This window comes from Diadema antillarum, unplaced genomic scaffold, assembly GCF_040938485.1.
Source record: "Diadema antillarum isolate AM-2024a unplaced genomic scaffold, OU_Dant_1.0 scf00000017, whole genome shotgun sequence".
Classification (NCBI taxonomy): Eukaryota; Metazoa; Echinodermata; class Echinoidea; order Diadematoida; family Diadematidae; genus Diadema; species Diadema antillarum.
In genome coordinates, this window is record NW_027270906.1 from 4988753 (window position 1) to 5049700 (window position 60948).

Consider the following 60948-nt stretch of genomic DNA (forward strand, 5'->3'; position numbering starts at 1 on the left):
AAAGTAACTCCTGTCCAGGATTATGTCAAAAAGTGTAAATCTGAGCCGTACGTTGTAAAAATATGTGAACTGCACCCTATAACTGGAAAGTCGATTTTATCATCTTTCAGATCACTTCCGACAAATGAAACTGGTATGGTATAATCTTCAAGTGTAGATTTTTTTTAAAATCAATTATATGTTAGATTAGTGTAAAAACATGTAAAGTCGGGTAATTGTAATTTTTATGTCATCAATTTTTTCTTTTGTGGAATTTTTATTTCCACATCCCTGTGTCTGTACCCTTATGTCACAAGTACGATAATACGCCAACGGCGGTCTGTCACTACTTTACTGGAAGAAGAAGAAGAAGAAGATGTACCGCTCATGTTTCATAAGAAGGGACAGCGAAAAGTACCATCATAAAGACATCTTCCATTGAGAGTGACGAGTCACTTCAGTGCCACATGAATCAATTGTCTTCCTATCTGTGACGCAGCTCCAGTTTAGCACATATTTCAGATATTTCTTAGTGGCGGCATCAAACATGGGATCAAAGGGAAAAACACTGTTGTTACTCCATCTCTTGAACCTCCTTTTACATGCCATATTCGTAAACGTGTATTTATTAAGCTGCGTTCACATAGAAGTATTCGGTATTCGGTATTCGTATTCGGTATTCGCTATGCGAGCACCGAATACACCATCACCCCAGGGAGGTGGAAGAACTCTTCCACCTCCCTGATCACCCGCACCGTCAACTCACCATCCCATGTAGTGAGGATTTCTTCCTCCTACATCGCAGCAAATCTTATTAACAATTTCTAATCTGCATCAGAATGTCAGTCTACATGCTTATATTTGCTAACGGGCAAAGCCAGACCAAAATTGTCATTATTTCATAAACGAGAGACGGTATACGCTGCAAGAAAATCGAACAAGCTCGATTCCCACTTTGCTATACTTTTCGCAGGTATTCGGTACTTTCGAATAGTGCCCTCTTATGTGAACCGGTGTGAGGAAATCCTGTCGTTCGATTCAAGCTATTCGCGTGCCCTCGAAAAACGAGTCCGAATACCCGAATAGTATACTTCTATGTGAACGCATGTTAAGGTCTTAAAGTGTAACCCGGTCTTAAAGTGTAACTCGGTGCCTAGGCTTCTGAAAATGTGTCTCGCATATAGAGCGCCACCTGTGGTTGTGGATAAGTTTATAGGCCAGTTCTTTCTGTCGTCTGCTCACACACCATCCGTGGTTTTGAGTACGTTGTCAGCCAGTTCTTTCCGTCTTTCGCTCGCTTGCTATAAGAATTGCACCTTGAAAGTTTCGAAAATGAATTGCAGAGTATTGCTATTGTGGTGTTTGTTCCTGTTTACATCGCTATTTGAGTGTCAGTGTCAACCACGTCCAGGCAGAAAATCAGATGATGATGGCGAAGAAAGGCTCGGCGAATGGCAAGAAGATGGACAGTCATTTGCGTGTCGAGGCAGTGGTGATGCTGGCATTCCAGCTGCAGTATTTCAAATCCAACCTACTCAGCGTTAGCATTCCAGACTCATTTTTTGTACTTGTTGTAGTAGTGTGTGATGATATAAAAAGCAATGGATTGTACATAGGACTATAATCATATCGATGATTGTTCACCTTGAGTTGTTTTCAGTTGCCAAATAACCTCTGTGACTAGGAAGTCATTCTGACTGGGACTGTAACAAGTCTCCCAATCTTGCCATTTCTGATGTATACATGCATGTATATGTTAATTACATTCCAGCTATTCCTCTGCCAGTTGACCTATTCAGCATTCTGGTATTCCAAGCAGTAGTATTGTATTTGTTGTAGTAGTGTGTGACGGTATCTAAATAAACTAATAATCTGTACATATTCTATGATCGTCAAAATTTACAATGTAAGTTGCATTCAGTTGCCAAAGTATCCTCTATGAAAAGTTTTCTATTTAAACATTTGTTAAATATCTACTTTGGAGAGTCATTGGGAGTGTGACAAGGTTTCAATCTTGCCATTTCTATAGTCATTTATTTCACGATTTCACGGGTATTTCAGCCTTTTATCAGCAAGTATTCGTTTATCCATATAATTCCTTTTTTTTAATTTGATGCATTAGTGTGCAAAAATATTGTACTATGTAAATGTTCACTGTTACCATTAGACACAAGCAAATTCGGAATTTGTAATAGACTGGGTTTTTGCTCTTTTTGTTCTCAGTGTCTTAATAAATATTCGCTAAAGATATTTTCTCAGCTTTTGAGTAATCATAATGGAATCTTACACATTAGAGCCTTTGAGGGCAGATTTAGAAACATATAACATGTATAATATGCATTGCATTGTCGAAAAGGGCATTATCAGTGATGGATTATGTCGCAATACTGTCGATGTGTAATTCAAAAGAATAGTGTGACAATCCTCCCCTCCCAAACAATGCTCAGGAGGGGACTGTGAAATGGGCTCCATGCATACGTGTGTGCAATGTTTCCCTTGAACTATCAAAGTAGATTATTGCACACTGTATAACGTACATATTGTCACTCTGAGGTGACCAACCTTATTTATGTATGATGCACGTCATGTCAAGATACATTTTAATATTGTATTGCTCGGAAAGGATTTGGTATACTGTGCAGTGTGTATATATAAAGCGACTGTCAGCAGAATCACGTTATACTTTCATAGCTTACCAACTCATTTCTATCAGAACTTTTATATTTGCTATGGTTTTAGAATAGAAAAAGTACATTTATTTTGCATGCCTATATTTCAACATGTCATAAATAAAGAAATATTATAATTTTCTTCCCTACTTACAAGATTCCATCATTATATGAAGTGCGCTTATTTCTTAAGAGGCGTTATAGATGAAGAGGTGGATGACAGATGAGGAGATGACGGATTAAATAGCACTGAAAGGGGGGGGGGGGGTGGAAAGACAGGTATGTGTGCAAACCATCATACTGGCAACCTAAATTTAAGAAGTGAAAATTGCTATCTTTTCACAATTTGGTTTGGTAGCTGATCTATGTATAACTTAATATATGTGAGTGTCTCGTGTCAGTGTGTTGTTAACGCGTGATGTGCGAGTGTCTTGTATGACCTTAAGCAGCGATATGATACGTGTAGATGTTAAAACCTCTACAATAGTATTTGATATACCAAGCAACTTTTCCTTATCATAGTGACTTGTAAAATGTTTGTACACTTAATAATCACAATAGGGATGATCATTTCTGTATAATATGCAGGATATTTTGTGGGGTGTTTTCGAGAACAATCATGTGCAATAAACCGCACATTACGTGGAGCAGATACCAATATGTAGGCCTACACGTCAGGTCCTATGTGAGCAGTTCTTTTCATTATTATCATTTATTGTTGTTTCTGTTTGGTATAGTGTATCAACAAACACCTTCGAAAACATACTTATTTGTTCACCATTAATCATGGCTAACTTTGCAAATGAGAAATAAGGAAATCATCAAGAAAGAAAGCATAGATAAAATAAAAAGAAAAGTGAAAGCATGGGGAATGAAGTTTGCATTTCCAGATGAAATTGTGGATTTTACCATACAAGCAGTAGATACCTCACCGATCAGAGAAAAAAGAAAGACAATAAAAATGATGAAATCACTCTCCTTCGCTGAATCAGTAGCCACCATCTGGGGTTTCAAAGTGAAAAACCACAGAGGACCTTCCTCATCTTGGGATGTAAAACAGTCAGAAATGTGCTATAGGCAAAAATTGAGCAATTAAAGTCCACAAAAAAAGTTACAAGCCAGCAAAACCGTTACATTGTTTATGTAACAATACAGTGTTGGGTGTTGAATTACTCTGGGGATGCTACCTGCCATGTGAAGTATAAATCTTTTCAAGAAGATGTAAAAAATATGAACATTACGCCGCCCTCCTCCTCCCCCCCCCCCCATCCGACATAGCAAATAAAAAGAAATCATTCATACATTCACCTTCTATGCATTGCATCAGCTCTGTTACTTCTGGTTCTGGAGAAGATTTGGGTGTATTTTGTTCAAACAGTCCCGTATGTTGAGGTCTTTGGATTTGGTGCCCCTTCGAACAAAGTGAGATTCCTTTACCCAGGGATGCTATCTCCCAAATTTAAGTTTAGTGGAGATGTATATGTCATAATTATATTTTTCAAGAAGATGCTGGAACTGTGAAAATTCCACCTCCCCCTACCATGGACACGCCTGGATACCGCCATAATCTAACATGAAGCTTCTAACTTAACTATACTATTTGCCTAGCTCTATCATTTGGTTCTTATTATTAAAGAAGGTATACAAAAAAAATCCATAATTTCTTATGTAATTATTTGCACATTAATTTTGGTAATGCAATATATTTTGATAATAGAATTATTGTGCACATTCATTCTTTTTTTTTCCTTTAAATCATGTACATAGTAATCTGATATTTTCTGAGATTTCGCTGAACGCTGAAAATGATTTTGATTCATAATAGCAAAATATGTTGAAGAAAAATTAATAAATCTTACAAACAAAATAAGAAATACGTTATGAAAAAAAATCGTAAATGTTCTATTTATCGTTGATTTTGCTCTTTATTCTTTATTTTGTTCTTTTTCTTTTAATGTATCAAACCTATAGCTCATGTCTGCATCCCCCTTCCTATTATAATGATTATTCTGAAGTACAGGCATCTTGTCCTAATATTGTCCGTGCTCGTATGTCTCGAGATGTTGTGTGCTGCGTTGTATAGTAACTATTTTCATTCCTTAGTTCTTTGTGCAAAACAAAGAAGAAGTTTGTTTCCTTTCTTTTCCTCTCTCCAGTTGCCCTCTAATCTATTTCTTTAGAAAGGTTATACTGAGGAGTACATGTCAAGCTATTGCTTTCTAGTGAACTCCTACGTTCTTCAGTACGTGTTATTAATCTGCAATAGTTTGACATTAATTTTGTTATTTCGTTGATGACAAGGTAAGGTCCTTTGCCTTTATGTAGTTTGTATTCTTTAAAGATTTCATTTATATCATGTTGAGGAACAAGTGAATTCAATTGAATTGAATTGAAATGAACGTGCTTGACTATGACAAATGTATTTTTTATCATGATATACCGCTAGTTTGCAGGCACACACCCTTGTAGGTCGTAAATGAGTCTGCACCACAGGACCACTGGCACTGAGCCTCTCTCCCATGGGAGATTGGCACAACGAAATGTGTGCTCGACCGCTGCCTACGCATCGCTCTGACACATTTTCAAAAGCCTAGGCATCGAGTTACACTTTAAGACCGGGTTACACTTTAAGACCGTAACATACGCAGCCTAATGATACACTTTCAGCATAATGCCCCTGTGTAGCAAGCTATGCAACGTCCTGGGCCGCGGTGGCCCCCTTTGCATTTGGCGTGCGCGTACGCGTACGACTACAGAAATATCGTAGTTCTCCTGTCATTTCTCAATACGACCGCACAAAGCATTTACTGCTTCTCGGCTGCGGTCAGACGCCCCTAGAATCTCTTCTGCACATGTCACATCTCAATATATACCGGTAGAAAAAGGATGGTGTTTCGCGTTGCCGTAATTGGTGGTGGTGTGTCGGGCCTGGCCGCGATTAAAACATGCCTCGAAGAGGGATTTGAACCTGTTTGCTTTGAGAAGGAAGCATTCTTCGGTAAGTTTTGCCGATTTTCAGGCCGAACAAGTCTTCAGACAGATGGATCTGAAAACGTGATACAGTCTGTACATCACATAGACATATTCAAGAACTGCAACCCGCTTGCTTGTCTCAGGCAGTTAATGTTCATGGCAAAAGACACATAAACCTGGAGCCGTAGATATAATATGATTTCCGGCACTTGTCCCCTTAATCAGACTGTGTAAGTCACTAGCCGTGTTTTATGAAACACTTGATTGAGTCATAATCAGCAAAGAGCTGTTCCATGCACGTGGCTCTGGTCAATCAGTTTGTCAACGGGCTTATTTGATATGTCAGGGAATGGACCGACAGGGTAACCAACGTTTATGCGCTAAAAGCACTTACTTATACCTGACTCTTATTTTCATTCTGATCTGTACTGGAACAATGGACGGTCAAATCTATAGAAAATATTGATTTAAGTAGAGAGATTTTAGTTTGTGCAGAATTTTCGCATAATTTACTTCAGCGCTGCTACTGAGAAATTGATAAAATCAGATCCGTGGAAGTGTGTGAAACACTAAAAAAAATTGAGAGAGTGAGAGACATTCATTCCTTTGTGTGAAATAATGATGTCATCCAATATTTGTGGACTAAACAAACAGACAAACAAACAAACACAGTTATTTCTGAAGAGCCATGCAGTCATCAAACAAACATAAGTGAGTTCCAATCGAAAGAAATAGCGGATTCAACTGTCATTTCTTTCTTCTGTCTAGCTCATAAAACAGCGTCGTAAATAAGACCTATTTGTCATTGTGAAGCAAATTATGTTTGCAGAGTAAAGTGCAATTTATGTCGTGAGGAGGACCATGACAGGTGCACATTGATAGTAGACTATAGAGTAAAAGCTATATGAATAGATCTAAAATATGTTTTTTTTAATTTGATTCACGAAATTGAAATCATTTGAATACGCGTTATATATTAATATGGCCATATCTTTTTTGTTATTTTATATGATATAAACTTATCTTATCTACATCCACCTCATAGTTAAGTTTTTTGTTGTTGTTTTCTGTTTGCTTGTTTTTTGGTTTTTGTTTTTGTTTTTGTTTTGTTTTGTTTTTGTTTTTGTTTTTGTTTTTGTTTTTTTTTTGGGGGGGGGGGTTGGCAAGAGGATGCTGTGATACAGCGGCCATAGCATAATCAAAGCACAGAAACGGATGTCCTTAGTGGAAGTTGTCAACGGTTGGTTCCTCGTGAAGATATTCCAACAGGCTGTCCCAACTATCTAGCAGACTAAATAAAATAAATGCAGAGAGTCTTCTTGAAACCAGCTGATGTGTCTGTTTTCACACAAATTGGAGAAAACCCTTCTATAGCGTCACTGCCCTCTGTGGTTGGCCCAAAATGACTAGTCTCATATCAATTATAGATACAATAAAGTTACGTGCATTTATACGGTATTTACTGTATGATTGTTATACGTGTTTTCCCATTAATTTTTGTAAGATATTTTTGGTAATAACTAATATCATATTAATTTTGTAAAATAAAATGCAGAAATGAAATCAGGTATACAGGTGTATTAAGTTCCTAAATGAAGTGTCACACAAGAAAACACCACTTTGAAATGAAAAGTAATTAATGCCGTTACGGTTACGTCACTGCATCTGGATTTTTTTTTTTTTTTCATTTTAATCAGGGAATAATTTGAATACATCATCTTAATAAAGTTGCTTGCCCCGAGTCTGAGACTCGCCGAAAAAAACAACAACAAACAAACAAGAAATCGCGTGCGGTCTCAAACAAGACGTCTAGAAACAAGTACCAACTCATTCACCAGGGAAAGAGCGGGAACGTCTCCGCGACGTCTCTTTTAGGTCACAATGGGTCTCCGCAAGGACGCGGGACGTATCAGAGACGTCGCGCACAAAATTTGTCTCTGGAACTTGGCTGCAATTGTAAGGAGACGTCGCGGAGACGTCTTTGAGATTTCATGGAGACTGGAAAAGGTCTCGGGGGAAAAAAAATCAAGCATGTTTTTTCTCTTGCCACTCCCCGAAGACTAGGCTTGTTGAGACGTCGCGGAGACGTCGTGGAAACGTCTCCGCGACCAGCGAGACTCGAGTCGCCCCCTGGTCGTCACTGGCTTATAGTCTCCAAGCCAAAACCCACTTACAGGGATTACCAGTGATCTTAATAATCGCATTTAATCGTATTGATTATCTTTGATCACGGAAAAGTATTATTGCATAACTTGGATGGATTGTTGCGCTATAGAAGTCGTCGTTTCCACGACGTCTCCGCGACATCTCCTGGAGACAAGCCTAGTCCCCGGGGAGTGGCAGGAGAACAAACATGCTTGATTTTTTTCCCGGAGACTTTTCTAGTCTCCATGAAGTCTCAGAGACGTCTCCGCGACGTCTCCTTATTATCATCGTACATTATTTTTATGGACAAGACCATGAAATCGAGGTTCTTCTAGTTTAGGAAAGAGAGAGAAATCTGACATAATGCCATTCCCCATCATGAGTCTGGTGGTTTTGAGATAAAACTGAAAGTAAATTAACAATCCAGAATTTCAAAGGCGTTGTAACTTAGCCCATCCATCCACGACGGGGTAATGGCACCGACGTTTGCGCTCTTCTGTGTGTGTAGTTGCCATTAGTAACGGATAGGCATGCAGGTGAGACCCCTCTGGTAACGGATGAATACTTGCGATTAATTACAAAGTGCTTTCGCCGGATAACTCACCAACCGCGTCATAGCCTTTGACACGGCATCGTGGTTGAGGAATGAGACTAACATCTTACTTGCCACACCGTGTATTACGTATATTATAACATCTTGTTGACGGTCGAGGCGCTGTTAGGGATAGATTCTGTATCCCTCGACATCGAGGGAGCAAGTGTTGATATCGACTCCCAGCAGCGCGCCAGGGGCGTCGAGAAGTACTACTGCACGAGATGTCCAGCCGCGAGGCCCTGAAACCACTGAGCTCAGTACTTGAAACCCGGGTTTTCCGTGCAGATTTTCTATGATACGTACTCGACAGTATGAATTATTCATAATATCAAGTAAGGGCGGCGATGTGGCTCAGTCAAACTGCCATGCACATCTGCTTCACAATCAACTGAATCGGGTCATCGATTCCCACTGAGCCAATAAACCTATTGTCTTGTAACTCCATTGTGTAATCATGCCGCTGCCTCGAGGAAGGGGGGGGGGGACGCTCTCTTCCTCGGATAAGATATTAGTTGTTTGTCCATCCGAGAAGATGGCTGGATAGCCCATGTTCAGCTATGCTAGGCTGGTCTTCCATGTGGTCCAGTTGGATCTGAGGCGGGACCACTTCAACGGGTTTAACACTCTGCTCTTTTTTTTTTTGCGATGCATGAATGAAGCGGGATCTTTTACGTGCATGAGTTGTGACTCTCACACACGGGACCTCCATTAAAATATGTCCTATCCGAGGGACAGAGTGTTTTGTCTCTTGCTTTAGGGGACGATAATGATATGATAACACACAACAATGCTCAGTCCAGACTCGGGTTCGAACCCGGGTCGCTTGGGTCCGAACCCGGGTCGCTTGGGTCCGAACCCGGGTCGCTTGGGTCGGAGGCAAACGCGCTACCGACTGAGCCAACTCACCGCAGTTCTCTTGTGTAAGGGAATTACATGCATGCAAAAGGTTCCAACCAAAGAACATAAAATTTTCATTCATCGCAAAGAGGGATTTAATCAGAGATTCTTTGGTGTTAACTCGTTGAAGTGACTTAGGGAGAGAGGCGTCTCGATCACCTCCCCCCAGGGTACTCCCTGAGTCCCACATGTCTATCCCAGACACTATAATATATACGGTCGACTATACCAGGGTTCAAAGCCTCGAGGCTGCGTCACTCGGTCTCTCGCTTCTCGTTGCCTCGCAGTTAGTTTCTTTTCCAATTCTCAGCTTCTACTATAGGACTTGTCAAAAGGCTAACCCCATCACGACTCTGTAGTCTTCTTTTTTCTTTACTGCTGTGCATTGAGCGATCAATATTAATCATTCATTCATTTATCTTCAACATCATCGTGGTATGCAGATTTCGCATTCATGTTCCTCACTGTCTTCATCTTCAATCATAGTAACGTGTCTTGTGAAAAAAGAAAATCCTCAATCGCTTAAAAGTAAAAGAAAAACTGGTATAATTAAGTAAAATAGTAGAAGGTATTTAAAAACGAACGATTAATTTATATTTTGGAAGTTGCATTGTATGCGAGAGGATCGAGATGGTAAAGAAAAGGGTATGAATGTATTCATTTATCTAAATCAGATTTTTTTTTTATCGAGATCATTTTGTCTTATCGACTTACGCGACGATAAAAGACCACGAAGAAACTACTATCGGCATTTACGACTGCCATTTCTTTTACCAAGGATTTTCTTTTTATCATCCAAACATAAATCCAGGCTGTTCGATACTAGCTAATATACGATACTTCGAGCCTTAAGTTAAAGAAAATTGCAAACACCTGGGGCCCGTTGCATAAAACTTACTGTTGAATTTCAATGGTAACTACCGTCAAAATTAGGCGTCACAGCCAATCAGCATCGAGGATTATAACATTTACCGCTAGTTTGAAGACTTACCGCTAGAAAGGAGCGGTAAGTCCAGCGGTAAGGGTTTTATGCAACAGGGCCCAGGGGCCCGTTGCATAAGAGTTACAATTATGGTAACTTTGCCGTCCAATGGTAACTACCATGGCAACAATACTCAACAGCCAATCAAAATCAAGAATTCCAAGGAAGTTACCGTTGGATGGCAAAGTTACCATAATTGTAACATTTATGCAACGGGCCCCAGGTAAATCACTCAATCGCAGAATCAGTGTAAAATCCGTACGTAAGGGATGTTGACGGCCCACAGTGCATGGTCCGTCTTGCCCGTGCACCTGGGTCCATTTTATCCGACCCATGGAGTAAAAATGGACCTTCGCTCAACATTTTCTTTTGTTTCTTTGATCACAATTTTTCAGAAAAGTAATGGATTCTCCAGAAAATGTATAACTTGAACCTAATCCTACCCTTTGTTGCCAGAAAAGTAAAGCTCGAGGCATTATAGCTGTAGTATACATGATATAATACAGATAATAGCTAGTATATTATCCTGCATCTATATAGAGATATAGCGAGGAAACGTGTTGCGCGGAGTAAAATAAGCCATCGATCTTGATTCACGATTAATATTTCGTTATGAGGGAAATAGCTGGAAAATACTGAAAGCAGTGTTATGATAAACCTCTTATGAATCATGAAGAGACGCATGCGTGATATTCAAGGTGACTTTCAGGTTTTGATATTTCCTGACCACGTTTGGAAGAGCTGCTCTTGACGTCACATGCCATTTCTTTGTTACACTATGGAGCTACACGTACAGAACAAACACAGAGAGAATGTAGTCGGTCTGTGCCGATTGCTCAACGTCAGTCATAGAGAAGGGTTGCTTATTTACTTGAGCAATTTGATAAGTTTCGAGGATGGTTGATGCATGAGTCTATCTATATGTAGCTCCATGGTTGATGGCATATCCGTGTTGTGAATGTAGCTCCAGTACAGGGGCCTCGGAACGTCTTTAAAAGTGGAGGGTCTGCGGGCACTAAGATCAATGTCGTCCGCTGCCCTCCCCCTTCATTTTAAAGACGTGGAATAAACCTACATCTGTGAAGTTCATCAGCTTTGAGGTCGACTGGGGCGCAATTTATTTTGTATACATGACGTCACGTGGGCTTACACGCACGTGACATTCTGTAGTCACGTGTTTGACATGGCCGTGTACAACACCCGTTTAAAGAAAACGTTTACTGGTTTCACCATGCAAGGAGGTACAAGGCGAGCCTAGTATCTCGATTTCACTAAACTATATACTTAAGGTACTGGTAGATGCATAAAGTAGGCCTACAATCTAATTTCTGAAAGATCGTAAAGGAAACGAATTATACCAGTGCATCACTACACAGAAACACAAAACCCCTGGTTAGACGACTTGTTCATTATAGAGCGTGTACATCTATTGAACCAAGGAGGTCTACCTCCTTCATTAAAACAAGGAGATTTACATCTGTCCATTGAGTGCGTGATAAGTGCTTCGCACCGACAAACGAAACACGGTCATTATCATAATATTTCATATACGTGCACACGCACACACAGACGCACGCCAACACAGCTTGACACTCAAGAGCACAGAAAAACACGCCATCCCCTTCACGAGCATGGAGCAAGGACAAGTTCACCTTCAGAGACATGTGGGTTGAGTGAATGCAGCAATATTAGTAGAACACATCAGTGAGAGTTTGAGGAAAATCCGACAATCCGTTCAAAAGTTATGAATTTTTAAAGTTTCTACTCAGCCATGGCTGGATGAGAAGACTACTATAGCTTGTGATGTCACATGAGTACAACGGTATAAAGAAAGTATAAAGAATATTCACCTTATTTTCACTTTTCTCGCATAACAAAAGAATACTCGACTTCTCTCTTTCAGAAGGCAAGGGGAATAATATTATCCTTAACATACATCAGTAACAAGTCCAAAAAATTTGCACTTTATTCAAAAAGTAAAATTTTGTGAAATTCTCTTTTTATTTTCATTATATCGTTGGACGCATGTGACATCACACACTGTAGTAGTCTTCTTATCCAGCAATAATTGCGCAGATACTTAAAAAATTCATAACTTTTGAACGGATTGTCGGATTTTCCTCAAACTTTCACTGATGTGTACTACTAATATTGTTGCATTCACTCAATCTACATGTACATGAAGGTGAACTTGTCCTTTAAAGGGATGGTATATAGTTTTGGTCGAGGTGCTGATTCAGGTTGCATCTTTTTTTTGCAAGATAACTAGAAACCACTTACATGAAATACTACTTTAAAGAACATTCAATATTCTACGTTGAGTTCAAAGTTTATTTGAGGATAATCGGGTTCAAAATGGCTGAAATATCCAAAAGCATATAGAGGTCCTTATAAAACGTGGGACCATGCACAAACTTTTCTTAAGACCACTATGTTTTGCTTTGTTTTTGAATATCTTAGCCCTTTCAAAACCGATTTTCATCAAGTAAACTTTAAATTCTTCTTAGCTGTATGTACTTTAATATTTCATATTAATGACTTTTAATTATCGCGTAAGATTTAAATAAAAACAAACAATAATTTAAGGGTGTTTACAGTTCTGGTCGAGGTGAGGATTTAGCTTTAAACGTTTAGCGAGATATTCAGAAACCACTCTATATGAGATGTCAAAGAGCATGCAATTCTAAGGAGTATCAAAAGTTTATTTGATGCAAATCGGTTTTGAAGTGGCCGAGATATCCAAAAACAAGGTGAAACAAAGAGATCCTAGTTGTGGCCTGTAGTCTTTTATTATCACTTTTTATTGGATATATCAGCCATTTGAAAACCAATTTTCATCAAATAAACGTTTAATCCTTCTTAAAATTACATGTACATGCTATTTCATATTTCATAAGAGTTTTTCTCATTATCTCACTAAGGAATGTAAAAAACATGAATCCCCACCTCAACCAGTACTGTACGCGTACACCCCCTTTCATAAAGAGTACATGCTCAGCTTGAATCTGTAATACATTTTAGAACCAGGTGTTGAAAATGACAGGACACCAAAGGTAAAATAGTTGTATATTTAGGAATGTAACAATAATATGAAAACATGGCACATTATACAACAAAGCCATCGCGATATAAATTTGAAAATTTTATAATTCTACCCGCCAGGAACTTCAATTTACAAACCGTCAGAAACAGAAAAGCCAATGCATATTAGAGTCTGCTCTACTGTTTGTACCATAAGTCACTGTATAGATGACTATACAGTCATGTATTATTATATGGCTCAAACTAAACGATAGAAAGCTTTTATCCATAGCACAAAGGCATGCCACAAACCTGCACGCAAACACCACACAAAGGTATTGACAAGCTAAAATGATCATTCGTGCACAAAATTCAGGTGACTACCGAAAGTGAAAAAAAGAAATAGAAAAGCGTTTTGCTGTTAGAACCTCCCCAAATGTACACACACACACACACACACACACACACACACACACACACACACAAAAGAACACCCCACAACATCAAAAAGTACAAATCCACAGCGGGGTGTTAAGAAAATCAATTAATGATTCTGATTCTGAATATTTATTCTGATTCTAATGAAAGCACATTTCTCATAAAAGCTTTGAAAGCTGGCAACAACTGTAATTTCTTTCAGACAGGTGGTATAGTGAAGTGTCATATTTTATACCTTATACCTCCTGCATGTCTCAAGTAGCTTGTAAAACAGTAAACACTCAGTCCAGATGGTACCACATTCAAATAATTAACTGCTCAACCTGTATTAAAAGCATGCCAGTCAAAAACCATCTCAATATTACTGCACATTCGGCTATAGGGCAAGTCCATATGCATTTAAACATGAGCGTTGGCAAAAAAAAATATATATATATATTCCTCATATTTTATGATGCTTGTAATTTCAAAAGATCCTTTCGGTCAACAGTTTTGTGATCAAAGTTTGATGTAAGGATTTATGCTGCCCTGTTTTGTAAACGATAAATGATATATCTAATTTAAATACAGCAATTTCCCCAAGACTGAACTCGAATAATCAAGTTATACACAAGTTTATGTAAATTGATATCCAAACAATTTACCATTTTTTACGGAACATTTCATTTCATTCATTCACTCATATCTTGATTCAGTGAAGTAACTGCTTTTTCGCAGTGTATCCAATTTATGTATGTTTCATTCCAGGGAACACAGAGACGAGCTGTTACATCAATCTGCTCCTCTTAAATGAAATTCATTTGCTTTAATTCATTTTGCATATGCTACTTGTTGCTATATAAGGTGACTTGTCGAACAAGCCTCGGACAAGCTATCAGGAATGTCAGAACAACCTCTTTCTAAAAGGTATGCATAAAATTTGAATATGACGTGACGAAAGCTGGCTATTCAACACCACCATCAGTATTCAAATCACTCAATGAATTGTAACATCCACGTACCTATCGTATACAGCAATCTTTCGTTTGCCTAAGAATAGTAAATCAATCAACCAAGTCGGATAAAGCTCGCGAGGAGCATAAATAAGTTCTCTTCAGCATTCTTTGTCTTTTATTATCTCAGCGATGTCTTTGTGTCTGCTGAAGACCACTGCCCATCCTCAATAAGTCGATATGACATCATTGTCCTCGTGGGTCTTCCTATTCTGACATTTCCATTGAGGGGCTCCCGCAGACTGACGGAGTGATATCTGTAGCTCTGGATACTGTTGAGCATGACTTCAAAGTTTCAATCTTGGCTCATTATTTTGGAAGGTTTCCGTACACTTCAGCTCTTGAGTTTGTCATTCTCATTACATATTGATTGACACCAAGAGTCATTCATTCATGTCCCATCCTTTGTTCCTTGACCGTTTTCTTATTATATTTTGCTTAATTGTTTTAATTTTGTGGTGTTTTTTTTTCGCTTGCATGCAGTTGTGTCAGTCTCTTGTAATTATAATCATGGATCCATGAATATGTAAATAAGTAAAACAAATGAATCAAACGAATACAAATGCGCAAATGACCTACGCACAAACACAGAAACAATAATTACACAATGCACCATACACAGCTGAAGCGGCCTATATATAAACTGTATATACTTGCTATTTAGGCCCATACGTTTGCTATATATTACAATTGTGTAGGCCTACACGTTTACACCCTACACTGAACTATCTTAGTATTTTTTTTTCTCGCAACTTTCCCTAATTATTGGTAAGACTATCTATGTGACACTTTTAGGCTTTGACGAAGGAAACCGCTCTGAAAATCTGTACAGGAATCCCTTACAATTTCTACCGTCATAATGTTGGAGAGTGTTCCCTTTAAACCAAGTCTTATCTGTACGCTGTATAGGCCTACTGGCTGGCATTAAGTCCGATCAACATTTCGAGTGCCGATATTACTTCCTGTTCATATACGTGGAATTCACCGCCACACTATACTCTATAGGCCTATATTCTATTCAATATTTCTCACATAAAACACTGGATGGAAAGTTATGTTTTATCCCCTTATCCGACTCAAGTCTTTCTTGATTTTCAGTTGTGATTTCATCTATTCTATTTTAGGTGAGACTTCAAGGCTTTGTCTGGTATTGAAAGTAAACGGCTCAAGTACCCGTTTAGAAACCCCGCGCCATATACTACTGAGTAGTATACCGCCATGTGTGGTGAAATGTATGTATATACTGCGTTGTCTTATACGTCGATTCTGAGACTTTAATATCTAGACGCCAGTATTAACTATTAGTTCGTGTGCGTGCATGCAGAATGCGCTGGCAGACTACAAGAAATCATCACAGCAAACACACATAAAGAGTACTGGGTGCATGCAAAGGTTATATTATCTCTCCCTCTCTCCTGGTGTCATGCATGGTTACTATCTGGTCTAAAATATATATTTGATTTTTTTTTTTTTTGGGGGGGGGGGGGGTGAGGGGGGTGGGACTTTGACTGGATGGGTACACAGCTCTGAGAGCCTGTTCACGCTTTGTAGGAACTCGCTATACATATAGCGCCATGTGTGGCGGAATGTTTCCCATTAACACCATCTGTCCCTGTATATCTCGCCTCTGACCCGAGACATTTCGAGGTGCCCGCCCGGCAGTGTCATTTACGCGCCTTGGTACAGAACGCACGGACAGACGATGTTCAATTAGCCGATGTTCAATTAGCCGGTCCGTAATTACCTCATGTGCACACTTGTGCATAATGACCATGTGCGCTATTCTCATGAGTTGGTTAGGCACTATAATGCATAAGCTTGTCAGACGTACCAATATGGAATTCATGCTTACAAATACAATGAACCGTAGCGTACACAGATGACCAGAGGTACGTACTGAGTAATCGGCCCGCCAAAATACTAGTAACACTTACGGGAAGCACCATCTTAGTGTTTGGAGTTGAATGCATTAGGGGGGGGGGGGCCTATATTAACAAACACCGTCTATTACAATGGTCAAATACTACAGGCTTTAAGACACTTTGTCCCTGTCCAGTGGACATGCTGGCAAGTACCATTTATAAAGGATTGTAAGAATAATCCTAAAATTACAGATGCTTATCTGAGGGAATTTAAAAGCCGATAACCCTTTTTATTGCAAAATATGAACTTTTTCTGCTGATGCGCAAAGTGGAACAATGAACTGGCTTGTTCTCATTTTGCTAAATCCTTTATAGCGTGTTCGGCAAATGCACACACGCACATTTGAGCACTGCGCCGACTGTCACAGATGTGTGGAAACTGATCGATGAAGAGATTACCTAACCCCTATTATTTCCCCATGGCCTTTCCAAGGATATTCAAGACATAAGTGTCTCAAATGTCTTATTTCCTTTGAACCCATGTTCTATACCGCCATTCAGTACTGCATGCATGTGTCAAATTATAGATCTTCCTCACAGATTAGGAAGATATAATTGTATTGATTCAAATGTCTCACTGCATAATGACCAGCCACTCTCTAAGAAAGGTATGTCCTTGTGATGGTAATTTCTTTTCGCTATCCTCACTTATACAAGATGAGCTGTAGAAAGACGTGTACTTTTCCAACTTTTTTCAAGTCAGACTTTTGGTTACACATGATGTTATAATGTTACATATAAATTGTTATGATTATGATGCATGTCCTGATGTGATTCATGATTATATTTCTTGAATAAAGTGTAAGACTTGAAAAGAAAGAAAGTTGAAATTCAAAGTGGACAGTAAATTGGATTGAATTTAATTGGGTTAACTGTGACATCGGCTAATCTTAATATCTGGCTCCCTGTCTTGATTTTGTTGTAATCCTTTGACTGTTTACGATATTAGACTGGGGGAGTTCGATTTTCAGCTATTTTTTCCCCACAATGGTATATTATACGGACTACTTCCTCTGTTTTCTCATTTGGCTTTTCAGGTATTCCGTACATCCTGGGGGACTTTGTACTGTACCTGCTCTTCCTCCTGTGTCCTGCATGTTTTGTCATCATCAGCAAGGGATCTGTCCAGATTTTTCACCTTTTTCTGAAGTGCAGTTGTTTAATTCTTTTTCCCAGTGATGTCCTTGAGAGCCTCATAGATGTTTTGCAAAACTCATGTCGGAGATGAGGGTGACGAACCACGGAGTAGATAACTGGCTCAGCAGAAGAGATAAACTCCTTTACGCTGTCCCTACTGACCATTACGCTGTCCCTACTGACCATTTGTATCCTCATGGTCAATTTCAGTGGACAGGATGGTATCATTTTCCACCTCGATGTTTGGTTGACCCAATTCGACCCGGAGCGTCGCCTTGCCGGCCCCCTGGCCATTTCTCGCCACGCCGATTTTCAGAAGACGGATTATCCTCGTCAGATTTTCTTTCCACTTCCTAGCTGTCTTCTATATCCACAGCACACCTATAATTAATACATAGTCCCAGGGAGGTGGGACCACCTTCCTGATCGTCCCAAGAACGTCGGTAAGTCTTCTCAGCTATGGGCACTGCAACAATGAGACGCGCAGCCGCCTGATGAGCGGAGCAACCCTCGTGGATCTCTGGCTAAACTATAAGCTTCTGCATCTGTTTGTTTGGTTCTTTTTAAAGCAGATGAAAATATATCGTATACATTATTCATGTAACAAGATTATCTAAAGTAATTATATTTACGATACAAATTGATACATGTCGTAATCTTAAAGACAGAAAAATGGAAAAGATTTCATATAAAAAATGCAGGAAACTATCATTGCAAAATGATGATTGTGGCATCTTAAAGTAAAATAATTCAATATTTGGGCGTATGCACATGCGTAGTCAGTGTTCGTGCCTGTTTTTCATTAGGACAAAAACAGTTCTTCATGTTTTCTTTCTTTGTCTTCCCTTTGTTTGTTGTTGTTTTTACGTGCTTCCAGGCGGTACATGGACGTTTCGTGAGAAGGACCGCTCCCTAAACTCGCCTCGGATCTACGAAGGAATGTTGATCAACGTCTCTAAGGAGATGATGGCCTACAGTGACTTTCCTTTCCCCGACGACGCCCCGCCCTTCATTAAGGTACCATCACGACTGCGTCTTGCAGAGCGAGCTAGAAATGTAGAACTCCTAGTTATACCTATGTGTCTATCGTAGTACAGTGCATATGATCTATAATATACGTGTATACTTATAGTATACATACACACATATACCTTAGATATAGAGGCAATAGGCTGAAATTAATCTTACATCATAGTATGTGACGGGATATCATTATACAATATCATAAACTAATCATAAATAAATGAATTGAATACTGTATAATTGATATGCACACTAATGTATCATATTATGATATGATATTGCGTATAAATACATGAAACTGTTTTGTTGGTGCGCATGAGATATACACATAAACACTTGCATGTATTGAATTCATGTATTTAAATTTTGTTATACGGAGACAAATAGTGACAAAATATTATTTGAATAGCTCACTTAACAACGTCTATCTGACTGACTTGCAGGGAACTGATGTCATCAAGTACTACCGCGACTACGCGGCTCACTTTGACCTTGAAAAGTACATCCAGTTTAACACCGAGGTGCTGCAAATCGAGCAGGCTAAAGACTATGACTCGACGGGCAGGTGGTTGGTGCACACACGGGAACAGAAAGAAGGCCAGGTGGTCACCACGGAGTTCGACGCCGTGATGGTGTGTTCCGGTCTCTATTCCAAGGCCTTCATTCCCAGTTTTCCTGGGCTCGACGACTTTCCAGGGGAGGTGGTCCATAGCTGCCAATTTCGGAGAGGATCCGAGTTCAAAGGAAAGCGAGTGGTCGTCGTAGGTAAGTCTCTGCTTATTATTTTCTTGGTTACGTTTTAGCACAACGGTCAAAGAAATGGATAAACAGGAATCACATGCAGAACCAGAACCTCCTGTAAAGAGCATGATTATCTAAAAAGTCATAACTAATACGTTTTGGAAATATTGTAGCAGAGGACGTCACAGGCATCTCTTTAAGAAGTAGACTTATGCCATGGTTATGACCCTCTTAAAACTCCAGGAATCCTGATGTTATAGACAAGCTTCCACTCGAAGGAAAGAACAAGAAAACGAATATAGAAACTTTTTAGGAAATACTCTCCTTGGACTGCGACATTTCAAAATATTCATCACCCTTTTTTCTGGATTGTACAAGTTAGCAGATAATATTACTCTTTATACATAGATACAAAGATGGCATATTACTCTTTATACATATACAAAGTTGCCAGTGTATCACAAAAAGGTCAAAAACATCATCCTCAAGCGCAATTTGTAGCTGTCATACTATGCCAGTGCAACTAGTTATCAATGTAAACTTCACTTTAGAGAGATTGCAATTATGATTTTAAAAAAGTTACACAGTCGGGTGTCAAAACTGTCTGGTTTCCAATCGCTCTAGACAGGTTTCGAACACCAAAATAGGACAAATTTAAGACTCTTTTGGTCATATACAAAAAGACATTTGGGAATGTATCCTTTCATTTTAACAGTGAAAATACTCCTCTCTGGTCTAAAAGGGGAAAGACAGTAGTTGCCGTTGTTTCCATTGTTATTATCATAATAGTATCGCGTCCAATTCTGGCTTTACATTCCTGTACATTAGCGGCAACATTGAAAAGGATGCTTCTGGTATGTTACCAACAGCGCCCTATCCTTGTATATAGATTGTCGAGTACTTTAAATGTTGTGCCAGGGAGTACAACAACAATGCTATGTTTCAGTAATATCTCATGCTTAAGAGAATGTATGATTGTGATAAAGATGGTGGTGATGATAACGTACTGAAACATTTACGAATGACGACTGTTATAGTTACAGTGATATTCAGTCATACTTGACATTAGGATAGTACAAGTGCACGGTGAACTTTCCTTTGACTCACGCATTATGTTTTTGTCTGAGATTCTTCATTTAGGATCAAAACCATCAGAGGAAGATGATTTATAATTTGGTTCCATCCTTTCATGTGAATGCCAATCTCTCCTATAAATCTGTTAATACGAAATTTTGACACACATATATATACGCTTTTTCCAGTCACCTATTTAATGTTTATTTGAGACTTTTACCTACTCAAGATTGGCTAACCTCATCACTTTGATAATGTAACACAAATTCAAGCTAATGGCTGCCAACTTAAGCATGACGCCCTTTGATAAAGGATCACAAAACAGAAGTGCAATCGAAATAAATTGCTTTAGAAATTAAATCTTAGATATACTTGATATGTATGCAATGCAATGCGTAATTGATATTGTTTGTGTTCGAAAGAACCAATGATACATTTATTCACTGATTTATTCACTCTTATGGCAGACCGTTCGTTTGCGGATTATCCGGAAATTAATGATTAATCACTTTGAAAGCAATAAATTTGTGCCATACTTTTGGCGGCACATTTTCTTTTTGACATTTGCAAATTCTTCCCAATATAGAACAAAATAATCTTCAGTCATTTTTGAGACCAATACACACTGAAGGATTTAAATTCGCTCATAACATTAAATTAAGTTCCATTCAAATATGTGCGATGTGCTATAACTTATATATAAAGAGCCCATCGTTGCGAAGCGAATCACGTTTGTTTGGCCGTTACAAATTTCGAATAGAAATCACTTGACATAGCAATTGCTTTTAGGCAGCTTAGTTTTTGTCACCCTTGAGAGAAGAGAGTGTACGTCAACCCCTCTGTACCTCTTGCTGTCTTAACCCATCAAATCCTTTAGAAGGGAATTTTATCCTTCCTTTTACCTGTCCTAGATATATCATCATCATGTCATATTTGATTGGCACCTCTGAATGTCGCTATACGTCTTATGAATTATTTGAGAACAAAAAAAAAAAGAACACAAGTGGAACTTGTGAAAGTCATTAAATCTGCTCAAATTGGTGAGAAATTTGATCAAATTTGCTGATTATAGAGAAAAAGTGAGACTATTCGGCTTCTAATATGCATTGCTAATTTGAGATACAATTAGAGATCTGGTAATCGACCTGGCATTAGGAGGCTTTAGAATACTTCAGTTGGACAAAGAGGCTTAATATGAATAATACAACGCTCAAATGACAGAATATTGTTTACCGATTAATGAAACACCAACAATGAATGATAAAGATTATGCAAACAGTTTTAATACATATTTAAAGCACAGAAATAAAGTCCCTTGGATTTGATGGGTTAAAGTTATGAAATATAAGAGAACGACTGCACGCTTTATAACTGGATACTATAAATGTCATGTAGTTTTACCTGTTGGATCGCATGGAAACCTATGGCTGATGTCGAACCTTTGCTAAGACCTCCACTTCTTGTTGTTTTCAGTTCGACCAAGTGTGTGTGTGTGTGTGTGCGTGTGTATGTATATGAGAGAGAGAGAGAGATGACAACCCTATGGATAGTCATTTTAGTCCACTTAGTCCACAAAGGATACTTAAGGGGGAAAGGAAGCTTTGCATTGATTTAAGAGAACCTAACTCAACTAAAACATTACAAAACAAAACAAACAAACCAAAACAAAACATTCGATCAATGGAGATTAACTCAGAGTTCAAGACACCAAAATGTTGCGAGGAAAAAAAAAGGGGGGGGGGTGGAAGCCCTTGAATCTGGCAATTAATCCCTTTACTTTCATTCTAGTACACCTAAGCATTGTCATTTCCAAGGCCAAAAACTCAAAGTCCAAAAACTGTAAATATAACAGGATTTTTTTTTTACACTTTGTTTCTTTTAATCACTTCAGATTACGCTGATACAACACTATGACCTAATTTTTCTTTCTTTTTGTTTTTGCCGTGATACTTTGGAATATTCTCTTTCCCTGTCAAATAGTTACAGGACTGTCAATTCTAATAGTATTACTTGGCATAGTCATTGTTTAGTCTTAACACGGGATGACAATACTTGTCTTTACAGGCAATGTGAAAAATGTCCTTAAACAAAACCAAAACTTTATAAGTCACGCATGTCCCTCGTATAAACCCTTAGAACCGATGATAGCACTTCCTCTTACCCCCATCTTTTCCAAACTGTACGTTAGTGTCCTCGTGTCCAACATTCTCCTTGTAGTCATCACGCTTTGCCCTTCTACCTTTACCTTCTGAATCGTTGCCTGGAGACTTAAAATAATGTCAAGACGAAAAAACAAACAAACAGATCTTCAATGCTATCATACAGCCTTCCCTAGATTGTTTCAACTTCAGTAATACAACATTTTTCCCTGCTCGGTTGTCCCTTGCGTGAAATAAGATAAGAAAGGAAATTCTCCATGTATATCACATTTTATTCATTAATACGTCTCGGTTCTACGAGATGGACAGCATCCCTAATTGCTAGAATGCAACCCATAGAGCTTTGTTATTTCAAGGAAACACTTCGTAGGTGAAGATCCTTGAGTCGATTTGGTTGCCAAAATTTGTCGATTCGAACAGAACTTGAAAAGAAACACATAAAGTGTAAAATGAACGTCTGTTTTATATTGGTCAACAATTCTTATTTAAAAAATTCTTCCATAACCCTTTGCCCAATTCCTTTTGATTATTACTACAGTGCACAATGTAAAAATTCCTGAAACGAAGTTGTGCTAAAGGTATTAGTTTCCTGTAAGAGTTTGAATAAATCAGCAAATATTTCTTAAATCCTGACTAATCTATTCATGAAGATTATAACACTCAAGAAATTCAGGGGAGAAAGAACAACAGATCAAAACAACCTGGAAGTGGAATATTTTGTCACCTGATATATTTCTTTCTTCAAGGAGCCTGTCAGTCGGCTGGGGACCTGTGCGTGTTGTGCTGCGATCATGCCGAGAAGGTAATTCGCAGCGACCTGCCCCTCCGACCATGTCCTCGCTCGCTGTGGCTGGGGCTTTACCCGCTTTGTGTTGCTTTCAGCTTCCCTGAGGTTTTCCCCCACCATGGGGGGAAAACCGCCACTCTGATTTCTTCTGTCAGCGGATGTGGGTATCGTATCTAACATCGACCAAGTCTGGTCGAGAAAGAGGTACTCGTATATAGAGAAAGAGAGGGTGAGTGATGAGAATGCAAGACCAGCGATACGGGTTTTCTCAGTGCAAAAAATGGTATGTTTTCAGCTGGATTTCAGCTATGTGCATCTGGCCCGATTGCGGTGATTACACTAATTTATCGTATTTTATATATATGCAATGTATATCTATTCATTTCAAATCAAATCTCTGTGAACAATGACCTTTGAACAAGGCCTTTGATACTTTTCACCATATACAAATTGAATTTTTCTTTTACATTGGATTTTATCAGCTATTAACCTTATCACTGTAGGGTCGAAATGCCCAAACCAGTTTCCATCTTGCAAGCACACCAGACGCTCAGTTTTACCCATGATTTTTGACAAACCAATCCTTCCTTTTCCTTCAAGAGGAAATCGCTGCATTCAAGCATTAATTACTTCTTAACGGCCACGTGAAACAAATCAATTCATAGTCACAAAGCCAAAACTTTGGTTCAAACTGTTAAGCGTTAATGGATCTGGCTTGGTTCTTGCTAGGACAAAATTTGCTTTTAATCCGCCACAGCACTAAAGTTATCAGGTAGAAAGTCGCAATGTAAAAACACAACTTAAACTGAGAGCGATGGGTGTTTTGCTCCCGTTAGATTATGTTATGATTTATGTTTGATTTAATTTGTGTTTTTTTAATTATACAGTATATGTATGTAGGAATATATATATATATATATATATATATATATATCAATGAAATTATTTCGTCTGGTATGGAAGAGACCTCATGAAACGGAAGGACAGATAGTCCACAGCACGAGACACCCAACGGGCCAGAGACACAGAACAATAACGGGACGAGATACACCAATACCGTTAGACGTCTAGATTAGTACATATTTGTACCCTTTTCATGCTCTAGAAGGGATTTCAAACGGTCACTCTAAATATAGCCCCTTTCACATATCGGCGGTTCAGACAGCCGGTCATGACGGTTCACATACCGCCGCGAATCGTGTCCAAGGGATGGCGGAGGGCCTTCAACGTGGTCAGAAAACCCTCTCTTCATGTTGCAAAGACGGCGGGAGTGCGGATTAACAGTGTAGGGAGTTTCCGCTACACGACGTGAAGACCGAGACCAGTCCCCGTACTCGGGCTCCCGTCCCCATTAAGCAGTTTCGCTTTCTTGTACAGGACGGAGGCGTGGGGACAAGATCGCTGATTTGCTGGCTGGCTGGCTGACTCCTGCCCAGCATCGTATATCCGAACTGTATTTGGCCGAGTACCGTACTCGTTATCCCCAGGACGGGACGTTTCTCAGATTTGATCATGCCAGAAGCAAATTTTGAACACGGCACGCTCAACTCCCGGCCGGGCCGCGTCGTGCTTGCAAAAACTCCCTAATACACTGCTAGCAACGCGAAATGTGTTTGAAAGTCACGGAGCATCTCCCTGAAGGGAGGGGAGTCAATACAGGACCTTCAACGTCGGGTGAACCTCTGACATTTTGTAGCTTACATGGTACTCCCTCTCTCTGCATGATGTCCATAATTATAGAACAGAAGAAAATTTGAGCCGTCACCCGAGGACGTTTCGTTTACAGAGCTGCTGCTCATGGGCAAGATAATCAAGTGTCGTTGCTCTTTGCAGATATTGTAGCTAAACTCGAAGAAACAGAAATAGAAAGTTCCTGTTATCTTGGACAATGAGCACCTTATGGCAGGACTTATAACTAGATTCACGTCGCATGACGGTCCTGGAAGAAATTATGATTGACATGATTGACGCATAGCGGCGGAGTAACATTAGAGCTATGGATGTCTAGGTGTCAACATTCAAGCTTGAGTCCATTACTCGGTAAACGGTAAAGCTCATGACTTTTTTAAACCGCCAACAGTGCTACGACCAGATGCTGTGGTTTATGTGATCCTCACGAATCATCCAGACGGGATGACCGGGTCCTGTTCCTCGGTGGGGCTCAGCGGGTCGGGACCCGGCATGAACCGCCGTCTGAGCCGTCGATATGCGAGAGGGGCTTGGTACATGATAACCTTGAACCATTGTCTTTTGATGTAAGGGGCAGCAGTTACGCAAAGACTGTCAAACAATATTTATAACTTGACCAAGCTTAGCCAAAGTGTATGCATAAATATCAGATGGGGACTATTGGTATGTCTTTTGCATGCTTCTGCGCTGTCCAGCTTTGATTTCCTTAGGGATGAAATCTTGCTTGCAAACTTCTACTTCGCCATACTCGGTTTGTTTATTGTTTGTTTGCTTTTTTTAATTCTCAAACTTTTCCGAAGGTTTTTATGTTTTTATGAATTATGATATTCTGGAGAATATACCACCATTGGAGTGTCACAAGTGAATTTATAGAAAATGGTTGCATCTTTAAGCAGACCGTGTCAAGACACTGAAACAGGAGTTATATACTCAGCATTGTAAAAAGGTCATATCAATGGATAGTCGGAAGCAATTTTATGCGTGGTTTCATTATCTTGTTCAACTACTGATGCCTTGTTCCAATTGTATATTGATCGGTTTATTCAAGGCATGGAGTGAAGATTATGCAGGGAAATCAGATAATGACAAAGTACATCTTATTTGATATTTGGGACAATTTTACTTCCCTATGCCAAGCAGTGGCAGAGCCACGTTGTGTCAAACCAAATTCCAAAATAAGAGTGAATAGTTTCTCCTGCTGACACTTTATGCCTATACCAAAACGAATGCTGTATTTAAAGAGTCTTTGTCATTCGAACGAGTGAGGAGATATAATCCATCCACGAGACATGCACTTATACTGTTACAATGAATTTTGTATTTTATAGAGCAGAAGACGTTAAGGCCACTTTAAACCTCTGCTTGACTTTTACTGCATAGAACGTTTTCGTCTCGTATTTCTAGACCTGGCTATTTCGATATGATGCCATAGTTAGTGCTGCACTCCGTAGTATTAGGGAGCTTTAGATTTTAGACGCGCGGACGTTCAAAGTGGAAAAAACATGGTCTGAGCGTGCGCAGTAGCGCACGTTAACTTACTGCGCAAGCTCAGACCATGTTTTTTTTCCCTTTGAACGTCAGCACGTCTAAAATCTAAAGCTCCCTATTATCGCACTGTCGGTCATGGCGTACGTTCATCTTGCTTGACGGACACTTTTGCAGTGGTTTCACTAACTCCATGCAATAACCAGCCTCTCTTTTTTTCTATCCATAGCTTGCTTAGCTCACCAAGAGTGGGCCTTCTGTAGCGAGTCAAAGACTTCATGTTATGATGATAATTTTGTGTAAAAGAATCATGACTGGTAATGTTATACAGTGAATGACTTTTATCCTGAGAAATACTTTCAATACACATTTTATTTTGTATATTTTTTGCTACTTCATGAAGAAGAACAGGTGACATGTTATATAAATGTCTATATATCTATATATACATACACACACATACATAAGTTTGCTCAAAGTTGTCACTAATAAATCAATGATTCTGATCAGTCTTTCCCTTTTTCATTATATATGTATGTATAGTGACCTTTTCGTAGAATTGTTCTTTTGTCAAAGCAATTTCCAATAAAGTCAGCCGCTAGCTCAATATGTTTGTTTCAGATGCAGAAGCAATGTCGGTTTTCACTGCTGTACTACAGGTTGCAATTTATCGATTCGGATAGAAAATTTAAGAATGTCTAAGGGAAACTTCACAAACATGACGGTTCACAATTTTCCGAAATAATGCATGATTGCCTGTGATACATGTTTTTATATTCTTGTCAGAACAAAGAATGTAAGCGCTTTTAAAATGGAAAGCAGCTTTTGTAGAGACAGTCTCCGATAATTTAAGCTGATCACATGTGTTGTAGCTCGGACTGTGGTATTGATGTATATTCCTATGAAAAATGTTCAAGAGTTCATAGACTTGTGAAGTCACAATTATCCGAAACTATGTAATGCTGGCAGTGATAATGTGCAGAGTTATTCCGATCGCAAGGAGAGTCGACAAAGTCGTAAAAGATTAAATTCATCACAAATATTTGAATTAAGATGACGACAATAAATGCTTTGCCGTGTTTGCAGAATATAGACATACAATATCGTAAAAAACCTAATCTATATATTTTACCAGAAATTCAAAATAATGAAGCATTCATTAAACAACCAAATGAAAACTTGAAATAATCTTAGACAAAGAAAAGATACAATTGATGAGAACGAATTGTGGAAAGGGGAAAAAACTCTTAAAATCCAATGTTTGACACTTTAGGTGTTCTTGAAATGCTATTCAACACCATGATCAAGCTGAGTTTGATAGCTGATGTAAAACCTGACGTGAACAGAGTTGTAGAAGATACGACATGACAAAATAAATCTACGGAGTTTTAAAGTTTCATTTGCTTTCGTTGATTAGTAGACATTATAAGTAAAACCAGGTGAACAGTGTGGTAAAAAGTAGGACATGACAAGACAAAGGTTTTGGAATTTTAAAGTTTCATGTGCTTTTATCAATGAGTAGATTAAATAAAACCAGGCGAACGGAGTGTTAAGAAATCGGGCAGGACAAATTAGTATGTCATAGGATTTTGAAAGTTTCATATGCTGTTCGTCGATTATAGTTATATTGGTCCCAACCATATTATGCAAATTATCTGAGGTAATGATGTTACCAACTCATTTCTCTCCCGTTCGTATGTGATCAATAAAATAACGGAAAAGTCATGTTTTGATTCACCAGCTGGAGCCCCCCCCCCACAAAAAAAAAACAAAAAAAAAAAAACCAAAAAACCAAAAAACCAAAACCCCCCAAAAATCCCTCCTATATAAATTACAGTACCGTGTACAATGCAAGTGGAAAATGTTATCGAAGTAAGCATTTTTTGGGGGAGATTTTCCGTCAAAGATAGAACATTATTGACGATTTTTGTGAAGGTTTAGAAGTGAAACGTGTGGGGCTGTCACATGAACTCTGCTGGTGTATAAGTTAAATTTCTACATTTTCTATGACATGATAAACCTTGAAAGCCCGTAACCTTCTTGTTTTATTTCCGATTCGAGGAAACCCTCGCCATCCTGTTTTTTGTGCGTTTATCTTTTTTTTCTACATCTAAACGGCAGCTTGAGCTGTATATGGTGTGAAGTTTTACTTTTGCATACAAACACAAAAGTTCGGAAAGTATTTTTTTTCTGTTGTCTTTAAAATATATTTTGAAGCTTTTGCGGTTCGACTTCTGTGATGGAGTCATTTTTGCTTGATTGGGTTTTTTTTTTCGCTTTGTCATAAGATTATAGAGACATTACTTAACCCATGTCTGGTGTAACATCATCAAGCGGGAAACTAATCAATTATTCATCGAGGATTTATCATGACGAAACTTCATAATGTGTAATGGGGATTAAAGAAATTAACGAAAATAAATCGTCCTTAGAAATCTTTTTAGGGGATTATCTTCTGCGTTGCCCTTATTACCATGGAAGCGAAGAAAAAAGCTACGATGATTGAAGACATGATCACTTTTAACATGAATAATTTATATGTTTACTGATATCAGTATTGTTCTTGTTTTCTCTTTTATTTTTCTGACGTTATCGTGTGCAATTCCTTTGGTAGTTGTACATGAGCGTGCGTCACGGTGCATGGGTTTTGCCTCGCGTGGTGAACAAAGAACCCCAGGATGCCCACGTAAATAAGCGCTGGAAGACATGGATACCCGAATGTCTACAGAAGGTCCTGCTCAAGAATGCATGCATGTCTCTCCTAGACTACAGGTAGGTGTTTGGTTTGCCTGTTTGTTTGTTTGTTTGTTTGTTTGTTTGTTTGTTTGTTTGTTTGGGTTCTTAAGGCACCGTTATAGATAAGACCAGTTTGAAGAAAAACAAAATCTTAAAGTGTAAACTGAGAATCTGCTATTGTATGGAAATTTCGATGGAAATATTGTAGGACTTAAATTGTTCTATGCTCGTGAATATGGTACCCTGTATTCCAATATTCTGTAAGCTTTACTCTGAGATGTTCCCATTTTGTAGTGTAAGCCTATATACATTCAACATGACATTGATTTGTATCTTTATTTTTGGATTGAAAAAAAGTTAATCGTTTTTCTGAGTCTAGAAAAGGTGTATGAATAAAAAACAACGAATATCACTGCTGCAAGCACTGGATTCAGTGCATCATGGCACGTAGACGCCGACACCCGACGAAATAATCTACCATGAAGTGTATAGCGATTATCTTATTGATATGCTCGGTGACCGGTTGGCAAATGGTTGATTGGCATTTATTGATGAGCAAATGGCTATATACCGACAGCAATCCTTCATGTTGGGAGCTAGCTATCACTAAAGACCAGCCCTAAAACAAGGTTGGTAATCATAATGAGCGACCGGTTCCTTTTTACTACGACCAATATAGTTTGCAGATTTTTTGTCATCAGCATCAAAACCTCCTCTTTACACTGAACAAAAGCCGACCGAAACCGTTCGCCGACATCCATTTGCCGATTTAAAGTGAGGCAGTCCTCACGAATTAAAAAAAAAAAATATGTTGTTGGTACCTCAAATGAACTACTTTCACCAAAAACAAACTTTCAAATCACCAGATAAACTCGTAATTTTTTGATGAAAAAGTGTGAATCTGCATGGTGAATATGCTAATGAGCAAGTCTTGGTGGAGAGTCCGACGTCACCGAGGCACAACTCTTCCCAGCCGTGTTCTGCTCGTTATGCGTACGCTAATTGTTATGGTAATCTTCGGTCTGAACGCCAAACTCAGCTAGACGGAGTACTGTATACACGAGGAGATTTTCCCCAGTAACTGGTGGGGAGGAGAAAAATCTCTTTGTGTGTACATAAGTATGGTAAGAATTCGCGCGCGAGAGTGGTTTGTACGCAAAGTAGTATGCAACACGGACAGAAGCTAGAAAAGGACAGTGCCTATTTGATGTCAAGTACATGGTATATTTGATTTTAAAGATATATATAGATGTATGTTTACAATATTAATTTACATGAATTATATTTAACTAAGCTTGAAATATTTTGTTTAAAATAATAAAATCACATATTTTCACATTTTGTGATAAAATTACAACTGATCATTTGAACACTTGAATTGGTTTTTAGAGGTACGCCTGTCAACTTGAGAGTAGGGCATCAACGACGTAGGATCACCGAACTAAAACATAGTGGAATGCGTGTTCACCCAGGAAATACGCAGCCACCAAAACTTGCTACCACCGCCATTTTGATAGGTCAATTTTTCCTTATATGGAGTGCACGCTATGTGGATCCAACCACTCTCTCATTTTCGATTGTTCATGCACGCGTCATATCGCGCACCCCACCCCCACTTCCTCATCAATCGCGCGCACACTGGTAACACGGGAGGTATATGGTATGATCAAGGAGGTATGTTCAATTCGGTGTAATAATGGCATAGATAAAAATGGCAGTGGTAAAAATGGCAGAGGTAAAAATGGCAGAGGTGAAAATGTCAGAGGTAATAATGGCAGAGGTAAATAATTAAGACAGTGGTACAAATGTCAGAGGTAAAGTTGTCAGTGGTTGAAATGTCAGTGGTCAAAATGCCAGAGATAAAAATGTCATTGATAAAAATTTAGTCGTAGAAATGCAAGATGACGAGGTAAAAGTGACAGAGATTCTATTTTCCTTCATGTTTCTGACACCTTTCTAGCAATACGCGCTTTTCGTGCCTTCTCCTGAAATAATTAAAGCATGGGGGAGACCGGGGAGAAATGGGACACGGGGAGAAATATAAACTCATGTATATAAGTTGAAAAATGGTCGGCAAGTCAACAATCCAATTATATCAGTATGAGCCTCGGTACACCTGAAAAAGGACATATTGACTACCATATAGCTCTACAGGTATCTTGTCAGTAAAATATCAAACTTAGATCTCGTAGGTCCTATACTATGTTAGTAGGTATTTTAATAAGTGTGCAAACTTCTGAAAATAAAATTGCTTGATAACAGACATGCAGGTATGAAAAATTGGCAGGGATCTTTTACTGTTTTTGTTATCACTGGGAGAAATTTAATAGGGCATAGTATTACATTTCTCCCCGCAGCACATGTAAATCCTACTTTGGTCATGATGGTTATCTAATTTCTCTCCAGGTTGTCTCAGCGCTTGATGTCCCATCCCCCCCCCCCCCCCAAAAAAAAAAAAAAATTAGGGGTTAAACAAATCATTAATTACACGAAAATGTTATATATATATATATATATATATATATATATATATAATACATATATATATATATATATATATATATATATATATAGGGGTATCACAAAATGCTCTACTAATGTTCCTACACTCCTGTGCTACATACTCTCTCTAAAAAAAAAATCGAGTGAAAATATTCACTCTTAAAGGAGTGAATACAAAAAAGAGTGAATATTGAGTGAAAATGTTCATTTTCACTCATTTTGGAGTGACCTCAGGGATCACTCCTAAATCTTTGAACAATGTAATGAAATATTTTGCAAGAGCCTACTGATGTCTGCCGATACATCTAGCTGTAGTTTGTTTTTTGCGTTTTGTATTTTTACTTGTACATTATGTCGTGATCAGGCCTTGTGAGAAAGATATAGGCTCCTGTATACGAAACCTGAATGTGAGAAAATAACATAGAACACGTGAAAAATTAGTGGTTCGCTTCGACAATGTCTCCTTCACTTCTTTACACTAAACAGTTCAAAAAATGAAAAATAATGACAATATACTAGCCTGGAAGTGAGCGGAATTCGTTTGTGTAAGAGTGTATGTGAGAGTAAATGTTGTATATCTGCGTATAGAAGTATATGTTTATACCAAAATTGGGTTCGTGCGTGTGTGTGTGTGTTTGTGTGTGTGTGTGTGTGTGTGTGTGTGTGTGTGTGTTTGTGTGTGTGATAACTTCATTGGGCGAAACAACGTATAGGATTATACTGTTTAAGAGCTATGCAGCATTGTTGACACCCCCTTTAGTAATAATAATAATGATAATAATAATGATAATTTCCCATAGGCCTGTACTAGGCTCTTTTTTAGCTGGTTTATTATTCCTCTGAACAGACAGATTACGCCACTGCACTTGAATCAAAATCAGAATAATGAGAGTGCTGTCATCTTTTTAAAACATAATTCAATAAATATTCTTCAAATCTGCAATTTGGATTTGATAATTTGATAAATACAGTTTGCTCTGGCTATAGGTCATTATTCAAAACCTCCGTTTACCTCTGACGAAATCGCTCTCATTACTTCTGACATTTTACCTCTGCCATTTTTACTTCTGCCGTTTTTACCTCTGCCATTTTTGCCTCTGCCATTTTTACCTCTGCCATTTCTACCTCTGCCATTTTACTGTGACATTTTTACCTCTGTCATTTTTACCTCTGCCATTTTTACCTCTGCCATTTTTGCCTGGCACCAATCAGGTTCCATAGCTAGATAGAGCTAGGGCCTACGACAGTGACACTGACAATGTGTAAATTTATGATGATGATCGATGGTGATGATGTTGATGATGCCATGATTAAGATCAAATCCACAAATGAATGTTCGTTTTGCCAAATTTTGGTGCGTTTCAAATTCCATGAAACCGTGGTCCCGAAACCGTACCGTACCGGCGTACGTCTGATAAAGTCCATCTTAACGTGTTGATAACCATAATCTGAAATTTGATCGATAAATCAATTAGGGAATGGTATTGGTATAGGTACAGCTGTAATTCTCGGTGTGCATCATCCATGAATGATTACCGCTTTATCGACCCGTTCTTTTCACTGAAGTCCATTTTAGCCGTATATTTCAGGCCTAACGTTATGCAGATGGTCTACTCTAGATCTAACAATAACATAGGCCTAGGCTACAACTGTTACATTGTATTTATGTACATTTACAATCATGATAAAAAATGTTGATTTGACATTTACTGATTTAGCACAACTTAAACTCAAGCCTGAGCTGCTACTTCTGGTACAGGTAGGCAGTAAAACAATTGATTTAAAGAAAATGTCTCCATGCGCCGTGTGAATAGTGCATTAACATAAGCATCGGTGTCAATTCGCGAAAACGTCTCGCAAAAGTGTCTATAGCCTTGTCAGCGAAAATATCTACGCAAAAATAACAGCGTATACATTAGTAGAGATTGTGTGTTATGCTGAGACTAAGAAAAAATGCACTAAGAGGATAAATGTGTCAGAAAGAGAGAGACTTAGATAGAGAAAAAAAAGTGGAAGAGAGGGAGAGAGAATGTGGCACAGACAAAATGAGTAGAATTTACATGTACACCAATTCGACTTTGCCATAGAAAATTGGTAAATGTACTTCTGAGGGGGGGGGGGGGAGTACAAATGGGATATACTGTAAAAAGTGGGGGAGAGGCATGCCCCCTCAATTTTTTTTTCTGGGGGATGCCCCCCCCCCCTTTCAATTTTGAAAATTAATAGGACTGTAATGTTTGTATTCATTTAAATTTTAAAAAACGACAAATTTATATCAATAATTTTCCTTAACTTAAGGTTGAGTCTATTTTGATGGCAAATTTTCACACACACACACACAAATCAGCTCGCTCTCTCACATATCATTAAGTATCATGCATTGACCCTCTCCCCCAGCTCACAATTAATCATGTATTTGTAGCCTGTTTGAAAAATTCCAGGATATTCTTGTAAATTCCAGGAGTTTTTAGTGTTGATTTCAGGAGGACTGACCTTGAAAAGTGGAAGCACTGATGATATGAAACAATAAGACAGACGCAGGATCTTGCCTGCTTTTGATGAGCAACTGAAACTCTGGGCCTAACTTCTTTTAGTGGCGAGCATTATGCCTAAATTAAAGTGCTTATCAATGAAGAAACTTGATTTATTTACGGTGCATATGTAATTATAGGTTTAATAAAGCAATCTAGAAATTCAACAGCAAGAAAAAAAAAACGCCGCAAACATGTTAAAAGAACTAATGTGAGTCCTCCGCATAGCCGCCATACAGCCTACACACAGCGCCCGTGCACACATGATTTTCGTCGAGCTCAGGACCCTTTCTATCGACTTTGTCAGACTGGCAAAAGATCGAGAAGTTTAACTCGAAGTTTTGCCAGTGTGACCGCAAACTTTCCACGTAACTTTCCGCCAGACTTCTCGATCTGTTTGCGGGCTATTGTCTCCGAAGCGCAAGGCCATTGTCATGTACAAACGTGCATTGTTACGTCATAATCAATAGCCACTGGACGGCGTACTCTTGCTTGCGCGCGTACCAGTGGCCCAGTCTGACCGCGCCTAAGCGTGCACTCCATATATGGAAAAATTGACCTAACAAGATGGCGACGCAACACGGTAAATTTGGCTGCACGGTCTCGTGTATGTTGGGAATAGGGACACGCATTCAACTATGTTTTAGTTCGGTGCGTAGGATCTTTTTACAGGCTCTTACATGTTCGCCTGCAGGAATTATTTGTCAAAAATCGCGTACGGAGACAGTTTTTAATTTCCACCCGTATAAACTGGTGAAAGGTTATATTTTTGACTATTCTTAATTATCAGTACATTGAAAATCTCAGGACTGTCTCCCTTTAAAGGGACTTTACAGAACTGGTAGAGGTTAGGTTTCAGCTTGCGACGTTTTGCGAGATATTCAGAAGCCACTCTACTGATATGAAATGTTGATTAATAGCGTACAATTCTAAGAGGAATCAAAAGTTATTTGATGAAAATTGGTTTTGAAATGACCGAGATATCTAAAAACAATGTAAAATAAAGAGATCCTATAAAAGTCGTGGCCAGTCAATTTTACTATGATCGTTTTTTTTTTACATTAGTATCTCAGCCATTTCAAGACCAATTTTTATCAAATAAATGTTGAATCCTTGAAATCACGTTCTCTTTCATATTTCATAAGATGTTTCTCATTACTTCACCAAAAAATGTTATAAACCTGAATCCTCACCTCAACCAGTACTGTACTTTCCCTTTGAAAAGCCGTGTATTACCTCCGACAACCAACTATCTATCGGACTGCCTATATACCAATGATTTCAGAGGTCAAAGAATGGTCACCGACAGGCCTTCGCCCAAGTGGGAAGGGGGGGGGGGGGGTGTCGGCTGACCGTAAACAATATGGTAGCTTTATACTTTTGCGTGTATTCATGTGGGTTATATACCTTAAAGATTTGGGCAAAGAATAATTATGTCTGGCGTTTTATCTGGCATTGATGTGTGAAAGCGAAGTCACACAGCACTGCTCTCCCAGACAGGTATTGTTGACCCTCTTACTGTTTTCAATACATCTTTTCATCTTATTCGAGATTTTTTTCCCGTATATTGTAGGGATATTGTAGGCTCCAGCGTATGCTTATCTGGCTTCAACACGCATGATGATACATGTATTGCCAAATTGCACAGTCTGATTGTATTTTGTTATGTAACGTTATGTCATGTTATTGAATGCTTATCACACAGGTTTTTTTTTTTCTATTTTGAGAAATACGAGATTTAAAGAAACTGAATTGAAGTTGGCCTTTATCACAAGCAAAACAAACAAACTGGTGCATTGCTTCATTACATCGCTAATAGAGCAGAACGGTGATATGCCTCAGTCAGTCTGCCTTCGAATCCAAATGATCCAGGTTCCATTCCTGAGTCATGCCTTGTGTCAACTCAATCTGTCACTAAAAGCTTGGGTAGAACATTATTGTGATCCCGTGTGTGAGTTACACCCCACGCGCGTAAAGATATTCTATTTCATTCATCGCAAAGAGCACGGTGCTAACCCGTTGCAGTAGCCCACCTATTTAATTCCCACACAAGATCATCTTCATGATAGGCTGCATAGCCATTTGAAGATCGCGAAAAGAAGAAAAATAAGTGTACTGCAACGAGTATCTTGCACGCCAAGAGGGTTTGTCCAATACCTGCACAGCCTGCAATGTTGATTGACCAACCCCCCCCCCTCCAAAAAAAAAAAAAAAAAAAATCGCGTCAAGATGTATTATCTGAGCAGTAAGAAACGGCTTAAGCATATCTTTCCCGTCGCTAAGCTTCGTTCTTGTTTTCGTTTACTTCTCAGTCGCTCTTATCAAACGTCTTTTATCCTTTATATCCGATGTCTCGTCACGGTTTGTTCAGCGTATAAACGTTTTGATTGACTTAGGAAATCTCGTCAAGCTGTCTGGATTAACGCAAAGAAAACTTTTCATGCACGTCTCTCATGTCTTCAAGCTGCGTTCTTGTTCTTAAAAGAAAGTCATTTTGCTCTTTTCCCCATTAGTATAGTTTTTGTAACACAACTAGATGACGCAGCTTCTCAATAGTTCTGTTATGCAGCATAAATATGTTTTTATCTTTACCGAAAGGGATCTGGAAGGGGGGGGGGGGGAGGGGAACGCTGGAAAATATCAAGTTGTTCTAAAGATTTAAAACCTTGCTTCTGTGTATATGTACATCACTGTGGCCGAGGAACATATTGATTGATTGATTGATTGATTGATTGATTGATTGATTGATTGATTGATTAATTAATTGATTTGAATTTATTTCCACTTTGTGTTCACAAGAACAAAAAAACACAATTGAGTTACGACGATTACGCGATAACATACAAGTCTTTTAGGATATCATGTATGAACAGGTGTTATTAACATCAACAATCTTCATTTTATGCTGCTACTCTACCGCATCAACTATCTCATTTTAATTATCATCTTAAAACATTGTGATAGGGGACTGGGACTTCTCAGCACCAGACATCCCTACAACAGCAGCGTCATGATCAATGACACCCTGCCCATGAAGGTCATGTCTGGCGCTGTCAAGGTCAAAGGTCAGATCCAGCGCTTCGACGGTTCGACCGTCGTCTTTGATGACGGGTCTCGGGCGGAGGACGTGGACTGCGTCATCTTCGCCACCGGTTTCCAATTCGAAGCGACGTTCATCGACAACAGCATCATCGCTGGTAAGTATGGAGCTTTAGTTTTTCGCGATGGGGACGTTCAGAGGGGGGAAAAACTGTTCTGAGCATGCGCAGAATCACGTATCAAAGACGATCTAATTAGAGCTCGCGTCGTCTTGTGCTTTCACTACGCGTTCTGTGCTATTTTTACGTCCGCTCAATTCACGACGTAGAGAGCTACTTTTATGCACCTGTCATATTACAGGGGTGCCATTTTTGTGGTTGCGCTCGGCGCAGTAATCTAAACGTACTTTTGAATTTCAACACGACGCAGGGAAGAGGAGAACGTTCAGCTCAAACGTCCGCGCCGCAAATCTAAAGCTCTCCTCTTCTCTTCTCCGTCTCTTTCTATAGAATACTCGTACTGTAAATGTGATCAAGTGGACTCATATCGATCGAGCAGAAATGATCAAACAATCGAAACAGTTCAAAATATTCGAGGGGATTCAGAATTTCGCTGTTCACATGTTCTTCACAAGGACGTGAAACAGATTTCGGTTGCAATCACATTTTACACGATAAATGAGATGATGCCATCTCTTTATAACAAATTTCGCTTCATCCCGATCTTTAAAAATAACAATTATATCGATAAATCACTACTTCTTCAAACATTAACGTTTCAATCTTTGTGACAAAAAACAAAACAATGACGCTGTCCGAAGTAATAAAAACGGAAAATATAGGTACCCACCACGAGGGGGATTAAAAACGAGTGACAGAGTGACCAACAAATCCGAAAGCGTAACGTCTCGCCCACAGCGATTCAAAATCTGTGGTCGTACAGGCCCCATTTAGTATATGAACTCAGGCTGTTTGGACATTCAAGAAAAATAGGAAATCCTTATACTTTCGAATCTTGCGTTTCTGAAATTAACATCAGAAAACAACAAAAACAAAGAGGCAAACAAACCAAAATCAACAAATTTCCAATTTCAAGATGTCGTGAGCTACTTATATAGTTCCCTTGTTCTTCTGTATTTTGCGGACTTACTACAGTATTTGTACAGTGTTCGATTACATGTCTGTATGTGTATGGCCGGCATGTGTCAGTCAGGTAAGTGAATCATGTGAAGACCTACACGGATTGATAACCACAACCAGTTCGTGCGTTAAAGCTCTTTAGTTGAGACTATCTGAGCAGATTAGTTTTAACAATGAGTTACAGACAGACCATCAAATCCTCAAGAGTGACGTCTCGCCCGCACCGTTTAATCAATACGATCTTCTGAACTCAAATTGCGTTTTAGTTTATGTACCTTTATGACTCTTTTTACTCGGACCGGTAATTCAGTGTACGCGACAAGCCGTAAGAGGGTGTGATAATTATGTACAAGAGGATTGCGATACGCCGAGGTAGAACTGCGTTGGCAGACTCATGATGATTATCGCAATCAGAAAATTTGCGCCCTCTCTTTGGTTTGTCGTAATTGGCATAATATCGCACCAAATTTATTCAACCATTCTTGTTAAAACAGCTAAGACAATTTTTTCATGAATTACTGTAGTTTCATATGTATTGATTCTATGTTTTGGTCTGTTTTGTTTTGTTTTTCTCTCAGATGATCTCGGTAAACTAGAGCTGTTTATGCATGTTCTGCCACCCCGCCTAAAGCACCGAACCCTGACCGTGATCGGATTTGTGGAGTGTCGCGGCGGGACGGGCCCGATGGCCGAACTGCAGGCACGCTGGTCCACGCAGTTGTTCAAGGGGAATATCGTCCTGCCCAGCTTAGAAAACATGCTTGCCGATATACAGACGACGAGGGACGAGGGCTACAAACGCTACCAACTCTTTCGTCCACGAGTGAGTGAAAATATAATTAATATGCAACCCCCAGTTAGAAAACAGCGTGAAATCGTATTACAAAAAGTGAAAGTAATACGAGTTTCACCATTGGTAAAGTAGGACATGATGTAAACTAACGAAAATGATGTTTTTGGAAATCTAAGATTTTTACTTCACCTTCACCAACTGACTACGGAAATGAGGGCTTAATTGCCTGGCAACTTTCCTATGTCTATACATTAAAGGGGAATTTCAGTTAAATGGGAATGTTCACCCCAATGCACATGTGGATTGAGTGAATGTAGTAATCTCTATAATTATCATAGTTGAAGACATCAGCGAAAATGAGAGGACAAGCGGACAATCCGTTCAAAAGTTATGAGTTTTTAAAGTTTCGATGCAGCCGTCGCTGAATGAGAAGAACAGTTTGTGGCGTCACTATGAAGAACAATGTAAAGAAAGTATACAAATACAAAAATAAACACATTATCACTTTAATTTCTAGCAGTAATAAAAGAGCACTTATGACTTGTCTCTTTCAGAAAGAAGAGGGAATAATATATACCTTTAACATGATAAGTCAAGCAATAAGTCGAGGGAATGTGTTGGCCCTACTTTTCAAAAAGAGAATTTGTAAACTAAGCTCTATGTAGTGATTGGTTTGAACTTAATGATGAATATTTTTTCTTGACTTTTTCCTCTGCCAGGCGTCAACCGTGGAGTACCAGGACATGCTGGCAAAGAGCATGAATGCTTTACCGTCCTTTCTGGACCTGGTCTTCCGCGACCCGGTCCTGGCCCTGCATCACTACTTTGGACCAGCACTACCACAGAGCTACCGTCTCGTTGGCCCTCATGCACAGAAGAACGCGCGGGAACGGGTCATCGAGAGCGCGCGCAGGTTGATGCACGGAATCACTCTGTCCACTGTGCGGCGGCTAGCCGACCCGAAGTGCAAAAGCGCTAACAGCCGCGGAGGAGAAGAGTGGAACTGTCGAGTTAACGTAGATGACGGGCTTTTGGACAGGTTATTCAAAGGCCCAGGTTTTCTGTTCTGCTCCGGCTGTGCTTTGATTTGCTGTTCTCTGTTGATAGCGAGCCTCATGTAGTTGAAAATGTCATGCAGAGAACGACAGTTACCACCGGACGAAGCAAAGGAGGCTTTTATTATAACCACGGGCATCTATTCCCTTACAAGGTGTTACTAAGTAACCTATCATAATTACAATTATTATACTCCGTATGAAGAGTAAACCTAAATGTGTGCTTAATTTCTTTGACCAAAACAAGACAACACAAAGACAGATGCTCTCATTGGTTAACTAGTCTAAATTTTCAACCAATCAGCCCTCACCTAGACCCGGCTGGAGACCCACGAGGCCTCCACATCCTTCATGGTGCTACCCTGTGACTGTAACTGTCATTTTTGCTTCAGTTTGTTAGGGTGTGAAACAGCCTCTCAAATGAGAAGTGCATTTTTTTGCAGTGATCTGAAATTGGTCGGCAGAATTGGAAACAGTCGTGACTTACAACATACACTGTGGTACACAATAAACCTAGTAGTGTAAAGAAGTCTTAGTTTTAAGTATAAGACTTCTGACGCAGTGCTGTAAATTCGCTTGCCCAAAATAATTCTTCACACTTCCTAAGGTGTATAATTTTCTGTCTTGCTTCAGTAGATTGTTGTGTTATGTCTTTTTTTTCAGTAATGTTGGCCATACAGTTAGAAGGAGTATAAGTCTGAAATTCTAACAGTTTCTTCTTGATGTATCTTTATGTATATCTTGATTTGAGAATTATGACAATAAAGAAATGATTCCACAGATTAGTTAGTTTATTCCAATTCACCCAGCCTGAATGTCGAGCGAAATAAAATTGTGTTTGTTACGGGCTCATGCACATTGTTTGTATAACAAGGATACGCATTCGTGACATCACAGTACATATATTTTGTAATGATAGAACATGGACTATTGTGGCGGGGCTGCACCTGCAGATATTGGCTAACAGTGCTTGACTTTGACACTTCAATGAGAACAATGAATGTTACGTGATGTTAGATCGACCAATCACAAACCTTGTTGCTAATAAAATGTTAACACCAGCTTCAGTGATTTCCTTTGTTCTACATAGCGAACTTAGTACAAATTTGTGGCTGATTTTAGAGTTTGGTATCAGGGACTTGAAGCAGCTGCGAACCATTCACACATTAAATGTATTTACCAATTTTCTCTATGCACATTAAATAGAGCCTGATATTTGATATCGTACTCAATCTCCCATATTTTGGTGCTTAGTAGAGTAACGATTTTTCATGAAGTTCCCACCTCAAGTGTACCACATGGCATGTTGTGTATATACGGATGATGTTATGCTTTATGTGTTTTGTGTGTCATGAGTAGCATATAGGGTGACTAATGGCAATATCGAAATACATTTTCTTTTGATGGAAGCACGCTTCTTTGCAATAATATTCGTGATGCTCTGTATTGTCTTTAAATATAGTTCAGACTTCAGAAAAATACTGTTGTGAATGTTTGCGGTTCCGATATTTATTTTACATTTGCCCCAATATCAAGTCTTAATTTGACTGTTGGTGATTTATGTTTTGTTGCTTATAAAAAGAAACTTGTTAGCTTATGTACATGTTGCGAATCGAGTTGCTTTAAATAAATTGCATTGTCTTCAAGCGCTACACATTAATTATTTTGTGTAATGGTCAATGAAGTCTCTTTCGACAGAAATTAGATCTCGCACAAGAAAATACGAAAAACTGTCACGTTGGGAGTAATGAATAGAGTGGATTGCAGCATACAAAACGATACATTTTGACTGGATTCGTACAAGAAAGTTTGGAAGTTCGAACGTTTTCATGAATCGGTGATGTCGGTTGCAATTAAATACACTGTATGCAAATTAGATGGGGTAATGATGTCATCGCCTCACTATGGACATGCCTTTAAAATTGACAGGATGAATGATATCATCTTCATCAAAATGATTGATACAGATAATTAAGTATATACAACTTTCAGAACTGGGATGTAGATGCTAAATGTTTGACCAAAAATATGAATTCATATTCATTGTTGTCTCACTTGGCAACAGCTATTACTGTTATGTGAAAACATGAAGGGACATTTTAATGTAAGGTGTATTATGACGACAAACAAACACCTGCCTGCATTCGCTTTTAAACAGTTTATAATTCATGTTCCTTAAAGGACAAGGTCACCTGCATGTAAATATGGATTGAGTGAATGCAGTGATATCAGAACATTCTCGGTGAACGTTTGAAGAAAATCGGACAATCAGCGATAAAAAGTAAGGAATTTTTAAAGTTCTTGTGCAGTCACTGCTGGATGAGAAGACTACTACAGTTGTTATGTCACAAAGAAAATGTAAAGAGAATTCCATAAAATTTCTTTTTCTTAAAGTACACACTCACTCGACTTGTTACTGACGTATGATTATAGGGTAATATTATTCCCCTGCCTTCTGAAAGAGGCAAGTCGATTGCTCTTTTTATTATGGGAAAAAAAGTGAAAATATGATTTTGCTTTCTATCTTCTGCATTCAATCAATCCACATGTATATTACTGTAAGTTGAACTGGTCCTTTAACTAACTTGAACATCCACAAGGTTATGTATATATATATATATATATATATATATATATATATATAATTTCTACATTCGGTGACGTATACAGCTACGTTTATACTATCTTGTATATAATATAAAAGTGACGTAGAATATCTTATGGACCACTAAGTCTTTGAAGTTTTGTAGTAGAAAGGTTTATATGTAATCATATATATATATATATATATATATATATATATTTATATATAAATGAATAACAGCGATAGGGTCATAATAAATAGGTTCACACATGGTTCATAATAATTCATTTATGTATTTATTATATCCATTCATTTCATTTCATTCATTTTATTGTTTCTGTATGGTACAATATAATCAACTATGATCACTTTCAGAAATAAAGACATGGTTCATGAAAATTCATGTATATATATATATATATATATATATATAATTTCTACATACACCTGTCTATTAAAGTAAACGAAATAAAGGGCGATACATAGTGTATCCGGTGGCGTATACAGCTACGTTTTGACGCTTAAATATATCATGGTTCGCTAAGTCTTTGAAGTAGGCCTATATTCCGGTTTTAAAACAACAAAAAGTTTTGTAGTATACAAAAAAAGTAATTTGTTTCGAAGTCGGTTGGTCAATGCGCCCGCTCGTACACACACACACACACACACACACACACACACACACGTTTGCACACACACAAACCAGAACTTTGACCAGACAGTGCTGTACTGCGAGATTTTCATATCAGTTGAATGCTTTGACACTGCAATTCGGATTAATCATTAACTGCACCAGACGACTCGAACAAATTTGTACAATGCGTCGTGCCGTGCTGCCCCAGCGCACAAACGTTTGCGCGTAAAATGAAGTAAAGAAATCATTAAAAAGATGTATATGACTCACCAATGAAGACGCCTTGCTTGCATGACATTACTTACCACCTGCACGTAGATGATACAGACCGACACTAATGAAAAATGGTGGTCATTCATGGCAGGAATTGCGATTAAAAATAAAACAACTATGCAGAGTTCCAGAGGGTTGACCGTGATCTGGGATCTCTGAACAAGCAATTTACCCTCTTGCTTTTTTGTACCTGTACCGTGAACCTGTTTCATCAACGAACTGCGTGTACATGCGAGCGATATAGTCGCGTTTACGATGTATATTCCTGGAGCTTTCGACATGGCTACATGGATTCGAAGTGGAAAAGAATTCAACATACAACGGGGATAGTTTCATGCGAAAGCTTCCTAACTCGAGGAATAACTCGTTTCAGACTAGATCGGTTTAACAAGAGCGAAAATCATCGTTGTTCGCTTCTCGAGCCATTCAAGTACATCCCATAATGTAAGTACAGTGTATTCTATTGAAGATTTGTCAGTTCACTGTTCATAAGATTCAAGCCGCACAAACAGGTGCATATTGATTAAGTATGTAAATAGATATATATGCAGAATAATGAATATAAATAACTATAGGCATAAGTGAGACCTACGCTCGTATCTATGAACACACAATGTAGCCAAATCAAATTCTTTTGTTTACTCTATGAGACCTAATTTCACCATTTGATAGCGTGTAAAATGAGACGATATCTGGTTTGTTTGTGCATTAGTGTGTGTGTGTGTGCTTTTTTTTCTCGCATATTGCATTAATCAATGCCAGAAATACTGCAAAACGTACGAAAGAACGTTGTTATGAAATGTAACTTTGAGGACTGCTACTATATGAATGAAGATGAAGACCATTATTAAATGTTTGTTTTTCCCCTAAAATTTCAAAGAATCTATCGTCGAATTATCTACTTCTCCAGTAGAAAATTCAATCAACACATTGCAATTACCACCGAAGTGTCAGCTGATTAGCGAATTATGAAAAAAAAATATTTACAGGTACGAGTCTTAGTGTTGTGAAAAAAAAATCACAGTAAGTTGGATGCCTTTTCTATGATATCAAACCATCCTGTGACGTCAAACCTTATTATGACCTCAAACATTTGAACAGTGTGATATTCTAACCTTATCGTCATATCAAACGTTTCAGTTTCAGTTTCAGTCTTTTTTAAACAAATATTCACAGTCACCACTTACACATACACGTGGGAACATGTAGGCCTACATGTATCAGTCACAAAACTGAAGCAGGTTTATATACAGTGAATGTTGTGAGGGATTTAAATCAAGCACAGTTTTTTTTTTACATTATTATGATATTAAACCTAAATACTATATCAAACCCTATTCTGGTACCTTATTGTGATATCAAATCTTATCATATATTCATACTTAATCTCTTTGTGATATCAGACCATATTGTTTCATCAAGCCTTATTCCATTGATGTAAGTTTTCATTCATCCAGTTGAGATTCAATTAAGAAACAATAATCAGATTGCTACATGATCTGCACTTGCTGAACGATTTCACGTCTGATCCTGGACGCTCCATCAGCTCAACGTTTTTCACCCACAAACTGAGACAAGCTGATAGCATCCCAGGATCGGACATGAAACTGTTCTCGGAATTTAACAGTAGCAAGTCCAGATGTTATGATTTAAGTCTTGTTTCATAGCCAAGCCTTATCGTTTAATCAAACCATGTTGTGACATTGAACCTTTTTGTGATATTGAACCTTATTACTGTATCAAAACTTATTTTGACATCAAAGCTTTGTATATTGTAAGAACAAACAGCAATACAAATGCATCTCGAAAAGATTGAGTGTACTCTATAATCATGAAGTACAGGCACTTAGCATAATTATCAAGCAATTTTACGTTGCTGTTTAAAGCTTAGCAAGAAAGTGCTACTCAACGAAACGATTGTAATGCACTCCAAAATTACTACACAAGAAAACATTTTTTTTTTTGTTCCATTATAATATTTTGTAAAGGTCACAAATCGATGCTATTTTCAAGTACAGATGGTATGAAACAATCTAATAATCTAAAGTTGAATACAGTCATGCATATCGTTAGATTCTATAATTTTGAAAGGGAAAAACCAATTTATACAATACATTGGCACTTGTTGCAGCGATTATGTTTGTGTGCATTTGAAAATTTGAGTATTTTAGAATGGCATTGACATTGCTCTCTGTTTTTCCTTTACAGTGATGAATACAATTCTTTCAGCGTAAAGTACTGAAGTATAACATCCTTACCATGGCGGGAAAAACGTCGATGATGAAGATGTGTGTCTTCCTGTTTGGATTTGTTGCCTGTTACGTCCTTCTGTCTGAAGTTCATCTCACGAGAGAATGCTTCAAATTTTGCAACAGGTAAATCTGTCCTTTAAGTTTACTGGAATCTGGGTTGTAGTACCTCATGTAGTTGATGTATATGGGTCTACTTGGGTCAAGTACACTACAGGCTTCCTATGATTTTTTCCACATTAATTGCATTTAATTTCTGGTTTAGATAATATATAATTGATCAACGTTCAGAAGTAAGAGTGAAAATAAAACTAAGACTCCACAAAAAATGGGAGGAGCAATCTGTCAGTACACGTAAAAATATTATAATAATCTTATATGCATTTTATTAATTATGTATTATACAGATATGGGCTTTATAGAGATATACCTTTATAAACAACAATAAAGATATACTTGACATTACCGCGCAGGTGATTATTATCATTCCCCAGGAAAAGATTGTATTTTCCCCAAAGCGTGCAGGGTAAATATTGTCAACAATATAGAAAAGACAATTTGTGTTATACTATAATATGTGGTCCACATTCACACAATCATCATTTCATTCTAGCTCCATCGCCAACCAGTCCAATTCTTGAATTATATTGCTCACTACATGTTTCAATGCTTATTTGAGTCATCCGTGATAATCTGGATGAAGGCGTGGCCGATATTTTCTTGCTCTCTGTTTCACTATGCAGAGTAGAAAATGTATCAAGTCAAAAATGGAGATTGCAAATATGCTGTATAGGTCCCTGCTCGGCATAGTTAATTCCTGTCATATTCCAACGCTTGTTAAGAGTATCCCACTGGAAAGAAAAATACAAAAATGAAGTAAGAAAAATAAACAAAGCGAAAAAAAACCTTGAAGAATCCCAGTTACCTTTGAACGGCACAACTTGGGAACTCTCTTGATGTAGCACGATTCATGTTGAAGTCACAGTATTTGAACAGCACGAATCGTATTGAAACTTTCTCCAGTCATGATAGATACGTGGTCAGCATTTCAAATGTTGGTGCCTTAGTCATCTATAATTTTTATAGGTTTTTGTGATCAATATCATTTTGACTTTGTCTGCTGTGTAAAAAGTGCGTTGATGTCCCAGTGTAGAAATCAAATAATGAATCACTGCACTGTGAGATAGTGCTGTCGGCTAAAATGAATTTGCACAATAATAATGGTGAAAAAAAATCGCGCTGTCTGTTTCATTATTCCTTTTTTTTTTTAATCCTCTCCCACCAGCGACTCGAGTCAAGATTGCTACTTACGAAGGACAGCCGTACTCGTTTACGACCAGAATGTCTCATCCCACGAAATGAGTTTTTCACAGAACACCCATCCAAGCATCAACCTTGGCAGCTACGCCATGGAGGTCCTGTCGGGTCGCTACTTCGACATCAACTGCCCCGTCGACCACTACTGGCCCAGGGTCTCGACGCTCAGCCGCCGGAACGACTGCGCCGTGGTCGGCAACAGCGGCATACTGAACGGCGCAAACTGCGGCCGAACGATTGACAAGCACGACTTCATCATACGTGCAAACATGGCACCCATTCAGGGATACGAGGCGGACGTGGGAACGCGCGCAAACCTGACGGTTCTCAACTTCGAGACGCTGTTCTACATGCACAAGAACTTGACGCAAACGCACCCAGACGACAAATGGCACCGTACCTACGTCGACAGGGCGACGTATCTCAATGACTCCGTGCTGTGGTACTCGAAGTCAACACTGCAGAGAAATAGCAGCGTGTACCTGAGGAACGTGGCCCATGTCCTGCAGGACCTTTACCGGTTGCCCATCCGACTGGCATACAGCTGGCGATCTGTGTCTGTCGAGAAGTGAGACTTTGAACACTTTTCTGAAAACATATACACACATTCTTATTCGTACAAACATGAAGTTTATGCAAATAATATACAATAATCATTGTTGACAATTCTGGCCAGAAACAAAATCAACCACTCTAGCATCAACAAAACACCCCCTCCCGAAAAAAAAAAAAAATATATATATATATAAAACAACAAAATTAAAATGTAATTTCCGGTGGTGCCGCGTCCAATAGCGAAGAGACATCAATTCATTTTGTTTCACAGGGCTGATCAGTAAAGAAAAGTCTTTCCGAAGTCAGGTAGGGTAGAAGAGCCGTACCTTCTGAGCCAATTGGTGTATATCTTAACTATGTGCTCTCGCAGGGAAAGAAGACGCTGGGCATAAAGAAAGAAAATAACTATTTATCACTTGCGGGGATAATGCGTATAATAATTGTCTTCCATGATGGTATATAATTTTACAGTAGAAGTATTATATCGTACCATGAATCTAACTGTTCATTGTTCCTATTTGCCGGGGTTTTCTTCTCTTTTTTCTTCTTATCTTCAGAGGAATACCAATAAGTGAAAAGTGTCACAGCCTATGTTATTACTGAGTACTCGTAGTTTGTTCATAGTTCCTTTATGCATATTTTCTTTCACAGCTTTAAGGATTAGAATTAAACTGTATGTCGTAAGTCAAATAGCAACAGGAATTGTCATCGAGAAATACTGATAGTATTTCGAATGAACACAACAATTTGGGGGTATTTCTATAGAGAATGAAGAATGTTTAGGCATCTAAAATTTGTGATAAATGACACTTTTTTTTCCTGCATAGTAGACCTATATATTGTGTGCTTTGGTGAAATAGATTATAATAGATCGTAAATAATCGTAAATAGTAGTAAATGGGAAAACGTATAGAGACACTATTGAGTATATATTCATGTTATCATTACTGCAGGTTCTACGGCTTGACGCACTTCGCCACCACCGGTTTCAATGCATACGTCATTGCCAAGACTTTCTGCAATCATGTGACCCTCTACGGCTTCCACCCATCCAATCAGGACGAACTCGGCAATCACGTGGCGCACCATTACTACGAGGACGTCGAATACGAGTACAACAATGACGTTCACAACATCCGCAGCGAGTTCAGAAAGTTACAGGAGCTGGAGAAGAAAGGCGAGGTCACCATCGTGACCGACGTCTGTCCCGGAGGCGCCCGAAAGAAGACCTTCAGCAACATCAACAAGGAGGAACTCTTCGACCCAAAGTTTCTGTTCATGCCAAAAGCCAACAAGCTGAAGAAGCTGTTCGACGTTGAAAATGAAGGAGAGGAAAACGATGAAAAGCTACACGATGATGCTGCAGACACGGCTGGGCCTGGCGGAGAGAACAGGGCGGGTGAGAAGCCTAGGACTGATTCACAATCTAAGATGGCTACCGCCAGCCCTGGTCTTGGCATTGGAGGAAAAACCAGTGATACGGCATCGAAACAAGTAGCCTTTAGTAATCGTGTTTCGGGTGATCTAAAGTCATTGACCGCAGAGATCAATAAGAGACTAGACGCTAGCGATGGCCTTAAATCAAAGACAGCGTCTGTAGCGGAGCCCAAGGATGACCTTATCATGGGGAAAGCTAACCTTTTAAGGAATTGGCAACCTACAAAGGAGGTTGCTCTTGCTGGCCTTAAAGACGATGATGACAATCGTGTCAGCGGAGGACTCAAAGATGAGACAGTGTCGTGGAGAAAGACTGAAGCGCATCCTCAAAATGGATTCCCCGACGAAGGAAACGACTCTGACGATGTCTTTGCCCAACTGGAGCAGTGGAATTTAGGCTTTGATAGTGCGGCGTCAGATACCAGAACTGACACTCGTAGCAAGGGAGAAAAGACTTCGGGCCATGCAGACAGAAGTCTTGAATATGGCCAAACTGGCTCAGTTGGTGCCAGGGACTCTGACCATAAGATGGATGTGGCAGGCAGTCCCATTAGGACAAACTACCGCACAGACTATGGTAGGAACAACGGGAACATGCTGGACCTTGGCGAGGGATCATCTAATAAATAACAGCTAATCTTTTTTGAGATTCTCAGCATATTTCAATGTATTTCTATTGAAATTTGGAATTTGAAGACATATCGAACATTATTTGCTGACTTGGTGACTAATGCAAGAACAGAAAGAGTAGACGTAGCATTGTCTTAGCTCAATAGTTGTTCGTGTCCATACGCAAGAGGAAATTCGGACACGTTGTACTTTTCGTGGAAGTGGCTTTCTTTCTGAAACATCATTACTTTATTCTTTCAGAACCTTGCCTCCCCCTTCCCCCATCTTTCAAAATCAGTGCTATCCGTGTACCAACATGGTGTTAGTAAACATAATACACTGTGACAGCCGTTGCAACTTATAATTTACATTGATGGGAGCACTTACTGAAATAATGGTTATACATAGCAGTGTATTATGAACAGAGAAGTGGGTTGTTCCACTGATGTTGTACAAACTACAGGGATGTCACCCGTGGATGTGTTACAGGTAAGGTGATAATTTTACTGGTTGTACTACTCTCCGTATTGAAAATGGATTTGACCCGTCACCCACTGCTAACAAATTAAAATTCACATCAAACATTGTATTCGTTGTGAGATACAATTACCCAAGAAGTTGAGAAGAGAATACCAGCACTTAGTTTGTGTGTGTGTGTGTGTGTGTGTGTGCGTGTGTGCGTGTGTGTGTCTGTTTTGTACTGTCTTACTATTATTATTATTATTCGTCTTATCAGTGTGTTTATAATTTGCATTACTAAGTATGGTGATTGGGAAAAATGAAAATTATGCATTGAGAACTGCCTTGTGTCTCAATGAATAAGATGAGTAACAGTAAAATCCTTGGTAAAAAGCGCAGTGAATTATAATTCATGATTGTTATCTGGAACGTTATACTAACAGAGGTTTGCATTTGATTGAAGCATTAATGTATCACCCCTCCAGATTACAGGTACCTCAGCAACGACTTAAAAGCTCATAGCTGATTGGGAGGAGCTTGGCGGCTGCCATGGTACTAACCGGAATTCTGTAAAATACAATAATTGTTGCATATTAAACACGAAACAGGTCCCTGGACATCTTGTTTTAGTTCTCACACGGAAACAAGAGAAAAGATTAAAGTCTTTTTTTTTCTCCTTTTTTAAGGGGATGGCTAGTAAGTAACTGATCAGTGGGAATCAGTGGGAATGCTGGGGGATGATTGTTCCAGTCCTTGTGGGATTCATTTAAAAGTACATTATTGTTGTGTGAAAATTATTTGCTTCAGAATGGTCTCATATTCAAGTAATGTGCAGTGACGGGGCGATCGTTAACGGCCTGTTCACGATCGCCCCGTCACTGTACAGGCATGCTTACCTGAAAACATTAAACTGCACATTATTTGAATATGAGACCATTCTGAAACAAATAATTTTCACACAACAATAGATATATAATGCACTCTTAAATGATTCCCACAAGGTTTGGAACAATCATCCCCCAGCATTCCCACTGATTCCCACTGATCTGTTACTAGCCATCCCCTTTAAGTATGTTTTGATTAATCATCTTGTCTCCAGGATTTACTAAGTTTCACAGGGCAACTGAACGGTTCCGGGAAAAAGAAAAAAAAAAGTGTTTGATATACGATCATTGATACAACATTCCTGATTATATGATGAATAAAATATTAAGTGCCTACAATATGCCAATGCACCATATACAGTTTCCACATGAAAATGAGCGTGTTCTGAGGATTTTCTTACGAAACCAGTAGAAACATTGAGGGTGTGGCCCTTTCTCTCATTACCGAACAGACCATTATACGACTCTTTGGGGAGCAAACACTTCGTCTCATCGTTGCCTAGTTTGTCACAACATCAAAGGGTCTTACTGCAATAGTTCTCTCGTCTATCCTAAAGTAACAGGTGAACGTTCTTTTCAGCGTTATATTCACAATCCATCTCAGTAGGTAGTACAAAAGAAGTATAGAAGAGGGCCAGGAGGAAGAAGAAGGAAGTCAGTATTCTTCTCGAGATGTCCCGGGATTTATTTTCTCTTCATGGTTTCCAGTCTCTGGTAAATCCAGAAGCAGCAAAATGATGAAAACAAAAGAGTCTCGTAATGTCTGATACTAAACGCTTTGTAAAGAGCAATCATACTCTTCTTTACATATTTGTTGTTGATGTTGTTTTTGACAATTAACATGCCCATGAAAACCCTCAGTAATAATTATGTTTATGTTTATGCAACAATAGATGATAAATTAGTCGAATTTTGACTGACATTGCCTTACCGCCACTGTGGAGAGAAACTTACAATGTAGTTCTATCACTGTGTCTTTGTCTTTGTCTGGCCTGTTAACCAGTTTTCAAGTTTGGGGTAATTGATTTTATACAACACACAGTAGGCCTACATGTATAGAGGAATCTTTCAGGCCACGTCCTTCAATGGAGAACTTTCTTGATGTCGTGACTTATGATCATTCGGTTGCTTTGTGTGAATCCGTTTGAGCGGGTGTGTCCGTGTGTGTGTGTGTGTGTGTGTGTGTGTGTGTATTACAGTATATCACTTTTGTATACATGGTATCATTTTCACAAAATGTTGTATGTTAAAAAAAAAGTGATTCAGTAGCACATGTGAGAAGAATACAGCTGCTTATTTTCGTTCATACTATTTTCATTGTGAAAATGAGCGTGATATTGAATGACAATAATTCAAATAAAGAACATCATAAAAGAAGTATGTGTATTTGTCTGTGTGTGTGTGTGTGTGCGTGTGTTGTGTGTTAGTCGATAAAAACTTTCCTGACGGAGAGAGTAAAATAATTTGTCTACCAACAAAAGAGGAGACAGACACACACCTGGAATCACTGTCTTGAGTGTAAAAAATCAAACATCGTCTTTTAATGAGAATCGTGAAATAATACCTTTTGAGATCCACAAGTGAAGTGACAATATTTCGCCTCTCTTTGTGTCTCTTAATTTCTCTCTCAATTAAATTACAACTACTACGATGACACATAAGAACAACAACATCACAAAAATGTCGGCCGAACCCGGGCAGGACTACCTACTATATACCATCTGGGATCAATTCCTCGCCCTTCTCTTCAGCACCTCTACACTTGAAATCACGCCATAACACTTTTGACAAAATATATTCAACAGAAACACTAAGGGTAACTATCATTCAGAATTCCTGTGTCCTGCGGAGAAATAGCATGATATAACTTTTGAATGAAATCGGGGGGAAAAGAAACTTGTATATTTTGTAACGGATGGGTATAGTAATGAATGAGACACAATATATAGCGATATTCACTGCATGTTATTATGAACACATCTATCCATAGCAGGAATATTTTCAATAAAATACAGCTTATTGTATATATTTTCTCTTTTATCTTACTTTTTTTTTTGCACAAGATACTGATTTGAGACAATGCTCTTCATTAGAATCTGTACTGCTTCACTGAGTTTTAGCTCTTTCACTGACAATTTAAAAAGAGTGTAATGAACATACATGGAAAACACAATAGATATTCTTGCCCCGAAGGAACAGAGACTATGAATTTGTATACGAAGTAATGAAAACGAACATGGCACACAATTCGAGAACTTTGCAACTTTCGGCATTTCTAATAGAATTTGAAATCTCAATGCTCTTCAACTGTCAATTAAACCAATCTCACCACATCAAAGCATAATCAGCAATTCTCCATTTCTCAATATATATAGAATACGTGATTAAGCCACGATAACCATTCTCGTACTTCACTGCTATTTTCTATTCTTATTCCCGTTTGACGTCACACGCCTGACCTATAGAACACACTTCACATCTTGCCTCCCATCAGTATATTCACTCACTAATACTCACTCTCTCACACACACACAGACACACATACAAACACAATCTCTCTCTAGTGATTCTACTACATGTAACTGTCATCACAGTGGAACGATGTTATCATAATTATTTCAACTAAATCGAAGAAGTACGGAGTGTATGTATAAACTATATAATGTGATTATGATACACACGCAGATGAACAATCCAATGCACATTTGTGTCAAGAACACAAGAGAAAGTACATACCCAGCACTACAGGAATAACTCTAATTAGTATTGCTGCTGTGTAGAATTGGTATGGTAATGGTTAGTAAAAACAACGACACCAACAGACACGAGTAAAACGACAGCAAGAAAGAGACACATTTTTGGCATAGTTGCTAGTAGAGACTTGATGTACGCTCGGCATAATATTTGCTGTATCGCGTTCACTATTACGCCCAACATCATTCTACGAACAAGAAGAACATCATAAATACTTGTTCTATTCTTCTCGAGATCACTGAACAAAGATATTGTAGAATAGTTACAAGCTAAGACAAGAGGAGCGCTTTAAGACATACTGCCTATAAAAGTACTGACCTATTGTTATTTGGAAACAAAACAATCAACTGATGTAATCACACAGTAATATATGCCTGTAACTCTGCCTGTGTTTATGTGCTCTCTAGCATTTTTCTCTTTACTTTCTTTTGTTTTTGCAAGTACAAATCATCTAGCTGGTTCATAGAATCAAGAATACATGGAACATTGGGATCACTACACATTTATCAAAGCAGACTTCAACAGAGATTCTCTCTATACAGATGTTGATTTCATATTAACACTACATGGGGCATTAACTATGCTTGGCCATAGGTCATGGGTGCCGTGTTGCCACCGGTTACAGTATGCACAATGTAAACAGATTATTCAATGCACCTGTGTTGGCATCATTTGAACCCAGTGGCCTCTTCCTTTCCGTGTTCATGTTTAGACCAAATGCGTAACAAACACAGGCTACAACTGTCAATAAGATCTGGCAAAATTTGTAAATATAATATGTTAACATTCATTCATTCATGCACTGAAGAATCTTTGTTTCTTTTAAATTGAATTGAAAAAAAAAAAAATACAATCCCAAAAGACCTGGTACACACCTCGTAGGAAGATGATGTCTTTAATGAAGCTTGGAAATGAGCAGACAAACTCAGCACATGAAAGTATTAAACTAGACTCTGACTACTCTCAACTCGTACCCTCTTACATGTCCAATTCATAGCTCCCACTAAGTATTCATACAATGTCAAGTCTATGTGAGTTCGACATTTTTTTCCAAAATGCTACATGCAGTATGAAGAAGACCCATGAGCTTTCAAATAAAAGAGCAAATAAATGAAACAAAAATATAAATACACACCACGGAGGATGTGGCTCAACTATCTCATCAATACAATCCACAGCATCATCACAAGCCACAATCCCGTATACCAGAAATCGCAAGTTACAATGACTGAAAAAAGAAGAAGAAATCATTTCAGTTTGCTCTAAGTCTTATGTGCTAGTGCTTGTATTCTCTTACATACTACATGAAGCAGCTAACTCACACACATATTCTCCTGTTGTTAACAGCTAACACTGATGTAAAGATATGAAAGAAAAAAAAAATGTGTTAGGTCACAGCCCATTTCACAACATTTCACATTTTTTTGAAAAACCAAATTAAATCAAATACTGAAGGGAAACATTGAATTTCAGAGTATGTTCTCACACAATATTACCCACTGGTACACATCCTCTGTTATACCCAACGCAAACTGACACAATAACTATAATGTCACACGAAAAAAAGGTTCCATGTAAAACGGTGTTCCAAAACATGACGTGGATACAGAAAATGCCAATCGTGACCCCCTACATTGTTAAATCTCAACTCAGAGGTACAAAAATCAAACTTTTTATTCCAGTTGTCAGCTTGGACCCATCCTTGGGCCACATTTGGGCAACAGCAAATCAAACTAATCCAATGATCATGAAAAACTGCCCTGAATCAAGCCATGTCTTACTTACTAAGTGTCAAATAATGAAGAAAAAAAAAAATGATTGTTCTAAAATCACTCTTTTCATCAGATCTACATTTATTTCTTCACACATCATCAGATACTGAATCTACTCAGTGTCATACGCAATTGCCTTTTTTCATAGGCCTATGTGTATGAGAATGTGTGTGTGTGTGTGTGCATGTGTGTCTAGGGGGGGGGGGGGGGGGGGGGTTGAAGACCTTCAGATATAGATACCGGTAGCTGAATACAGTATGACATGTCCTGACTTCACATCATAGGGGTGGAAAAAAGGTACCAAGAAAAGCACAGTCAAGAGCAAACCCTGCTGCCCGACTCTTGTCACAGAATAGCAGGCTGCCAAAATAATCCCCAAAAGGCTGGAAAGGGCTCTTTTCTGTCAAAAGTAAGTGAAATAGAGGATACCTGCATTCCACTGAGTCAGGAGTCACAAATGAATGGATGAAAAACAAGACACAATGCACAGAAAACCACGTATCTACTGAGTATTGAATGGATGGTAAAACAGAAAAAAATATGTGACCCTGCATCACAAAACCAACAAAGAGTCACAAGTCATGTATTTTTTTTTTTATAGTTAAGAGCAGATTCTAAAAGAGCAGACTTTTAGCTTCAAAACGATGTATAACTCATTTTGAATGGACTCTCCTAACTTATCCAATTATTGGTAAGGAAACACACACTCTAGAAAAGTGTTACTGAGTAAAGAGGCTCTAAAAGTACAGCATTCATTCAAGCGCTTAATTTCACCGAGCTATGCTGGCTGCGCAATGAATGGGACAAAAAGCAGGATGTAAAACATTCAGTAACAACAATGAAGGGATTGTCAGAGTACGCCAAAATTCAGCATGCTCAATTAACACGTTCTATCCATTAGCAATGCCAACTTTTAAAGCAGCAGCATTATTCTTTCAAAAGTTATTAGAGTCGAAAATGTAGTGTAAAGGATTTTTACGATATGAAAAGAGCCCTCCGAGACATACAAAAATCAAACTATTTAAGAAAAGTGTCCTAGAAAAAACTGCTAAAAAAACAATTTTCCATTCAATTTATGATCCCCAAATTTAGAATAATGTAAGAGAAGAATTTCTCCTGCAAGAATTATGAAAAACTCAACTAGGTTGACTAGGTTGGCCCATTTCACCTATTTTCAGTCCTCATGTAAAATTAGGGCATGCAACTTTTTGTCGGGTTTCTGATGCACGGTCACATATGCCCTTCACTCATTCAAATTGCCGATGATCAAGTTTTAAACCTCACTTTCTTTTTCACCTCTATGTAACCACATGAGAGGTTGAATGTCAGAAGACTCACACAGGATAATTGCCTTCACTTTCCTACATTGTTTCAGCATCATGGCAGCTGATAAAACATCTTGGTCTGCAAACACACAATCAAAAAGGAAAAAAAAGGGAAGTTAGAACTACTGTTTGCAACTAACACAACATATACAAACTGTCTTACTTTTCTCTTCATACACGTAAGTACTAATATGATTCTGATGTTAATACAAGATGGGATTGGTATAGTCTAGCTCTTCTCTCATGAGCGGAATTTATGACTCTGACGCACACCCTCGTGGATGCTATGGATACAAACTTCTAAGATACTTATTCATACAGTCAATATACTTTTAATAAAGAGATGAAAATAGCTGGGCTGCACTGATAGAAACTTTGATATATAGACATTCTGTTTGGATGTCTTGCAAACCAACTGCTCTGGGATACAGTGTATGTGAGAAAAGTGCTGAAGTCTGTCATACATATCTATCTCCTTTTAGAAGCATGTAGCATCTCAAAGGAGAAGCCATCAATGTATACTGCAGATTTCCACATTATTGTCAATATATGATGCTACTATAGGGTGTGTGATAAAAAGTATGCAGTTTTGTATCTTCACATCTACAATGCAAACAGAAAAACACAATTAGAGCACTAGGCATATATCCTCTGCAGAATGTTGGCATATCTATAAAGGTATAAGGAAATATTAATGAGAGATTTAATAACCTCGTAGTTAAACTGGCGGTTCACATCCCTAAAAGGTATCGAGAATACAGTACATCCTTTCCATTTGCCCCATGAAGGTGTGTGATTATTACGTCATCAGCACTGGGCCCTATCACACAAAGTAAGTTATCAGTTTGTACATATAACAATATGAAATGTAAGTCCTAAAACTCTCATCTTTATCTAAGTGAAAGTCAAGCAATATCTTATTTGTCCTCCTGAGCAATTATTTTGGTGTTTTAATGACACACAGCTGATGCCTACGCAGCAACCAGAAACTGGACAACTGAGCCATATCAATCATAAAAATTAAATTTTCATCTTTCATTATGCAATCGTTATGCACTGCTGCGGGGTTTCTTAAACCACCATATGTTGCTGGACTGAGACAATATAACACAATAGAGAGGGCTAGTCATAAGCATGTGACCTTTTCCATGTAATACAATATTCTCATACGAATCACTGCAGAGCCAGATTTGCACATTTTCTTGTAGCAATTTTAAAGCTCAATGGTAGTGTCGGCGAAGTAAAAACAAAGGAAACAATTTGCTTAATATTCATCCAGTTGTGAAAGTCATATTGGAAAATTTTCCAGATATAACAATCATAATTATTGTTATTGGCATATAACCTTGAGCAGCACTTGAATAGCAATCATTATTTTCACAGTGACTGGTTGCATGGCACAGTGAAGTGATTTTGTATGAAATCAAGTCTCCATAGTACATAGATTCCGAATTGACCGTTTCATCTACATCTATATATACCAGACAGGCAAACAGCCCATCCACACAACTGGTGAGTGCATTAATCCTTTCAAATCCTGTGACTTAAAATCCTACTAACATCGAATATAAACATGTTGCCAATTGGGCTGAAGGAGTTAAGACAATGCAAGGATTTTACAATATTGCAATAATAGTGCCAAGTTGAATATATGCAACGCTGCCTATGACTGGTGTGCTAATTGGCTGGGCACCAGTGATGCTGCCTAGCTTTGAGGGGAGACATGGCATACTCTTCAATACTGAATTCTGAAATGCCTATAGACTTAATGGGCAGGCCACCAGGTTCCCATATAGAACAGGTTAAGCACAGATCACATCCATAACATTTGGAAAAGAGTTGCTTAGACTCGTGTTCCCAGTGAAAATACTGTCCACTAAAAGGCCAACACATGTTAAGTCTAAACCATCTGTTTGAATTGTCACCTTTGAGAATACTGAAGTCAAGAGGGAATACAGATTATTTTTGCCAGGAAGATGCTCGGATGCACATCAAAGATTTTATACCTTTTTTTAAATAAAGCATCACCAAAGAGATTTGAAGGATACCCAAGACAGACACAAAAATCGAAATCAAATGCATTTGTTAATTCATACCCATGCACATTGCTAACAAAGAGAAAAAAATACCATATGCAACAACAAAAAATTTCCGCAGGGCCACTGCAAACGGGGTGAAAAAAAAAATTTTGTAAGATCTTTTTCTTCTTTTTAATAACACAATCAACAAACATGTAACACACAAGAAACGCTATGAAAATTATTTCCTAAGACGGACAGAAGAGGAAAACACCTATGCCATACACTCACTGTACATTGTTAAGACTGTGTGGCTTGCAGTCGGTTCGCAGTTTTGATAGACGAACAAATTGAGAAAAACCCTTGTAAAATTTATGAGAATACTTCCTTTACGTTCACTAGGAGAATGTTACATAACTAGAGGTATTACGATTCACCTGTCCTTCATCACTTGAAAATAATGAAAAAAGAAAAAAAGATCAATTACGCAGGTTTGCTCCTTGGTAGCACGAGCATTTCTGACAAGTGAGCCATAAAAATTGACAGTCACTGCTCACATGAAAGCTATATCCACCTGCATATCGATCACACCAGAAGTTTCCACCTACTGCTCACTACTAAACTGCCTGTGGCTGAAACAGTGAATGCTCGAAGTTCCCCCTCAGTACTAAAGCGCCAAGTCTTGAGCTAGACTGGCAATGCATGCTCAACACAGATGCTTCTGCCTACAGACTTGTATCAACAAGACAAAAAAAAAAAAAAGACAATTAACACTTATTCTCAAACTCTTCACAGACTAATGTACAATACCTTATTGCATACACATCTCCATTGTACATATTATTTACAGAAGGAACTATACAATCACTAGATACTAGTTCATTTATTAATCAACATCTAGTGAAAAACAATATTATTTTTGCTGTCTCAGTCTAGTTGGTACTTGTGTATAACCATTCACAAGGAAATCACTCAAATGCATCTATATTCTATTCAATCTAGTCTTAACACTAGACAACAATCGTCACTTTCTCGGTACAAATGAATGTTTCAAATAATCACTTGAGAAGTAATCCTCCACATTAACTTTGCATTCACTCTTTCTTCCTTAGCCCCCTCTCCTTTCCAAGAGCTCTCAAAGACTTCAGGGGTAAGCCATGAGGGTTTGAGAAGGGGGTGGTGATCACAGGATTTCTCCTCGATGGCACGGGGGCAGGAAAGGAAGGGAAGAAGCTGGTCTCTGACGTCAAACTTGAAAGCTCAATCTACCAACATCCACAGCGCCTTGCTCTTTCACAGTACAGCTAGAGTTCATCCATCATATGCTTGTGATCCAATCATACACATATTAGATGCACATTTGCTCTTAGAATCTATGGCAAAAAAACCAAAAAAAAAAACCATCAAGAAACAGCAGCACAACTTCGCCTCATCATTTTCTCTGGAGTATACTTTTAAACTCACTGTCATTCTTGTTGTGCACGCTTTTCTTGAAAATGTACCTCCATGGCCATTGCTGCACTGGTGTTGAATGGCAATGGGGGGTAGAGGGTCCAGGGGTACAGTGAAAACTGA

The 60948-nt window shown here is 38.5% G+C and overlaps 3 protein-coding genes across 3 annotated transcripts; all 3 read left to right on the plus strand.

Annotated features, from left to right (window-relative positions):
* The first annotated feature begins 5514 nt into the window (after positions 1-5514).
* Positions 5515-20754, plus strand: LOC139726785 (flavin-containing monooxygenase 5-like). Its single transcript, XM_071637779.1, has 3 exons — positions 5515-5646; positions 18628-18767; positions 19217-20754. The coding sequence occupies exons 1-3, from the start codon at positions 5535-5537 to the stop codon at positions 19574-19576; spliced, it is 612 nt and encodes a 203-aa protein (XP_071493880.1). The 5' UTR covers positions 5515-5534; the 3' UTR covers positions 19577-20754.
* Positions 20755-29313: 8559 nt separating this feature from the next.
* LOC139725926 (dimethylaniline monooxygenase [N-oxide-forming] 2-like) lies at positions 29314-40871 on the plus strand. The gene is made up of 5 exons (XM_071637011.1): positions 29314-29480; positions 37442-37674; positions 39234-39478; positions 40168-40487; positions 40808-40871. Exons 1-5 carry the CDS (start codon positions 29329-29331, stop codon positions 40869-40871), a joined length of 1014 nt encoding a protein of 337 aa, XP_071493112.1. The 5' UTR covers positions 29314-29328.
* Positions 40872-44020: 3149 nt separating this feature from the next.
* On the plus strand, positions 44021-51362 carry LOC139726796 (uncharacterized). Its single transcript, XM_071637791.1, has 4 exons — positions 44021-44438; positions 46203-46369; positions 47529-48128; positions 49069-51362. Exons 2-4 carry the CDS (start codon positions 46254-46256, stop codon positions 50180-50182), a joined length of 1830 nt encoding a protein of 609 aa, XP_071493892.1. The 5' UTR covers positions 44021-44438; positions 46203-46253; the 3' UTR covers positions 50183-51362.
* The last annotated feature ends 9586 nt before the right edge of the window (positions 51363-60948 follow it).

Bases quoted from the DNA above. Each gene is read 5' to 3' on its own strand.
- LOC139726796 (XM_071637791.1), top strand. From the start codon at position 46,254: ATGGCGGGAAAAACGTCGATGATGAAGATGTGTGTCTTCCTGTTTGGA. The intron at 46,370-47,528 runs GTAAATCTGTCC...CTCTCCCACCAG, and splicing joins TGCTTCAAATTTTGCAACAG to CGACTCGAGTCAAGATTGCT. The intron at 48,129-49,068 runs GTGAGACTTTGA...TCATTACTGCAG, and splicing joins CGATCTGTGTCTGTCGAGAA to GTTCTACGGCTTGACGCACT.
- LOC139725926 (XM_071637011.1), top strand. From the start codon at position 29,329: ATGAGCGTGCGTCACGGTGCATGGGTTTTGCCTCGCGTGGTGAACAAA. The intron at 29,481-37,441 runs GTAGGTGTTTGG...ACATTGTGATAG, and splicing joins ATGTCTCTCCTAGACTACAG to GGGACTGGGACTTCTCAGCA. The intron at 37,675-39,233 runs GTAAGTATGGAG...TTTTTCTCTCAG, and splicing joins CGACAACAGCATCATCGCTG to ATGATCTCGGTAAACTAGAG.
- LOC139726785 (XM_071637779.1), top strand. From the start codon at position 5,535: ATGGTGTTTCGCGTTGCCGTAATTGGTGGTGGTGTGTCGGGCCTGGCC. The intron at 5,647-18,627 runs GTAAGTTTTGCC...ACGTGCTTCCAG, and splicing joins TGAGAAGGAAGCATTCTTCG to GCGGTACATGGACGTTTCGT. The intron at 18,768-19,216 runs GTACCATCACGA...ACTGACTTGCAG, and splicing joins ACGCCCCGCCCTTCATTAAG to GGAACTGATGTCATCAAGTA.